This window comes from Neltuma alba, unplaced genomic scaffold, assembly GCF_004799145.2.
Source record: "Neltuma alba isolate B1F8T4 unplaced genomic scaffold, ASM479914v2 tig00010252_pilon, whole genome shotgun sequence".
NCBI classification, from domain to species: Eukaryota; Viridiplantae; Streptophyta; class Magnoliopsida; order Fabales; family Fabaceae; genus Neltuma; species Neltuma alba.
In genome coordinates this window covers 1-51363 of record NW_021635179.1, presented here as the reverse complement: position 1 = coordinate 51363, position 51363 = coordinate 1, and the positions used below count along the sequence as shown (strand labels likewise).

General features: G+C 31.0%; 2 protein-coding genes and 2 pseudogenes across 2 annotated transcripts; 2 read left to right on the top strand and 2 right to left on the bottom strand.

The window, feature by feature from the left end:
• The first annotated feature begins 25922 nt into the window (after positions 1 to 25922).
• Positions 25923 to 29878, top strand: LOC114755350 (probable disease resistance protein At4g27220). The gene is made up of 2 exons (XM_028944227.1): positions 25923 to 29108; positions 29717 to 29878. Exons 1-2 carry the CDS (start codon positions 25923 to 25925, stop codon positions 29876 to 29878), a joined length of 3348 nt encoding a protein of 1115 aa, XP_028800060.1.
• A 2755-nt stretch (positions 29879 to 32633) lies between these two features.
• Positions 32634 to 33602, top strand: LOC114755347 (uncharacterized). The gene is made up of 2 exons (XM_028944225.1): positions 32634 to 33015; positions 33566 to 33602. The coding sequence occupies exons 1-2, from the start codon at positions 32687 to 32689 to the stop codon at positions 33600 to 33602; spliced, it is 366 nt and encodes a 121-aa protein (XP_028800058.1). The 5' UTR covers positions 32634 to 32686.
• A 7545-nt stretch (positions 33603 to 41147) lies between these two features.
• Positions 41148 to 44047, bottom strand: LOC114755349 (L-ascorbate oxidase-like; annotated as a pseudogene).
• Positions 44048 to 44518: 471 nt separating this feature from the next.
• LOC114755348 (L-ascorbate oxidase-like) lies at positions 44519 to 50593 on the bottom strand (annotated as a pseudogene).
• Between the last annotated feature and the right edge of the window lie 770 nt (positions 50594 to 51363).

The following is a 51363-nucleotide window of genomic DNA, read 5'->3' as shown; positions in this document are numbered from 1 at the left end:
ATATATATATATCTCATTTGGGTAGCTGCATAAATTATATAGGGAATTTATAAATTACAAGGAGATTTTCAAGGGCGTGAAGAAAAAAAATACTTGATGTATGGACACAAATAGCTTTTCTTTCAATTTCAGATCACAATGGATGAAATTATATGGAATATATATGTGTGTGTTGTTGGACTTCATTTCACGTTTTTTTTAAAAATATTTATTAAATATATTCTTTTAAAATTTTTCATATCAAAATTGTGACTATGAAATTTCACCCCAGAAAAAATGGCATTGAAAGAATAATTGTGTGCGTGGTGATTCACAGACTATTTTGATAAAAAATATATTTTATAGGAAATTAATCTAAATCAATTATAAATTTGTTTTTTTGTTTAACCTGTAACCATATACTGATGATATATAAATATTTGTACATCAGTGAAGAGCGAGGAGTTTGCTTGGTTTGCTTACAATGTATCTAATTTTTTTAAATCCAAGTTTTAAAAAAGAAACTTTGAATGCTCTAAATTTGATTGCTGTGAATAAATTTATCCTTTTTTTAAAAAAAAGAAATTGCAATTGCTACAGGTTTCAACGGAAGATTCAAATGTTCAAACGTCATCAAATGGAGGAAAAGAATTGCCAGTAAATGAAGAAAGAGGGACGGTGGTGATCTCACGAGCAACGGAGTTGCATTTGAAGGATTCAATGAACCCCGTATCTGTATGGGTGGGTCCCGGTTTCATGGTCTTCCAAAATCTTCGGAGGTTATCTGTGATTAATTGTAGAAAATTGAAGTGTATGTTCCAAAGCACTGTGATCAGAAGCCTACCATGTTTGGAGTATCTAAGGATTATAGAATGTGAAGAGTTGGAGGAAATGATGTCATCAGAGGAAGAGCATCACTACTTTCCAAATGCATCCTCCTCTCATTCCTTCTGCTTCCCACAACTTAAATATCTTACAGTCTTTAGATGCAGAAAGTTGAAATGGCTCTTCCCCTCTCCACCCTCTACTCAACATCATCTTCCACAGTTGGATCGTTTGTGGATTGATGAGTGCTCTGAGCTAAAAGGACTTTTTAATTGTGAACCTGAAATCCAAGAGGAAGGGTTTTACGACAACGTACTTCCAAAACTGTCACGTCCAGATATTAGAGATTGTCCCACCTTCTCCAAAACCACACTCGCGGCTCTTCAAAGGTGCGCACATTTGACTTTAGGTTGTTCTGTTTTTTTTCCCTTTGGAATTTCTTCTTTTTCTTTTTGCCGGTGTCATATTTTTTTAATTGCGCACACTTAGAAATTTTGACATGGCACACCATACAAAGTTTTGTATCTTTTGATTTTTGAATTTATTTATAAAAAGAATTACAGTAAAGGGCCAAATTCACAAATTAATTATTTACCTCTCACACAATGCATGTTTGCTAGTAGACAGTGAGCATTTACCGTTTACTTAATACAAATTGACAACTAAATCTGAAACAGATTCAACATTATTTAGTACTTAAATAACACAAAATTAATGCTGGAATAATGCTAATTATTGTGATTAGTGGCCCTTAGGCCTGATTTTTTCTTATTTATATACCATCTCCTAGCACGCCGATACATGCTGCATATATGCTTTCCTCAGATCTATTATTTACTCTTCTAACTGTCATTTTTCTCATATTCGCAGTCTCGCAAAGAAAAACCAACAACTCTGCTTCTATTGATCACTTGAAGATGCATTATTGCATGCAATAATAATCAAAACATTGCGGAAGGCATTCACATTTGTATCATTTTTATTTGAATACTCTGGGTTGTTGTTTCCATATATACATCAAATACTACTTTCTCAACTTTCAATTAACACCTTTTGCGGCGTAGCATATATGAACTTTTATAATTAGTTTTTTCTTATTTTTGCTTTAATTTTTACAATGAAAAGAGTTTTTACTTACTTTTGCTTAAAAGAATTAATAAGTCGAAATGACCTAAAAATGATCATGAATGAAATAACATGTCAATGCTTCTTCCAATTCAATGCAAAAAAAATTTTCGAAGACGGCTTTAATATTCCTTTTTTTTTTTGCGGAAATTAGAAAGAAGGACTTGTAGCCAGTGATATTTACTGAAGATGAATTATAATAATTGTAATTATTTAAAGGATCATATGTCATTGCCTCAATTTTTTTAAAAGAAAAAACCTAATTAACCTTTTCCAACCAAGGTTATATCCATATCATCGATATATAATTTAATTATTAATATTGGCATCTATTCATTTACATCATCAAGTTTTTTTTGCCTGATTGATATTATCTATATTTATGTTGATTAATTAAACTCTATTCAATATAAACTAAAAAAACATAAGAAATTTTATAGATGTTAAAAAATCATTATTCTCCATAAAAAATTAAAATTTACATTTACATTTAAGTTTTTAGTCTTTTTAAATAATTACAATTTTATAATCTCGCTAATAAATATTATTTTCTCTAGGTCTTTCTCTCCAATTTCCCTTTTTTTTTTGGATTGAGCAATCTTAGAAAATCGAGTTTAGAATATAAACAGTATTAGAAAATTTTATCCACAGAAATACTGATGATGTGACCATTCATGTGTTTGGAAATCTTGTGACCAAACCAGCTATAGAATGGTTTTGTTTCTCTAAATTTACAAAAGGTATGTTTTCAAAAGTTTGTAAAACGGTGACGGTAATAGAATTTTCCAATCCGATAATGCTAAAGAAAGTCCTTGCAGAGTCTCCCACTTGGCCATTTCTATTGATGAGCTTCAATAATTGAACACATTTTTAAGAAGGTTTTGAAAGAAAAAAAACAGAGAAAACCAAATGATCAAATGGAATTATGAATGTTCAGGTTAAGAAACAGAAATAAATGTGTACATTCCAACGAAATAAATAAATAAGCAAATGAGTATATTTGGAGTCCTTTGATCCCCTAATTTCTTTAACTCTTCCTTCAAGTAAACCAAGTTTAGTGCATTTCACTAAGCTCCAAATTATCAACTACCAAGAGATCCCATTGACCATTGTCTTTCATGTTGCGTATTTTGGGGTCTACAAAAATGGAAAAATTGACAAGAATTGGGTTTATTTGCCCTGTGTTTTGGGCCTTTTTTAATATAAAAACTGTTATATTAAAATTGTTTTCTTTAAAAGTTTTATGCAAAATAAAAGTTATTTTGACTTTAGTTAAAAGTAGCTTTCTTAGTCTGGTTTAGGGCTAATTAGTGGTTGTTGAATTACTCATTGCTTAATAAGATTGGCTTTGTTGTGATCCTCCAATTGCTTTTGTTTGTGCTTTAGTTTACAAGCCTGGATCAACCCACGTTAGCGCCTAAATAAAATACACTAGCGACTTGCGTTTGTTCAAGGCATAGCTTAACGGCAGTAGGATTAATAATGAAAAACACTTTGATAATTATCACTTTCTGCCTTCACCGTAAAAAACTTGTGATTACTGACGGAATTCAACAATGGAATTACTAACGAACCAGTGATAGAATTAAAATTTTACGACAAAAGTTAGCGACAAAATCACTAAAAAATTAGTGATGAAATTACTGTCAGATTATCGATGGAATGGAATTCTGTAGGCAATTTATTGGTATATTTAGTAATGTAATTTCTGTTGGTAATCTATCAAAATTATTGACAGATCGAATAATTTTTTTGTTGTTAATTCTATCGGTGATAAGCTATTTTTTGTAGTGCTTTTCTTGTAGGGTGATTTTCTTCGATTAAGTGAAGTATGACAAAAAACCATAAAATAAATTTTTCCAAGAATTTAGTCCTGAGAATTCACACCAGCATTGTCACTTAATACTCTAATCCTCTAGGGTCAGTGAAGGACAATCATTAGCTACAACGCGTATTTCTTCGACTTTTTAATGCTTTTAGGTATATTTGCGTTTGGTTTAATTTTTTTTTTTTTCAAACGTGATTTAAAAATATTTTGGGTTTGGATATGATGAAAATAATTCTTATTAAAAATTATTTTCAAACAATTAAAATTTCTCAAGAATAACTTTTCAAAATATCACCTGTGTGGTCCCACAAAATTTTATTTTTGGTTTGTCAAATAAAAAATGTCTTTCAAGTTTTCTTGGTATAATATTCCTTCAGTCTTAAATATAAGACTCTTTTTGTAGCATAATTTATATTACAAAAGGGGTCTTAAATTTACGACCGGAGGAGTATAATTAATGAGAAATGCCAAAGTTAAAAATATTAAATATTGATAAAATATTTTTAAGTACTGGCATATTAAACTTTCTTTTTGAAGAAAAAATAATGATTCGCACAAAAGAAATCATCATTTGAGTCTAAAAATATTAGTTAGAGCTAATTATATGACTACAAAGATACCTTATAAAATGAAGCAACCAAGTTGAAAATTGAAAAATGATATAACAAAAAGATGATTAATTTCCCAGATAAACTAATGCAAAATAAAAATTCGGAAATTCCAAAAACAGAAAAAGAAAAAGAAAATCATATTTATTTTTTTTCACTTTCACTTTTACATCTGGTCTGAAAGCACCTGGAAAGCAAGTAACAGGGACAAGGCATCCCAAAACGCGTAACGACAATCGGGCGTCGGAGGGCATGATTTTTTTGACTTTTTGATTTCATATGCTGAAGTTAAAGTTCACTTTCAGAGAAAAGGAAGGGAAAGGGAAACGAAAGAGCACTATCAAATAATTTTAAATTTTTGTATAATTTTAATATTGTTATTTTTAACATGTTAATAATATTTTAAATATTTAGTTATTATTATCATTCTGAAATTAAATTTCACATAATGATTTAATTTATTTGGTTTTAGACAATTATTTATCTAATTAAATTTTAAAAAATGAGTTAATTTGGACTTTATATAACTTGTGATTCAATATTTTGAATTAGAAATTTATGAGTTTCAACAATAGTGCTTCTTAAATTAAAGTAAAATAATAGTTACATTGTAAAATTTTAAAAAAATTCCTATAAGAAGAAAAATTTGATATTTTTTCTACAAAGAAGAGTAATTAATTATAGTAATGATAAAGTTTCAAAAAATTAATAATAATGTTTGTCTATTGCACATTTCTATTATTGATAAAACTTTTGAATATTATTGTCTTGTTTATGAATGTTTTAGATGGTCTTAGAGGTTGATGGATATTTAGATATCATGATGTTTAGTATGTGTGACTTAATTTTATTTATAGTTAAGTTTTTTTTATTAATAATTTCATTGGTTTGTTTTTATCTTTTCATAAAAAAATATGAGAAATGGTTTCTTTTTTCTTGAATGGGCCGAAAGTTAATAGGCCTGCTCGAGCTTGTCAGCTTAAGAATCGAGCTTAACAAATTAAGATATTTTTTAAATTCAATCCTGTAGAGCTGACCTTTTTAAACTCATAAGCTATACAGGCCTGTAGTCCCCCCTCTAAAAACTTTAAACTTGGATTATTATTTTTACTAAGCAATTTTTCAGTTTTCTCAAATTTAAATTTAAGTACAACATGACATGAGGAATATAAGGACCTCAATTAAAATGCAAAACATTCATATTTAAATACATCAAAACCAATTCAAAAGCATTCCACAAACTACAATAATATTGTACATGACACTAAAATCTATGTAGACCAAAAAAAAAGGCAAGATAGAAATAGCATAAGATGAATTAACTAATGAAAAATAAAATTTATTCCTCGGAAATTATAATGATGTTTTATATAAAAATATTATGTGTTGTATGTAGGAAGGAAGTTGGCTTTAGGAGTCTACTCTCTCTCAGACTGCGCACTCACTCATTCGGGGGATTTTTTAAAACGATATAAAAGAGTAATTAATTTTTCATACAAATAAATCCAAAATATGAATTCTGAAAGTTCAGACAATTGTACGGATACTTAGCTGGAACGCACCGGTTTCTTCAACTTTTTCAAAGTCGTATTCTTGGGGTCCATTGGAAAGGACAAAGAAAGGGCCTTGTCACTTCCTGGCTCCAACCGACTTGACGACCCAAGCTTATTGAAATCCTCTCATATGAAAATCTCTTTTTCTTTGCCTCTAAAGTCTTTCATTTTCCGATCATCATTTTCTATTTTAGAGAGTGAGAGGGAGAGAGAGGGAGAGAGAGCACTTATTTCCAACCAAGTTGATGACTCACCAAGATCGCGAAGAGTTTGGTGATTGCAGTGGAATTATGTTCCTCTGGTTTTTTTAAAATTTGTAAGCTAAGAATTTTTAACTGTATTAATTTTTTATTAAAATAAAATAATTTTTTAATATTATCTCTATTTAATATATATACCTTTCAAAGAATAATTATCTACACTATAATAAATAAAGGATAAAATAATACATTCATACTAAAAATTTAATAAAATATCTTATAAATAAGATTAAAAAAAATCTTCTTTCTCAATCATAAAAATAGAAGAAGCAGAGAAGTATATCAAATTAGCGGCAGAACAATTTCTTTGTTTTTAATTATATAGGTAATAAGCTGTTTTTTATAGTGTTTTTCTTGCAGGGTGATTTCCTTCCATTAAGTGAAGGTTGACAAAAAAGCATAAAACAAATGTTTCCAAAGGGAATAAGGAATCCAGCCCTGGGAATTCACACCAATGGTGAAGGACAATCATTAGCTGCACCTCGTATTTCTTTGACTTTTAATGCTTTTGGGTATATTTGCATTTGGTTTAATTTTTTTTTAAACGTGATTTTAAAATATTTTAGGTTTGGATATGATAAAAATAATTCTTATGAAAAATTATTTTCAAACTAATTAAAAATATCTCAAGAATAACTTTTCAAAATATCATCTGTGTGGTCCCTTCAAGATTTCAAGAAAGACCCATATAAAGAGTAGGGGTGTGCATGGACTAGACTGGACCGGGTTTGTTATCAACCCGAAGTCTGGTCCAGTAAAGACCTCGGGCTGAAAAAAATAGCCCGAGGTCTGGTCCAGTCCAGTGCCAACCCGAGGTCGGGTTGGACTGGACTTGGTTCTCTGGACTGCCTGGACCAGTCTAGGCAGTCCAGAGCTAATTTTAATTTTTTTTAAAAAAAATTTCAATAGGAGACAAGATTATAACTTACTATATAAAATTTTGCACATATTTTAATTCAAAAGTTATCAAATTTGATCATTCCTTTTCAATTTCCCAATGAAGTCATGTTTTATTAATTAATTCTCATCATATAGATCTTAAATTGTAGAAAATATATGCATGCTCATTACTTTGAAAGTTAATAGATAAATCTTAATTATTTGAATAGATAAAAATTTATATAGAAAAATTAAATCAAATTAAAATTATATAAATAATAATTTAAAAAAATCGGGCTAGATTGGACTGGACCAACTGGTCTGAGGGGTCAGTCCCTAATCCAGTCCAGCCCGATGAGACCAGTCCGGTCCAGTCTAGTCTAGTCTTGTTTCGGGCCAATTTTTTCTGGACCGGGTTTGTTCAGGTTGAACCGGACCATACCGGACCATACCGGACCACCGGGTTTTTGCACAGCCCTAGTAAAGAGTATTCACAACATGACGTAAGCTACAACAATTAGCTAGAGTAACTCTGTGCAATTTTTTTCGGTTTCTTTCTTTTTTTTGGCATATGTCATTTAAATTTAAATTTGTAAAGAGTATATATTTTATCTAAATGGTTTTTTTTGCTTTTAAATTTAACTCTATATTTCCGTTGATCTTGTGTTCTCGTGGTCACCGATATCCCTCTCGCTGACCTTTACCTTTCTCTCTCTTTTTCCCCTCGCAGCACAAATCTCGTTTGTCTCTCTCTCTCTCTCTCTTTTTTTAACAATTCGGATCTGAAGGTTGATTTATAGCTGACTTGGACCTTTTTAGGCCACGTCAGATTAGTCATTGACGAAAACAACAAGCTTTATCTTACTAAGTGGGATTGGCTACATGAATCAACAATCAAGTTTTTAGATATGTTGTTGATCAAGAGGTCACATTTAATGATCTCATTGAGCGTTCCTCTTGATCTTCCTTTGCCCCTTTTTATGGGACTCTATACATTCTGATCTATCCTCTTCATCGAGGCCTTTAATGGCCTTCTTTACACATGCCAACTCTTGTTCTAATATTTTTATTTTGAATCTTATCTTTTCTTGTATAACCACACATCCATCCTAACATTCTTATTTCTACTACCCCAACTTTATACTCTTGTGTTCCTTTTATCACCCAATATTCATTACTGTACAACATAACTGGTTTTATAGCAATCCAATAAAATTTTCCCTTAAACTTCTTAGGTATCTTCTTTTCACAAATAACTCTGATAGCTTTCCTCCACTTTAATCAACCAGCTTGTATTATATGAGAAATGTCTCCATCAATTTCACCATCCTCATGTATAATGGATCATAGATATTTAAACTTTAATACTTGAAAAATGATTTGATCTGCCATCTTCACCTCCATATCATCATTGCCTTGCCTCCTTCTAAAATTGCAATGCATATATTCTGTTTTGTTCCTGCTCAAGCAAAAACCTTTCAACTCCAAAATCCTCCTCTATAACTCCAAACTAGAGTTAATCTCTTCTTTTGATTTAGCCATGAGGACTATGTCATCCATGAAAAGCATACACTTAGGAATTTTTTCTTGAATAAGCTCAGTTAGAACATCCAGAACCATATTAAACAAGTAAAGACTCAAAGAAGATCCCTAATGTATGCCTATCTTAACGAGAAAGTCTTTTGTTTCATATCCAAGCGTTCTTACACTAGTAATTATTCCATTATACATATCTTGTATGGCTTTGATATAAACAACTTATATATCTTTGTTTTCCAAAGCCTTCCAAAGTATTTCTCTGAATACACGATCATAAGCTTTTTCAAGTGAAAAAAAAAACCATATGTAAATCATTTCCTTTACTCCTATATCTTTCAATTAACCCTCTTAATAAATAAATTGCTTCAATTGTGGATCTCCCAGGCATAAATCCAAATTGGTTCTCTGAAATAGAAGTCTCCAACCTCAATCTCTGTTCAATCACTTTTTCTCACAACTTCATTATATAGCTCATAAATTTTATCCCTCTATAACTTGCACAATTTTGAATATCTTTTTTATTCTTGTAAATAGGAACTAAAGTTGTTTTCCTCTATTTATTCGGCATATTTTTAGAGTGTAAAATTTCATTAAAAAGCTTGGTTAACCACAATTCACCTTTCTCGCTTAAATATTTCCAAACTTCAATAGGAATACTATTAGGTCCAACAACTTTACCATTGTCTATTTTCTTAAGAGCTGCTTTAATCTTTTTTATGCAGATTCTGCGATAAAAAGCCAAATTCCTATCATTTTTGTCAATTAACAAGTCCTATAAATTCTGTACCGTAAATTGGCTTCCCTCATTAAACAATTTGGAATACTGAGTCATGTCAACTTATAATTAAAATACCGCATTATTGTTAAGGTAAAATTTGAACGAATAAAAAATAATTTTTTTTAATAATATAGCTTGATGTTTGTCCAGTGAGAATGTACGATAGCAACATTGTGTCAGCTAATGTGTTTTGATTAGAGTTGAAGTGTTGGATAAGTAGCAAAATACCGGGTTTGTGAAATTCAATCAAAAGAAAAGTGTTCGAAATTTTAAAAAAAAGTTTTTATCAAAAAGGAAAAAAAAAGGCAAGGAAACTTCATTATAATTTCAATTAATATGATTTTAAGTATTATTGTCTAGTTGGATGACAAATAAAAGGTAAATTTTTTATATGTGAAAAGGAACGCAGGCAGCTAAAAGCCTGAAAAATGATACATGTTTAACTTCCCACAAGATTTTATTTCTTTTTTCAAATAAAAAAAATGTCTTTTAAGTTTTGTTGGTATAATATCATTAATAAGAAACGCCAATGTTAAAAATATTAAATATTGATAAAATATTTTTAAATACTGACATATTAAACTTACTTTTTTTTAAAAAATGATTCACACAAAAATTATCATTTGAGTCTAACAATATTAGTGTTAATTATATAACTACAAAGATACCTTATAAAATGAAGCAACCAAATTGAAAAATGGTATAACAAAAAGATGATCAATTTCCCAGATAAACTAATGCAAAATAAAATTCTGAAATTTTGCCAAAAAAAAAAAGAAAAAAAAGTCATAAGATTGCTTCTTTTTTTTTTTACTTTCACTTTTACATCTGGTCTAAAGGCTCCTGGAAAGCATGCAGTAGGGACAGGGCGTCCCCAAACGCGTAATAACAGTCAAGTGGTGAAGGACAATCATTAGCGACAGCGCTATTTCTTTGACTCTTCAATGCTTTTGGGTACATTTGCATTTGATTTTTTTTTTTTTCCAAACGCAATAACAATGAAGTGTCGGCAGGCATGATATTGTTGACCTTTTGATTTCATACTACCTCCTGTTCTAATTATAAGACTCAATTGACTAATTTGAGGAGATTAAGAAAAGAAATTAAGTTAGTTATTTGTAATAAATATGTATTGTTATTTCTAAAATATCCTTACTAATCAACTATATTGGTTAGGAATACAATTATTAGAAGGACTATATTAGAAAAAAAATACATAAATATAAGAGACAAAGTGGATTGAGGTCTTCTATTTAGAATCAAAATAAAAATTAAAAAAAATCTTATATTAAGAATCGGAGGTAGTACGCTGAAGTTAAAGTTCGCTTTCAGAGAAAAGGAAAGGAAAGGAAAACGAAAGAGCACTATCACTTCTCTACGTATGACACGAGTAGTTTTTTGGTTGCTGATAATTGCTGCTAAGTGGGTGCTTTTTGATATGTGAAAAGGATAATATGTATCATAGGTGTTTAACTCCCCACAAGCTTTTATTTTTGTTTTCTTTTAATTTTAAAAAAATGTCGTTTTTAGTTGTCTGATACTTTTTTTGTCAAAATTAGTTATCTTTTTTTTTTTTTTGATAAAGGTCACAATTAGTTATCTAATAATAACATTATTAAAAAAATGGCAACATTAAAATTTTAAAAATAGACAAATTATTCTCAGATGCTAACATAGTGAATTTAATTTTTTTAAATAATAATTAGTGAGACATAAAATCATCGTTATATTATTGATACTAACAGTATTGTGGTTAGATGAGTAAGAAAATACTTATAAAATGAATGGACCAAGTTGAAATTTTATATAAAATTATATGACATGGTGGGATCCCGCTACTGTATAAATCAAATAGATGCAACTGCAATGGGGAATATATCATTTTTTTTTTGGCCTGTAATCATACATTATTGACATATAAACATTCGTATTCGGTCAAAAAAGATATATAAACATTTGTATATGAGTAAAGATTTTGTTCGGTATGTCTAAAATATAATACCTCTGGTTCTTAATATAAGATCCAGTTGATTAATTTAAAAAGATTAAAAAAATAGTAAATTATTTAATTATAAAATATGTTAAAACATGAAATTTAACTTTCCGGTTGCTGTTACGTATCTAAGGATGAAGCAGTAAAACATTTCTGTTGCAGATCAATAAAATTTTGATTTTGAAACGGGACATACCTGGGTTGAAGGTGAAGCGGTGCGCTCCGAGAACTACATATATTATTAATTAATTAGTTCAATCCATGAATTAATTAATGCCTGAATATCCTAAGTTTTACAAAAATCTAGATCAATAAAATAAAAACTGTGTTTCTCTGCAATGACACTTTTTTTATATTTTTATTTTTTTGGACTAAATATTTTATATTTCTATTAAAATCAAACATATTTTTATTCTAATATTGATTTGCACAATAAACTTTTTTGAAAACTTAAATTAGGGAGAATTGCTATAAAATCCCAAGTAATGAACATAATTACTAAAAAATACTAATAATAATTGCTCACTTGTCATTAAAATTTACTATTAATTATTTTTTATTTTTGGAACATCATTGTAATTCTTTCTTTAAAAACCAATTACATGATTTGGGAAATTCTATTAAAAAGAGAAGTTTTCAATTGTTTTAAAATAGGTTTTTACAGTAAAAAGTAAGGTAATTGTATCGCAAAAAAAAAAGAAGTAAAATTAGGTCCAAATAAATTTTGTAGTTTAAACTTTAAAGTCAACCTAAATCATTATTTTTACCAAGAAATTTTTGAATTTTCTCAAATTTAAATTTAAGTGCAAAATGACGTGAAGAAATATATGGACCTCAATTAAAGTGCTAAACATTCATATTTAAATACGTTAAAACCAATTCAAAAGCATTCCACAAACTACAATAATATTGTATATGACACTAAAATATATGCAGACCAGAAAAAAAAAAAGTAAGATAGAAAGAGCATAAGATGAATTAATTAATGAAAAATAAAATTTATTCCTCGGAAATTATAATGATGTTTTATATAAAAATATTATGTGTTGTATATAGGAAGGAGTTTTGCATTAGGAGTCTCCTCTCTCTCATACTGTCGCACTCATTCATTCAGGTAACTTTTGAAAATGATATAAAAAAGTAATTAAATTTTCATAGAAACAAATGCAAAATAAGAATTCTGAAATTTCAGATAAGTGTACCCTAAATATCAGAAGAATTCCAAACGCGTAATAACAGTTAACAGGAACGCACTGATTTCTTCAACTTTTTCAACTTTGATGGGGTCCATTAGAAAGGACAAAGAAAGAGCCTTATCACTTCCAAGCTCCAACCGAGTTGCCGACCCAAGTTCATGTGATATATGAATATGAAAATCTCTTTTTCTTCGCCTCTAAGTTTTCTAGGTTGTTCATTTTGTGATCATTGCTTTCTATTGGAGGAGAGAAAGGAAACCAACAAGAATTTGTGGGAACCCATTTTTTTACTTTTTCAATTTGGGTTTAATGCTTTTAGGCACATTTTCCTTTGATTTAGTATAGGTAAGGGTTAACGGCGAGTATGATGGATTGTTGATAAAATTAATTTATAAAATCGATTTTATTGAATTATGATTTATAACAACTGGTATTTTTTTTAGGAAGTCACAACTTTGGCTTTCAAAATTGATTATGAATGTTATTTTAAATTTATAAAGGTGATTTTAAAATTCGTTATGATAACAAAATGATTTTAAGAATAATTAGAAATTACTTAGAATAGTTCTAAAAGTAATCACCTATGCGGTCCCTTCAAGAAAGACCCATGCAACATAAACGAGTATATATCTTATCTAAATTGATTTTTAATTTTATTGATTTATGCTCATAAATAAAAAACATAGAAAAATACAATTATTTTTTTAAAATAATATAGCTTGGTTTCTGTCCAATAAGAAGAGAATTGCACATCTTGTATAACCATAATAATGGACACATGTTAGTAACAAACTGTGTTGAGAGAGCTATTCCTTAATCGCTTCACAACCAATAAAAATTAGTCTTAAGTCTAATGTGATTTAAAAATACTCTTGGTTCGCCTAAAAAAGTTAATGGCCACACGCTTTCAGTCCCAAAGAAGATAAGATAGAAACTTCGGTCCTCTCACGAGGATTGACTAGAGTTTTCATTTGGAAAAAGAAGCAAATAATATTAAAAAGAAAAGATAATATCTTTACAAGCACAGAGCTGAAGTCAAATAAAAAATGAAAAAATTTAGAAAATGCAGAATACGAAGCATGAACTATTACTACATCAAAATGAGAGAGAACAGTTGATAAAGAAAGATGATGTCCTTCAAGACGATCCCATTAGCATTGTCTCCGCAGTTATTAAGCTAAGTAAATTGCTTGATAGAGGCCAAGACTTGAAGCGATTGATTATCCAAAGAGAAGAAGGAAGAGTTGATGAACCAATAGAGAAATGACTGAAAGCATTTATAATTAAAATTGTGATCCACTAAATTTCTTGACCCATTTAAAATGAGTTGGATAAGTGAAAAACTGAACAAGGGGACCTAAAGGATTGTTTGCATCCAATTGAATCTTTTAGATTTATTTTTTTGTTTTAAAGTTTTTAAAAATTTATTTTACTATATACAATCTAAAATAAAAATATTTTAATGTTTAGTTTTTTCAAAAATAATTTTTTATGTAAATTAAATCTGAGTCGTTAAAATTATGTTCGGAGAGTGTATATCTTACCATAACTATCGTTGCCATCTGCACAAAAACCAGTTGCATGGCTTGCGAAATTCTAGAAAAAGGGAAGTTTTCAATTGTTTTAAAATAGGTTTCCAATTAAAATGCAAAACATTCATATTTAAATACATTAAAACCAATTCAAAAGCATTCCACAAACTACAATATTGTCTATGACACTAAAATCTATTTAGACCAAAAAAATTTGAGATATAAATAGCATAGGATGAATTTAATTGATGAAAAATAAAATTTATTCCTCAGAAATTATAATGATGTCTTATATAAAAAAAATATGTGTTGTACTACCTTCTCTTCTAATTATAAGACCTCGTTTATATAGCCTTTCTTTTCTCTCTCTCCCTCAAACTGTCGCACTCATTCATTCAGGTAACTTTTGAAAATGACGTTAAAAAAAGTAATTAATTTTTCATACAAATAAATGCAAAATAATAATTCTGAAATTTCAGAGAATTGTACCTTGAGAAAAGTAAATATCAGGAGAATTCCAAACGTGTAATAACAGTTCACTTTTTTTTTTTGGCCAAAAGTGTAATAACAGTTAACTGGAACACACTGATTTTCTCAACTTCTTCAACTTTGAAGGAATTCTGTGACTAACTCATAGGTAATTTAGTGATGTAATTTCTGTTGGTAATATACCAAATTATTGACAGAACAATTTTTTTGTTATTAATTTTATAGGTAATAAGTGATGACAAAAAAGCATAAAATAAATGGTTCCAATTGGAATAGGGAATCTAGCCCTGGGAATTCACACCAGTGGTGAAGGACAATCATTATTTTTTTTTAAATTATTCTCTCTAGGTCTTTCTCTCCAATTTTCCTTTTTTTTTTTTTATTGAGCAGTCTTAGAAAATTGAGTTTAGAATATAAATAGTATTAGAAAACTTTATCCACAGAAATATTGATGATGTGACCATTTATTTGTTTGGCAATGTTGTGACCAAACCAGCTATAGAATGGTTTTGTTTCTCCAAATTTACAAAAGGTTTTCAAAAGTTTGTAAAACGGTGACGGTAATAGAATTTCCTAATCCGATAATGCTAACGAAAGTACTTGCAGAGTCTCTCACTTGGCCATTTCTATTGATGAGCTTCAATAATTGAACACATTTTTAAGAAGGTTTTGAAAAAAAAAAACAGAGAAAATAAATAAATAAATGGGTATATTTGGAGTCCTTTGATCCCCCTAATTTCTTTAACTCTGCCTTCAAGTAAACTAAGTGTAGTGCATTTCACTAAGCTCCAAATTATCAACTACCAAGAGACCCCATTGACTATTGTCTTGCATGTTGCGTATTTTGGGGTCTAGAAAAATGGAAAAAATGACAAGAATTGGGTTTATTTGCCCTTTGTTTTGGGCCTTTTTTAATATAAAAACTGTTATATTAAAATTGTTTTCTTTAAAAGTTTTATGCAAAATAAAAATTATTTTGACCTTAGTTAAAAGTAGCTTTCTTACTCTGCTTTAGGGCTAATTAGTGGTTGTTGAATTACTCGTTACTTAATAAGATTGAATTTGTTGTGATCCTCCAATTGCTCTTGTTTGTGCTTTAGTTTACAAGCCTGGATCAACCCACGTTAGCGCCTAAATAAAATACACTAGCGACTTGTTTTTGTTTAAGGCATAACTTAATGGCAGTAGGATTAATAATGAAAAACACTATGATAATTATCACTTTCTGCCTTCACCCTAAAAAACTTGTGATTATTGACGGAATTCAACAATGGAATTACTAACGGACCAGTGATAGAATTAAAATTTTATTACAAAAGTTAGACACGAAATCACTAAAAAATTAGTGATGAAATTACAGTCAGATTATCGATGGAATGGAATTCTGTAGGCAATTTGTTGGTATATCTAGCAATGTAATTTCTGTTGGTAATCTGTCAAAATTAGTGACAGATCGAATAATTTTTTCATTGTTAATTCTATCAGTAATAAGCTATTTTTTGTAGTGCTTTTCTTGTAGGGTGATTTTCTTCCATTAAGTGAAGGATGACGAAAAAACAAAAAATAAAGGTTTCCAAGAATCTAGCCCAGGGAATTCACACCAGTATTGTCACTTAAATACTCTAATCCTCTAGGGTGAGTGAAGGACAATCACTAGCTACAACGCGCATTTCTTTGACTCTTTAATGCTCTTAGGTATATTTTCATCTTGTTTAAATTTTTTTTAAACGTGATTTTAAAATATTAAACTTATTTTTTTTGAAAAAAATAATGATTCACACAGAAAATCATCGTTTGAGACTTTGAGTCTAACAATATTAGTGTTAATTATATGACTACAAAGATATCTTATAACCTGAACCGACCAAATTGAAAAAAAAATGATGGCATAACAAACAGATGATTAATTTCCCAGATAAACTAATGCAAAATAAAAATCCGGAAATTTGGAAAAAAAAAAGAAAAAGAAAATCATGAGATTGCTTTCTTTATTTTTTAACTTTCACTTTTACATGTGGTCTGAAGGCACCTGGAAAGCAAGCAGGGACAAGGTGTCCCTAAACGCGTAATAACAATCAAGTGGTGAAGGACAATCATTAGCGACACCGCGTATTTCTTTGACTTTCTAATGCTTTTAAGTATATTTGCATTTGGTTTAATTGTGTTTTTTTCAAACGTGATTTTAAAATATTTTAGGTTTGGATATGATAAAAAATAATTCTTATTAAAAAAAGTTTCAAACTACTTAAAAATTTCTCAAGAATAACTTTTCAAAATATCACCTGTGTGGTCCCACAAGATTTTCTTTTTGGTTTGTCAAATACAAAAATGTCTTTGGTATGATTTCACGAATAAGAAACGTCAATGTTAAAAATATTAAATATTGATAAAATATTTTCAAATACTGGCATATTAAACTTACGTTTTGAAGAAAAAAAATAATGATTCATACAAAAAATAATCATTTGCGTCCAACAATATTAGTTTGTCTTAATCATATGACTACAAAGATACCTTATAAATGAACCGACCAAATTGAAAAAAACAACAAACAGATGATTAAGATTGCTTCTTTTTTTTTTTTTAACTTCCACTTTTACATCTGGTCTAAAGGCACCCGGAATGGAAAGCAAGTAGTAGGGACAAGGTGTCCCCAAACGCGTAATAACAATCAAGTGTCGGAAGGCAAAATTTTTTTGACCTTTTGATTTCATATGCTGAAGTTAAAGTTCACTTTCAGAGAAAAGGAAAGGAAGGGACAACGAAAGAGCACTATCAATTCTCTACGTATGATATGAGTTGCCCGATTCAGCTTCATCTCATTCCCCCCCCCCCCACTTTAATTATTCTTTCACACACGTACACCCGTTTAGTTTCTTTCACCATTGTTATATTTGCTTTTCCATCCATGAGCATCTATCTGTGATATATTTCTCTGATACTTAATATAAGACCTATTTAATTAATTTTAATTAGATTAAAAAAATTAAGTAAGTTAGTTAATTATAAGAAAAGTGACACATTTTTTTTAAAGTACCATAATCATCTTTCTTAATACCCTCTTTCTTTCTTCTACTTGATTATGGTTGAGGGAGTATCCATAAGGATAATTTAGAAAAAATTGATAAATATGAAAAATAGATCTTATATTTAAAACCAAAACCAACTCAACAGTTGGGTTCTGTATTACCAGAGGAATATATTTGTGTGTGTGTATACATATCTCAGTTCTCTGCGCATGACATGAGTAGCTTGTTGGATGCTAATAATTGCTGCCAAGTGGGTGCTTTTTGATATGTGAAAAGGATAATATGCAGCCGAAAGCCTGAAAAGTAATACTACTCGTACATGATGTGTCATAGGTGTTTAACTCCTCACAAGTTTTTATTTTTGTTTTTTAATTTTACAAAATGTCGATACTTTTTTTGTCAAAATTAGATACTCATCTGATCCTTAATATAGGATTCAATTCTTGAGTTGGTTTTGGTCCTAAATATAAAACCCATTTCTCATATTTATCAATTTTATCTAAATTACCTCTATGAATACTCCTTCAACCATAATAAAAAAAAGAGGGAAGGGATATTAAGAAAAACGATTATGGTGTTTTAAGAAAAAAGAGTCACTTTCTTATAATTAACTAATTTACTGAACTTTTTTAATCTAATCAAATTAATTAAATGGGTCTTATATTAAGGATCGGAGGAGTATCTTTTTTTTTGTTGATAAAGGTCAAAATTAGTTATCTAATAATAACATTATTAAAAAAAATGATAACATTAAAATTTTAAAAATAGACAAATTATTCTCAGATGCTGACATATTAAGTTTAAATTTTTAAAATAATAATTGATGAGACATAAAATCATCATTATATTTTTTATACTAACCGTATTATGACTAGATGAGTAAGAAAATACTTATAAAATGAATGGACCAAAAATTGAAATTTTATATAAAATTATATGACATTATGGGATCCCGCTACTGTATAAATCAAATAGATGCAACTGCAATTGGGAATGTATCATTTTTTTTTTTGGCTTGTAATCATACATTATTGATATATAAACATTCGTATTCGGTCAAAAAAGATATATATAAACATTCGTACATCGGTAAAGAGTTTGTTCAGTATGCTTAATTCTTAATATAAGACCCAATTAATTAATTTAGAAAGATTAAAAAAATTACTAAATTATTTAATTATAAAATATGTTAAAACATGAAATTTAACTTTCCGTTTGCAGTTACGTATCTAAGGATGAAGCAGTAAAACATTTCTGTTGCAGATCAACAAAATTTTGATTTTGAAACGGGACATACCTGGGTTGAAGGTGAAGCTGTGCGCTCCGAGAACTACATATATTATCAATTAATTAGTTCAATCCATGAATTAATTAATGCCTGAATATCCTAAGTTTTACAAAAATCTAGATCAATAAAATAAAAACTGTGTTTCTCTACAATGACACTTTTTTTATATTTTTATTTTTTTGGGCTAAATATTTTATATTTCTATTAAAATCAAACATATTTTATTCTAATATTGATTTGCACAATAAACTGTTTTGAAAATTTAAACTAGGGAGAGTTACTATAAAATCCCAAATAATGAACATAATTATTAAAAAGCCCTAATGATAATAGAACAATAACAAATTTCATAGTAAGAAATGATAATTGCTCAAATTTACTGATAATTATTTTTTATTTTTAGAATCTCATTGTAATTCTTCCTTTAAAAACCAGTTATATGGTTTGGGAAATTCTATAAAAAAAGGGAAGTTTTCAATTGCTTTAAAATAGGTTTTTACAGTAAAAAGTAAGGTAATTGTATCGTTCCAAAAAAAAAAAAGTAAGATGATAAACTGATAATACGTACCACAATTAAATTAGGTCCAAATAAATTTTGTAGTTTAAACTTTAAAGTCAACCTAGATCATTATTTTTACCAAGAAATTTAAGAATTTTCTCAAATTTAAATTTAAGTGCAAAATGATGTGAGCGAATATATGGACCTCAATTAAAATGCAAAACATTCATATTTAAATACATTAAAACCAATTCAAAAGCATTCCACAAACTACAATAATATTGTATATGACACTAAAATATATGTAGACCAAAAAGAAAAGTAAGATAGAAATAGCACAAGATGAATTAATTAATGAAAAATAAAATTTATTCCTCGGAAATTATAATGATGTTTTATATAAAAATATTATGTGTTGTATGTAGAAAGGAGTTTTGCATCAGGAGTCTCCTCTCTCTCAGACTGCGCACTCATTCATTCAGGTAACTTTTGAAAATGATATAAAAAAGTAAGGGAAAATGACAATAAAATACCACTTAAATTCCAAAAAGACAAATAAGGCACCTGAATAAGCAAAATGACAAATAGGGCACTGGATACCAATCTGGAATTCATATTTTCGGTCAAAAGACCAAAATACCTTGATGAAATGCAGGAAAACCGACGCTGAAAGTGAGAGAAAGGAGAGAGGAAGACCGATGCTGATGAAATGCGGGAAGAAGGAAAGAAGAATGTTGGAAATGCTATTATCTTACTCCTTCGCATCACCATTCTGTAGAGATTGTTGATTTTGGTTGTGGGAAAGAGGATTTGTAGTGAGAGAGGGAGTGAACCGAAGCAGAAAGATGAAGCGGAAATCAGAAAACTGGCAAGCAATTACGTAACGTAACTGCTGTCATATGCCTGCTGGTTTTTAGTAAATCCCATTACGTGAATGGTAAATTTCACTATATATGTAGTTAATTATGAATTTTACAAAATACATATTATGATTTACAACTTTTGTAGTGAAAGTGACTACTTTGTTAATGGGTTTTGCAACCTGTTTTCAGGAGATAAACAACTTGTTTGTAAAAGCTAATAAAAGTGACAACTTTTGTAGTCACGTTGAATTAACTGGTTGCAAAAGCCATTTAAGAAGTGGTCATTTTCACTATAAAAGTTGTAAATATCACTGTGTGTTTTGTAAAATTCAGCGTCAAATTTTATTGATTTTTAGAAACAAGTTGCTCATCCCCTGAAAAGAGATTGCAAAACTCATTTAAGAAGTAGTAATTTTCACTACAAAAGTTCTAAATATCACTCTATGTTTTGTAAAATTCAGCATGGAATTTTATTGGTTTTTATAAACAAGTTGCCAATCCCTTGAAAAGAGGTTACAAAACTCATTTAAGAAGTGGTAATTTTCACTACAAAAGTTGTAAATATCAGTCTATGTTTTGTAAAATTCAGCATGAAATTTTATTGGTTTTTAGAAACAAGTTGCCAATCCCTTAAAAACATGTTACAAAACCCATTGAAGAAGTGGTAATTTTCACTACGAAAGTTGTAAATCTCACTATGTGTTTTGTCAAATTTAGTAGGAAATTTTATTAGTTTTTTAGAAACAAGCTGCCCATCCCTTGAAAACAAGTTACAAAACCCATTCAATAAGTGGTCATTTTTACTACGGAAGTTGTAAATCCCACTATACGTTTTGTCAAATTTAACGTGAAATTTTATTAGTTTTTACAAACAAGTTGTTTATCTCCTGAAAACAGGTTGCAAAACCCATTAACAAAGTAGTCACTTTCACTACAAAAGTTATAAATCACAATATGTATTTTGTAAAATTCATAATTAACTACATGTATAGTGAAATTTACCATTCACGTAATGGGATTTACCAAAAACCAGCAGGCATATGACAGCAGTTACGTTACGTAATTGCTTGCCATTGTTTTCTGATTTCCGCTTCGGTTCACTCCCTCTCTCACTACAAATCCTCTTTCCCACAACCAAAACCCACCAAATCAACAATCTTTACAGAATGGTAATGCGAAGGATTTAGTTTCGTCAACTGGAGGGGGTTCGGTTTCGTGGAATGGAGGGATTGATTTCATCGAGTAGAGGGATTCGGTTTCACTGAGGGGAGGGATTAGTTTCACCGAGTAGATGGATTGGTTTCGCCAAGTGGGGGCAGTTTCTCTTTCGCCGAGTGGGGGGAATTGCTTTCGCTGGGAGGAGGCGAAAGCAATAAGGGCAATTCAGTCTTTAGGCCAAAAATCAAAATTCCAGATTGGTACCTGATGCCTTCTTTGTCATTTTGCTTATTCAGGTGCCTTATTTGTCTTTTTGGAGTTCAAGTGGTGTTTTAGTGTCATTTTCCCAAAAAGTAATTAATTTTTCATCCAAATAAATGCAAAATATAAATTCTGAAATTTCGGAGAATTGTTCTAACAGTTAGCTGGAACGCACTGATTCCTTCAACTTTTTCAACTTTGATTTCATATTTTTGGGGTCCATTGGAAAGGACAAAGAAAGAGCCTTGTCACTTCCTAGCTCCAAGTTTTTCTTTGCTTCTCAAGTTTTTCATTTTCCGATCATCGTTTTCTATTTTAGAGAGAGAAAGAAAGAGGACTATGATTTCCCACCAAGTTGACGACTCACCAAGATCGTGAAGAGTCTGGTGATTGCAGTGGAATTGTGTTCCTCTGGTTATTGAAAATTTGCAAGCCAAGAATCTTAAACTGAATTCAGGTACGAAAATCAAACCCTCGTTAGTCTTTCATTTTCTGGAGCTGTCACTTACAGATTACATTTGTTACTTGTTCTTCTTTCAACTTGCACGGCACATATCTGATAGAAAGTACCACTCAAAAACAGTACATCGTTCCTTTATTGTCTAAAAAGAGCCGCAAAAAGCTTACATCTCATGGCAATAAAGCTACGACGATTGATCTTTCTTATTTTGCAGATTCCACATCTTCAAATTTACCTTTCATCAGCTTGCTGTTACGTATTTGGAGATGGAGCAGTAAAAATATTGCTCTTCAGGGAATAAAATTTTGATTTTGAAACGGTACGCACCTGAGTTCGGAAGAAAAATAGCTTTACAATGAATAAGTTAATATTTCAAGATTTTTCTAGCACGCATGTTCTATCTTTATTAAAATATTTTTATATTTTCTCTCAGAAATTTTTATGATGCGTGAAGAAAAGAAACAGAATCAAATCGTTAAGTTTTATATGTTTTATATGCATTTTTCTTTCATTTAAGTACATTTTTTCAATTTTCTTCAAACATTTTTACATTTATTTATTTATTAAACAAAATAGAAAAATTGCTAAAATCCCTCGTTAAAATATTTATTAATTAAAGGTACTTGAAATTTATTTGAAGATCAAAGCGCAACTTATCCTTGGTATGAGCGGCAGAAAAAAAAAAAAAACCTTATCCTTGTCATGTGTTGGCCAAAAAAAAAAAATCCTTATTCTTGGCACATGCAGCACATTTACATATAAGTGAAGATACGTTGAACACTGAAAAAGAGTTGCATCTACTCAATTCAGGTCACAACACTTTCTAAATAATGATTTACTTTAGTTTATTTGCCTATTTTTGTTTATAAAACTAATAAACGAACTTGTTAAAAAATGAGTACATCTGCCACTTGCACTATGTAGGAATTTCATACGATACTAGTGCTAAAAAATTTTACCTGATCTGGTCATCACAGTGCAGTTCTGTGATTACTCTCCAAAATCTCCAAGCCCACACTGAAAGTCTAACTTCATCTATCACAGGTATGAAGCAGTATCCCTCTCCTGAATTTATTTAAACACTTTCAATGTGCATGTCATCTTGTGAGTTGTCACAATTTGCAGAATATAGGATTTATTGGTAACTAACTTTTATAATTCGGACTTATCTGTAAATTTCCAATACATTTTTATTTCCAACAAAGTTTGTATAAATTAATTTACCTAAGACGTCTTCCCCAATCAATCTAAGAGATTAGATAGTAGTTTTGGCCGTTTTGAAGAATGTGTTATGCTTCATATAAAAGCAGGGGCAAAGTTCAATGATTCTTGGATTAAAAAAATGACATACCAACATGGGATTCCTAATAAAAAAAAAAAGTTTGAAAATCAAAATTTTATCCCGTAAAGATACCGCATGGCAATCTTTTTACTGCTTCATATATCCTTAAATATATAGGAGCAAACTGAACGTTAAACTTGATGAAAAATAAGACCAATTATTGTAACTTTCTTGCCATGAGATATCTCTTAAAACTTTTTGCAGCTATTTTTAGAGACCAAAGTAACTAAATCTACTGTTATAGATTGTGTTTTTCTATCAGATCAGTGCCAAGTTGAAAGAAAATGAAAGCACCCAATTTATCTGTACTTTGAGAACTGAGGTTGTGATAGCAGATAAAGTCTTAATCAAGTATAACAAATAGAAAAACACCGATCAGAGAGTGAAAGCCTAATTAAAGAGGCAAAGAAAAAGAGATTTTGATGTTCATACATTAAGTTGATGATTCTTGGCTTGGATAAGATAGTGCTCTTTCGTTTCCTTTGTTTTTTTCCCTAAAACTGAGCAAGATTATAGTCCTCAAAATATGAAATCAAAATTGAAAAAAGTTAAAGCAATATAATCATGCGATCCAGTTGATTATTATATTAGGCGTTTGGGGACGCCGTGTCCTTATCTACTTGCTTTCCAGCTGCCTTTGGACCAAATGTAAAAGTTAAAATAAAAAGGCAATGTTATATTTCTTTTTTTTTTTTTGAAACTTCAGAATTTATATTTTGCATTAATGTATTTGGAAAATTAATTATCTGTCATATCGTTTTCCAATTTGGCTCACTTATTTTATCAATTATCTTTCGGTTCATCTAACTCTAATACTGTTGGATTCAATAAATAATGATTTTTCATGTTGTCATTATTATTCGTAAAAATTTAATATGTTAATATTAGAAAATACTTTGTCAATGTTTAAAATTTTAATGCTTACCGTTTTTATTAATGAAATTAACGATATTATTGTTATGAAGATAACTTAAAAAATAATTTTTTAAATTTTATTTATCAAGCTTTGATTAAAAAAATAAGTAAAAATAAAAAAAATTATGAAAATACCTGAGAACCCCTTTTGTAAAGTCCCATCTATGACGAATGTACTTCATTGTGAAATCTTTTAAAATATTATATATTTCCCAAAAAGTGTGACTTACTAATTTCTTTGTTCTTAATGAGCACATCTATCGAACTTTAGTCATATAATTGAATCAAATTAAATATTCTAAAGCCATATAGTATAGTTAGAAAAGGATTGATACACAGAAGACAATAATACCAATAATGTGTAGAGAACATATGTTTCACATTTCCCCTCATTGATCTTTTATCTCTTAATTTCTCTTTCACTATCTTCTAATTAATTAACTAGTCAAAATGAGTCATCTAGCATTTTAATATATACTAAATCTAGCACTTGTTCGAAATGAGACATTTCCTAACCAGAGGAATGAAAAAAAGTGTCTGAATTTCATACATTTATAGAAGCTAAGGAAGGTGACCAAAAAAAAATTGAAAAAGAGAAACTAAGCATTTAGGCACAAACATAGGGTTTGTTTGGTTTTTTGTTTCGAAAACAATTTTTTGTTTTTAAAAACAAAAAAACCAAAAAGCTTGTTTGGCAATTTGTTTTTAGTTGATTGTTTTAAAAAACAAAAAAACAAAAATATATTTTTAAAAACTGAAAAACCAAAACAACTTTTACATGTTTTTTTGTTTTTGTTTTTGTGTTTTTTATTTTTTTGAAAAACTGGAGAAATTTTTTTCTCTTCTCCTCTACTACCCACTACTTATCACCACCGGTGATAACTATCATTTATCAAAGTATAGTTTTTTATTTTTTTCAAATGTGATTTTTTAAAAATTATTTTCCAAACCAATTTTTTTTTTGTTTTTGGTTTCCAAAACTTGTTCTTAAAAACAATTTTATAAAATTGTTTTGAGAATAAGAAAACAAAGAACAAAAACAAAACAGGCCCACAATTTTTTATATCTGTGATACTTCTCTAGTTTTAAGTATAAGACTCATTTTGTAGTATAATTAGTTACATTACATAGTGGATCTCTCAGTTCTCAAAGCATCAATGGCTTGTTAGGGGCTGATAATTGCTGCTGTCATGCAGACTACATTTTTTCTTCTTTCTTTCACCTTTGCATCAATCTGCCAAGGGGAAAAATAGAATCACAAAACATTAAATTTTGTTACTCTAATATCTGAACATAGCAGAGGCCCCAAAAAAACCTGTTATCAGAGCGAGAAAGCTGAGCCGAGACATTTGATCTCTCTTATTTTACTTTGGATTACGGAAAGATCGTTCTTTTCATCTTCATGATATCTTCATGAAACATTAAGTACGTAATTAACATACTTCAATTCTTCATAATGAAATTTTGAGTTAGTCAATTGATGACGATGAATGGCTCTCCTTTCAGGTCGCTATTAATACTAAATGGCAGAGGTGGGAGTGTCGTTAGCGGCAAAACTTGCTGAATATCTAGTGGATCCAACTTTACGGCGGTTGCAGTATTTGTTCTGTGTCGGCAAAATCACCAAAAACGTTCAGATCAGAAAGGAGGAGCTGATACTCAAGCAAGGAAGGGTACAGGAACGTGTTCAAGAGGCCATCAACAGGACTGAGTGGATTGACGGTGAGGTTGACAGGTGGAAGAATGATGTAAAGAGTCTCATAGCAGAGGTGGAGGAATTGGAGGACGAACTAGGGGCCAACAATGGCTGTCATGGACAATGGTATCCTACTTGGAGGAGATATGATCTCTGCAAAAAGTTGGCTAAGACAACCCAGAGGATGATTGATCTAAACACAAAGAGTGATCGCTTCAATCCATTTTCTCACCCTGTTATTATTCCAGGTATAGAATATCACTCTTCTAAAGGTTTTATGTTCTTTGAGTCAACGAAAAAAGCACATGATGAACTATGGGCAGCGTTGCAAGATGATGATAGCTCTATGATCGGATTGTGGGGTATGGGCGGTTCAGGCAAAACCACATTGGTAAAGGAAGTAGGAAAGAAAGCCAAAGCATCAAAGCTATTTGATCAAGTAATAATTACAACAGTTTCTCAAACTCCAAATATTTGGAAGATCCAAGGTGAAATTGCAGACTTGTTGGGACTCAAGCCGGAGGAAGAAACTGAAGCGGGAAGGGCAAGAAGAATTGCATTGAAATTACAAAGTTCAAACAATCGAATTTTGATTGTACTAGATGATGTATGGGATATGCTGGACCTTGAGAATATAGGGAATCCCTATAGGGACGAAGGTCCAAGAAACTGTAAACTTCTTCTTACCACACGTCGTCAAGAGGTGTGTACTATGATGGATTGCCAGAAAACAATTTCCCTGGGTTTGTTAACAGAAGGTGAAGCTTGGGATCTATTTCAAACTCATGGTAGAGTAGATGATGGTGTAAGAAAAGTGGCTCAAGAAGTTGTCGCTGAATGTAGGGGATTACCCATTGCAATTGTGGCCATGGGGAAGTGCTTAAGAAGAAAAGGACTTGATGAGATGAATGTAGCATTGCATAGATTGAGACATTCAAAGCCACTTGATGAGGATAAAGCCTTTACTATTCTCAAGTTAAGCTATGATTACTTGAAAAATGCAGAGGCTAAGTTGTTGTTCTTGGTATGTGCCATGTTTCCTGAAGATCATGAAATCGAAATTGAAGATCTTTTTAGATATGGAGTTGGATTGGGCCTATGCAAAGATGCTGACTCATTTGAAATAGCAAGGAGCCAAGTTAGAGCAGCTATAAATGTTCTCGTTGACTCTTCATTGTTGATGTTTTCTGTCAACTCCAGAGAAGAAAAATGTGTGAAAATGCATGACATAGTTCGTGATGTAGCTTTATGGGTAGCAACTCAAGAGAATAGTACCATTATGGTAAACAATGGAAAAGAATGGAATAAATTGATTTCTGATGAAGTTATAAAAGATTGCTATGCTATATCTTCATGGTATGATGATAGTATATTATTTCAATTTTTGTCTCAACTGGGTGCTCCAAAACTTGAGTTTCTATTATTAGATTCTGTGAAACTTGTTGATACATTACATGCATCATTTGAAGGCTCTACAGGACTCAAGGCATTGATTATGATGTGCAAGTATTTCGATAGGATTGAGCTACAACCTCAATCAATTCAACACTTGTCTAATCTTCGGACTTTGCGATTGCAAGGTTGGAATTTATGTGACATCTCTTTTGTGGTAAGCCTTACAAGACTTGAAATTCTTGACTTGCAAAGAAGTATGTTTGAAAGATTGCCAAATGGAATTGAAAATTTAAACAAGCTGAAGTTGTTAGATTTGTCAGATTGTTACATAGGTGAATGTTGTTGCAAAGTAATAGGAAGATGCTCACAGTTAGAAGAGTTGTATGTTACCATGCATTGTCCACAGTCAAAAATTGCAAAATGCTATGAATGCCTTATGGCCCCTACTGCTTTGATTAAACTGAGAAGGTATAGGATAGGAATTGGGGAGCATAAATTGATGTCTCAAAAGGAAAGTGCAAGATATTTACGCTTGGTTCAGTTAAATATCGCCATGTTAGGTGTAGGAATCAAGGATCTTGCACAAAGAGCAACTACAATTAAATTTCATGAGCTTGAGGGAGGCAGCAGAAGTTTCATGCCTAATGTTGTTCAAGCTATCGGAGCCATGAATGAGTTAACTAAGCTCTGTCTTAGAAGGTGTTCAGAGATGGAATGCATTGTTGACAAAATTAATACTCATGAAGATGCGATTTCCCCAAGATTGGATGAGTTAGTGCTAAAAGATATGGATAATCTTCAACAACTACATCGTGGTCTTTCTTCTTTTAGCTTGTTCCAAAAGCTAGAAACACTACATATATCCAATTGCCCTCAGTTGCTCCATATATTCCCCGCTGATTGCAACATAGGCAATCTTAAGTTTCTCAATATTTTTGGTTGTCCGAGGTTGACATCTCTCTTCCCTGTCTCTGCTGTGTGCACTCTGCTGTCCTTACAAGAGCTCCAAATAGAAAGGTGCAATGAACTGAAGCATGTAATAGAAGGAGAGGGTGGTGGTGATGCATTGGAAAGACTATGTATATCCAATTGCCCTCAGTTGCTCCATATATTCCCTGCTGATTGCAACTTAGGCAATCTTAAGTTTCTCAATATTTTTGGTTGTCCGAAGTTAAGATCTCTCTTCCCTGTCTCTGTTGTGTGCACTCTATTGTCATTACGAGAGCTCCGAATACAAAGTTGCAGTGAACTGAAGCATGTTTTAGAGGGAGAGAGTGATGGTGATGCATGGGAGAATTTGAGCTTCCCAAAATTGAAAATTTTGTCTGTTGGTGATTGCTGCAAATTAGAATCTGTATGCTCAGTCTTTTTAGCTCAAAGGTTTGTACAATTGCAGCGTCTATCCATAACAAATGCTCCTCAAATGAAATTTGTGTTCGGTGAAAATGCTGATGAAGAACAACCACTGCGTGATCAAGATGAGACTCAAATAGCTCTTTCTCTTTTGGAATACCTCACACTAACAAATCTTCCAAACCTTGTTGGAATTTGCTCAGAGAGGTATCATCTAAGGGGGCCATCTATAAAGACAATAGAATGGAAGGATTGTCCAAATCTGGTACGTGTTTGCCTCACATATTGTAATTTGATTTGCAAAAAAAAAAAGAAGTTGAAATTGCTTTTTTTTTTTTTTTAGTTTATGTAAAAAGACATCTTTGTTTACACGTCTAATTTTTCTTTATCATCCACAAAATAGCAAATAATGTTCACGCGAATAGATTTTGAGAGATGAGTTAGTCAATTAATTCATTCACATTTTGTTATTTAAAATAAGAAATAAAATTAAAATATCTAAAATCATGCACAATTTTTTTGAGCATTTGAATTTCACTCTGCTTTTGGTTTAGAATTACTCTGCATTATGGAAATAAAAATGCAATGACCAATAACAACTTTTGTTTACCATTTCAACGTCCCACAAGAAACATTGAATCTTATGGGCCCCTCTTTATAATTTTTCCTTGACTTCATTGATTGTGAAATCTATTTTCTTTTATATGCATATGGTTTATCTTTATTTAATTTACAGAAAAATTGATAGACCAAGTCTATGCAAGAATGATGCATATGGAATTTTAATCAATCTCGATTTATTGTCTTTTAGGAATTATGTTAATAGATGTCATTTTCTTTATTCCTTTTTTTCCTTTCACAAAGGATTTGCAGGAATTTGAGAGCCACCAGAGGAATGAAGAACACGAGTCGTTGGCAACTATAGAACGTATTCAACTTCATAACTGCGGAGTAGAATCCATTTCCCTCTATAAGACGCGCGTTGAAGAACAATATCCAACATTTCAATCCCTTAAAACACCTAGACTTGGATAATCATGCAAGATTGAAATTTGTCTTTTCTGCTCACATGTGTCAAAGTCTTCCAGAGTTAACTTTTATAGCCATATCTCGTTGTGAGGAGTTGGAGGCGATCTTTTCGGAGAATGAAGAGACTCAAAAAAATCCAGCTAATGCAGAATCCTGTCTGCTGAAATTAAAGAGCCTGGAAGTCTTTGGGTGCAACAAGCTTAAATTCATTTTATCTTTCATGATTGGTCCTACTGTATCAATGCTGCCACAACTAAGCACTCTAGCCATATCAAATTCTTCCGAAATGGAAGAAATTTTCAAATGCCCAAATATTGAAGATCATCACATTGATAGTAGTGAAAAGGAGATTACATTCCCGAACATGGAATATCTGAAACTTGAGAACTTGCCAAGACTTGTTAATGTCTGCCAAGGATTCAAGTTGCAGACAGGGGAGTTTTGCACGGTTGCGGTTCATGACTGCCCAAAACTTATGCCAATTATGGGTGCATCTATTCAATGGACTAAAGAGGTAACGAATATTCTGCATTTGTATTTCTCCATATTGCAAATATTTTTCTTTTTTTTTTTTTTGCAAAATTAATTAAATTCATGCGAGCTGAACATTTAATACTTTCAATTTTTTGTTTTTAATGTTTTGTTCATTTAAGCTCATGAACTGCGGTCTAATACATTCATTCGTTTCACATGCATATGAACAAGACATCTCTACATACAAAAAGCTGCTTCAAAAAACGAATCATTCTGCATTTCATGAAAGAAACCAAACGAACTACGGTTTAGTTTGTCAACTTGTGACTAGTTTGGTACTGCCGATACAAATACGATGTAAATTTTCTTCCACCATGTTATCTCACAATCAATGATAGTTCAAGTCATAGAAGTTGAAGAGAAGAAGGATTTCAGCAATGCAGAGCATTATATATTTCCGGTTTTACCATGATTCTGCCATGTAGACAAGCAATTGACTAAGATATCATATATTCTTGCATACAAATCGAAGTTACCAAATTAAGAACTGCATATCTTAACTTGTACAAATAGGTACAGATGTTGAATGTACTGCAATCTCTTTCTTTTCATAACCTTTATCAAGGAACTTAGAATATTTTATTCCCTCACCTTTCACTTCTCTGTTATATGCAGGGACTTGTAACGGAGTATGTGTTGAGATACAGCCAATTGGATAACAATGAGGCTCTCAATAATCTTCCACTTTCTGTTCTAAATATTGGAGAGTTTGATATTCAAAGTCCTAGAGTTGAACACGAGCGGCGAGTGATTGTTAATGATGAGCAAGAAGAAACCAACAACTCAGGAATGTTGAGATCAGAGCAACAAATGCCGGGAGGTCTTGTTCCAACGCAAGTTTTGAGCTTTCAACATCTTCATTCCTTAAAAGTAACTCACAATAAAAGGTTGAAGTTTTTGTTCTCAAGGAGCACTATTGTCCACACCAGCCTTCCCAATTGGCTTCCCTAATCTTATCTGATTGTGAAGAACTGGAGGAAATAATTGCAGAAAATGAGGAACATCAGATCATGTCCAGTGTTGAAGTTCACTTTCCAGAACTCAGATATTTGAAGGTTGAGAGGTGCAACAAGCTCAAAAGACTCTTCTCTACGTCCACGGGTATTATTCTTCCACAACTAGACTTTTTGTCAATAGCTGAGGCTAATCAACTGGAGGTGATTTTTAGACATAGCAGTGAAGGCGATGCGAACTGCAGTGAGGCGATTGTGCTTTCCGGCTTGAGGACGATAATGCTAACAAATTTGTCAAATTTGAAAAGTATCTGTCAAGGATTGCAGATTCAGGTGCAGCTGAGTAGCATCTGCATACAGAACTGCCCAAAATTTGTGGATTCAACTTTGGGAAGGGCTCTTCAACAATTGGGAACAGTATCGGTATGAATGAATATTCCATATCATCTTGATTTAGAGTCTTCAAATTAGATGGAATATACGTTGTTAGAATCATCATATATATCATTTTGGTAGCTGTATAAATTACAAAGAGATTTTCAAGGACGTGAAGAAGGAAAAATAAATACTTGATGCACGGACACAAATAGATTTTCTTTCAATTTCAGATCACAATGGATGAAACTATATGGAATATATGTGTGTGTTGTGAGACTTCATTTCACATTTTTTTTAATATTTATTAAATATATTCTTTTGAAATTTTTCATATCAAAATTGTGACTATGAAATTTCACCCCCAAAAAAATGGCAGTGAAAGAATAATTGCGTGCATGGCGATTCGCAACTATTTTAATAAAAAATATATTTTATAGGAAATTAAACTAAATCAATTATAAATGATTTTTTTTTTTGCCTGTAACCATACACTGATTATGTATAAACATTTGTACATCAGTAAAGAGCAAGGAGTTTGCTTGGTATGGTTACGATGTATCTAATTTTTTCAAATCCAAGTTTTAAAAAAGAAACTTTAATGCTCTAAATTTGATTGATGTGAATAAATTTGTCTTTTTTAAAAAAACATGAAATTGCAATTGCTGCAGGTTTCAACGGAAGATTCAAATATTCAAACTTCATCCAATGGAGAAAAAGAATTGGCAGTAAATGAAGAAAAAGGGACGGTTGTGATCTCAGGAGCAGAAAGGTTGTATTTGACGGATTCAATGAACCTCGTATCCATATGGGAGGGTCCCGGTTTCATGGTCTTCCAAAATCTTAAGACTTATCTGTGAGTAAATGTACAAAATTGAAGTGTATGTTCCCAGGCACTGTAATCAGAAGCCTACCATGTTTGTTGTCTCTAAGCATTGAAGAATGTGAAGAGATGGAGGAAATGATGTCATCAGAAGAAGAGCATCACTACTTTCCAAATGCATCCTCCTCTCATTCCTTCTGCTTCCCACAACTTAAATATCTTAAAGTCATAAGATGCAGAGAGTTGAAATGGCTCTTCCCCTCTCTGTCCTCTACTCTCCATCTTCCACAGTTGGATTGTTTGAGCATTGAAAAGTGCTCTGAACTAAAGGGACTTTTTAATTGCGAACCCGAAATCCAAGAGGAAGGGTTTTACAACAACATACTTCCAAACCTGAGATATCCAAATATTATAGATTGCCCCATCTTCTCCAAAACCACACTCGCAGCTCTTCAAAGGTGCGCACATTTGACTTTAGATTGTTCTGTTTTTTTTTCTTTGGAATTTCTCCTTTTTCTTTTTGCCGGCATTATATTTTTTGATTGCGTACACTTAGAAATTTTGGCATGGCACACCATACAATTTGAATTTTGAATTTATTTATAAACAGAATTATAGTAAAGGGTCAAATTCACAAATTAATTATTATTTAGAATGCTTCTAAATTTACAACTCAAACAAATGCATGTTCACGACATAATACAAGTTTACAACTAATAAGAACAGATTTAACGTTATTTACTACTCAAATAGTAACACAGATATACGGCTGCATTAATGAGAATTATTGTCATCAGATTCTTCCTTAGCTTATTCATTTACCGTCTCTCCTTCGTGATCTCTCCATTTTCTTCTCAGAAAGATATAATTGATGTACACATTTTGGAAGAACTGCAGGATGAAACTTTGTGTTTTTTGTTTTTTGTTTTTTGGGAGACATGCTGCATGTTTTCCTCAGATCTATTGTTTACTCTGCTAAATATATTTCATTTTCCCATAATTCTACAGTCATGCAGCTGAAAATGCGACGATGTGGCGGTGCTGATGATGGTGGTGGTGGTGGGCATATTTGTACAGTCTGCTTCATTTGAATGGTGATGGCATGCGATCGACGTTGCAGAAGGCATTCATTTGTCTCATTTTTATTTAAATACTTTGATTCGTTGTCTACGAACAAAAGTACTGCTTTCTCAAGTTTCAATTAACACTTTCGCCAATATACGAATCATCATTCATTCATTCATTTTCAGTAGTGCACTATTTTTTGGGGCGCGAAATAAATGGATTTTCGTGAATACCCCCCCAAGTACTAGTACGTTTTATAAAGTATTAATATGTTGTGTATAAAAATTTGCAGACTATCAATGCTTTTTATTTATGTATTAAATTTATCACATCCTTCTTGTCAATAAAGTTTTTTTTTTTTGGTGAACTCTTGTCAATAAAGGTTTTTAATGGAGGGTTTTTCATAATTTTCCCTAAGGCATTGTTTGGTATGAGGGAAATGGAGAAAAGGGGAGGGGAAGAAAAATTTTAATGAGCTCTATTTATAAAAATAAAGAAGTGGGGTTTGAAATTTTAATAAAGAGAAGAAGTAATATAAAAGAGTAATAAAAATTAATTAAAAATTTTTAATCCCATTTTTTTTACTTTTTAAATTGAATTTATTAAAAAAATTTCTCCTCTCCTCCCCTCTCATTTTTTTTTCTCATACCAATCAGACCTTAAAAAAAAAATAGAGCTAGTCTAACTCATCAAAAATGACGGATTAAGGTTGGTTTTCCAACAAACAAATTTTCAACCCGGACTACCAGACCTGTATCCCACCATGGATTAGCCTACCAAGTCACTAGCCAACTCCTTTTTATTTTATTTTTTAATTTTATTAATTATTATAATTATATTATTATATTTTATATCCTATCTAAAAGTTAAAAAATACCAATATCATTTATTTGATGTTTTCAATCAAGTATTTAAAGGAAAACCAAAAAATTTTATTATATTTTATTTATGAATAAAAAAATTTTAAAAATAGAAAATATCTTTTAAAAAACATAAATAGTAGTCGGTGGGTTGGCTAATCATCCCGTCAAGCCCTCCATAATGAGTTAGGTTGGCCAAAAACCAGCCCGCCATCACACAAACTTTTTTAAGTGACACCGCCCATATTAACACTCCTTAAAAAAAGCTACCATTTTGAGGAAATTTCAAATTAATTTGGACATAATGAATTAACATCGCCCATTAGATCCTTAGACTATTATTAAAAGTTAAGGCGTACACTTGTCTCTAAATTATTTTTTCAAAGCAATTAAGCATTCACTTTTTTTAAAAAAAATAATATTGCAATAAGGAAAAATCATTTTTGGAATTACATATATTAACATTTATATCCCCCATTTTCATATAATGTTGAGTTTAAAACATCAATTTAAAATTTTAAATAAAATTAAAAAATTGAAAACATGAAAAATAAATCATCGTGATAGTCAGAAGATCAACAAATTATATAAAAAAAATTAATAAAAATAAATAAATAATGAATATTAAAAATTGAAAAAAAAAATAATGTATATATTTGAGCTAGGCTATATATCACTAGTGCAAAATACCCCTTTTCACTTCAGTTCAAAATATGCTTTCGTTACTACATTGGAGGTGTAGTAGAAGACAGAGAAACGAAAGATAGGAACAGACACCATAAGTCGCAACTTACGGCTTTTGTTGTCCAATGCAACAGAACGTCATAAGGCACAACTTACGGCTTCTGTTTCTCACGATAGCAGATGCCATAAGTAGTCATTTTTTTGGGGAAAAGAATAAAAATAAAACACACAAATCCAATGATTGCCAATTGCTCATGAACTAATACTCACAAGCTTCCCTATACATATGTACATATCCAATGTTAGAAAGACTAAAAATGCCAAAACCAACCTAAATTTCAGCAATTACATAAATTTGTAATAACACATGAATATAAAAGCCAGATGCTCTGCCTAATTTGGCTGCCATGCTCTTCAAGCTGAAAGTATTATTGCAGGAATGAGAGAAACCCAAAGACAAATCCTCCACCTGAGAAAATTATTGCATACGAGATGTTACCTTTGAAAAATAAAGCTGACAAATAATATGAAAAAATAACCTTGAAATCTGGAACTAATAAAAGATGTAAACATAGTTGGACTTGTCCAAATAAGGGATCCAATAACAAGCACCAGGGCTCGCATATGCCATACTTTCAATTCATTATAAACATGGAACTGTATAATAAATAATGTTTTGTGGATATATAGATCATTGTTAAATCCCAGGTAGAGCATAACATGTATAAAGCTTCCTAAATTGTGGAGATACCTTAGTATGGTCAAGGGGGTAGTAAATATGAAGCAACCCATTCCCTCCACTATATCTTCTTGTCTAACAATGACATAACATTCTTTGTCTGACTCAATATTTTACTTCTCCACAGATCATTCTCACTAACTATATCCCAAGAATTACCTTCTTCTGTCATAACCCAAAAAACTTTCAAAGCATTCTAGAACTTAAACATAAAAAATAAAAGGCTTTTCTACAACTCAAAAATATGAATGTCTTGAATCTCAACATGGAAAGTAAATTACTTTGTAATGTAATAAGCAACAAGTTTTAAAGATAGGAGTATGTTTGGACGTTTACCAGTTGTATTCTGTGAATTTGATGCTTAAGCACATTGAAGTTTTTTAAGAAAAGTATTTCTAGAGCTTTTCACTATTAATCATCCATAATAAATGGGAGATAATATCGTATTGCACATCATGATCAAGCAGAAGGGTGTCAATAAGGAGAAAAGACTCCACTCATAAAATACTTTACAAAACAAATATAAAATAGTATAGTCATACCCTCTGAAGACCATTGATTCAAGTTAATAACCATTGCATTCATGCAGAAAACGGCCCACGTTATTCCATATAAGAGAAACAAACAAATGAATGAATAATCTACTACTCAACAACTTGATCATTTCCATAGCAGCTACAGATGCATCGCCTCACGGCATGGAGAAGTAAACATCAAAGACAATCCCCTAACCATTCCAATTATATCTAGCAAGAAAGGCCTCAGATAGCAGCTAAAATTTAATAAACAAATTTCATCATCAAAAGTTTAAACAACTTAATCTTAGAAAGCATATAAAATAAAAACAATTCCAGCAAAGGAAAAAAGCCCATGAAAAAGAAAAGAAATCCCACTTAAAGTTAAGGAATTTGGTTAGTTTAAGAGGATTGAAAAATTTTCAGGAATTTGAGCCAGGAAGAGCTCTAGATAATGCAGAAGAAGAAGAAAATGACCACAAAAGGTCAGTAGCAACTAACGCACCCTCAAAAAGAGGCAAAAAAAATGTTTTCCTTGATATCTCAAAGTAAATAATAGGCATATATGTTATATTGGAGTTGTTTCTATACATTTCTAGTTTTCAGTGAGAACAAAATTTGTAGAAACTTGCGAAATTGGTGGGGTTTTCTCAAATGTAACCCGACATGCCTTCAAGAGTTCTAACACATAAGTCAATGCATTTTTCATTATGGAATCAACCCAAGCAAATTAAATGATGACTTAGAAACCTAGGGCACAACACAAACAATGGATCATTACCTCTGTTTTTATAAAGCAAAACTTTCAGTTCATTTTTTAAAATGTTTTTTTAGCTATGGCCTATTAGTGTTTATTGATAAAATATCACTAGTTAATTAATAATGTTCTTGAATTGAAATTCTGAAACTCCATTTCTATGAGGAATCAAGATACTTGTATACGTACTTATCATCTAACATTCAACAAAGTTCAAACATAAGCTACTATATCTACACTAAATGCATACAGCACACGTTCCACATCGTTGACAATTCATCATCAGCACCATTATCACTATCTCCACCATGCAGAATATCTATTAAATAAATTGTCCTAGTATTTTAAATTCACATAGATGTCAAATACAACCCAGTTATACAGCAAACTTCAGCAACAGACTTCACCAAGAAAAAACAAAAAAAAAATTGATTTCATTGCTTTGATTATACAACAATCAAATTGTTTCTTAGCTGACCAAGCAATTTTAACTTAGAATTTTTTTTTGGGTCAAAATGGAAATTAAGTTAAAATGAAAGTCAAAATCTAACATTGGAAATTAAATGAATTTTTGCATTCGGATATTACCCAAAACATCTGACAACCAAAACATTTGCTATTTCCTTGGAATCATAGCGAATCATCTTGTTCATAAAAATATGCTGCAGTTCCGACTTCGGTGTTCAGGATTTTAAAAACAGATTCACATAAAATGGTAACGTATGATTTTTTTCTAGATATCAAATAGGAAATAAACTCTAAAGAAAATATCATTAGATGCTCAACGCCCCCAAAACATTCTTAAAAAAAAAAAAAAACCATGACCGGCAACTTTGTTTCAATAGTATTCAAAAGTTGTACAACATGAATTATATTATACATACCATAATCGTCAAGTCATATGATATTTCAACCAGATATTTTTACAAAAATCAACACTAAGTTAACCAATAAACAGAGAATAACAAAGAACAGAACAAATATCATCATCTGAATAAAGAATTAAAAAAATCAACACCTGGCTGAAAAAATAACAAAGAACAAGAATAAAAAGAACCCAAACAAAAAAGAATCCAGAATGGGAAGCAAAATCGAAAAAACTTACCAAGAGCTACGCTTGAAACCAGTTGTCGTGAATAAAAAAAAAGGAGCAGCCAGAGATGGAAGAACGAAAGGGAGCACAACCATGAATAGAACGAAAGTAAAATGGAGTGCAGGAGCCGACACTCATGGCGAACTGAAGAAAATCCCTGATGAGACCCAAGCTAGGCGAGACCCACGGACAAGCCGAAGAGGACGGCAGAGAAGAAGAAGATCGCCGGCGAGACCCAACGAAGATCCACAGCCAGAGGCAAACAAAGATAGAACAAAAGCAAGGCAAAAAGTGATCGAGCAGAGTGGAGAGGCGGCAGCAGAAAATAAGTCAGGGAGGGGGAGGGCAAAGTTCTCTTTTTTATTTTATTTTTGGTAATACTTACGGCTATAGGCCCAATCCAGATCCGACGCCATATATAAAGGCTTATGAAGACTTAGACGCGGTAGATTTGGAATGGACATGCAATACTGGTCTGCCTTGAACCAGAGCATGCAGGAGAATAAAAAATGCCTCCTTTTTATCTAAATATAAAAAAAAGTTACAAATTTTTACTTGCACAAGTTATAAAATCAATTAGAAACAAGGTTCTTATTGAAAAACTAAAAACTTTAAACCATGTGAAAGGAAAATTAAAAACTAATTAAAACTCAAGTACCTATATTTTAAAAAAAATTAAATTTTTTTAAAAGGGTAAATTTAAAAACATTAAAAGTAAAGTAATTATATGTCTATTTCACACAGGAAAAGATACCATATTTCTAATATATACAAAAAAAATTTAAAATCATTTTAAGTACTTGTGGAGTCTGTTCAGTGTTGAACAAAAGCCATAAGTTAGCTTATAGCATTAGGTTAATGGAGACCTGAAGCGAAAAGTGTTGTTTTTGCTAAACTGACCCTGATGTCGGCCTAGTAAATAATATATTTGGGCCAGTCAGTCTGCATTATCACATCAATATATACACCAAGAGCCATCTGAGATGGAAAACGTTAATGGGTGGTAGAGGCAGATGGTATGTGAGAGGAATCTTAATTACTACTATCTCCTGTATTTAATATACTCCTCTAGTCCTATTTATAGGATAAAAAGAAAAGTTTTTTTTTCATATTATAAGTCACTTTATTAAATTTTACCATAAATGTACTACATTGTTCTTCATTTATTATAGTAGTATAGATAATTATTTTTTTAAAAGATGTATATATTAAATAGGGATAAAGTTAGAATGTTGCTATATTTTAATAAAGAGTTAATGCAACTATCAATCAGCTTCCACCACCACTAGTTTGTGACTCTGGAGAAATAATTTGTGATAATTTGGTTAGATGATGAAATTTGTTCAATCAATTTTGCCAAAAACCAGGCAGCAGATGATAAAATTAGAGAGTATGTAAGTAATGTGATTTTAAAGAACAAGACGCTTAGTATTTGTATATCTTTTTGACCAGCCAGTGGATTCATATATCAACGAAGTAAAAACAAACTAGAATTAAACTTTAGATGATAATTAGATTAGAATTTATGCAAGTATATAATAAAGCATTTCTCATAATGCAAAGTTATTCTGAATTCAAAAATAACGCAGAGAATTTTACTCTTTTCTTAAAATTTATATTTCTTTTTATGATGGATTATATATATATATATCAATATTAATGTCTCAAAAAATCAATATTAATATTAATTACGAAAAACCCATAAAATTCAATATTGTTTTCACATAGAATCTAATTTATTGAAGTGGAACCAAAAGAAGTCTAAAATAACGCAAATGACAACCAAAAGAAAAGACAAAATAAAGTTAGATCCGACTTTGGTTTCCAAGCTCATCAACAAGTAGTTCTCTCGTACCTTTAACATTGGGCCCAATACATATTTTGTATTCATTTTATTTCAAAAGGTTATGACACGCCTATAATTCAAATTGGGTACAAAGAAAAAGAAAGTTGTATTTTGAGATCAAGCTTTCAACTACAGTAAATAAAATATATACATCTTTCTGGCCGAAAAACAGGTAAAGCTAAGTCTAGATATCATTGGCTTTCTGATAAAGTACATGTGATATTTTCTTATTTATATTTTGAAGTTTTCTTTTACCAGCATTTATATTTTTAAGTTACATTGTTGTTATTTTTATAAGTCCATATAATTCAAAAGTTGATATTACATATTTTTTTCATTTTACAAGATAAAATATTAATATTTAGTAAATAGATTATTAAATAATTTGAGTATATTAAGAAAATTAAAAAATTATTTAATTTTAACAAATCTAACATGATAAAATATCCTTATATAATATTAGATTATAAATTTTTTAAAAAGTTAAATAAATTAGTTTAAAAACTAATAAAATAAGGGGAAAAAAAGGTATTTTATCAAAAAAATTTATGCATGAAAATGACATGAATCAGAGTGTGCATATTTTTCTTTTCAATAAAATTGTCAATGACAAGACAGATTAATTTTCGTTTTTGTTGAGTACTATGTCAAATCTGTGTTGAACATAATCAATTACGACCAAATTACATCATGATTCCTCCTATATATGTTGACCCTAGTGTGTCTTTTGCGTACCGTTAGTGGCAACACGACGAAGCATTTAATATGGCCACATCAAAGTCAAACACCTAATAACTCAACTTTTTTTTTTGACCAGGGAATAACCCGACTTTCTAATATTAAAAGTAGTCTTATTATTCAAAATCTATAGGTAACGTGATTTGTTAAAATTTTTAGCATAAAAATAAATAAAGATAGAAATATAAAAATAAAAATAGATATTCTCCACATGCATTGCAAACGGAACGAAATATATATAGGTACTTTAGCATGATTAATGTAAATTTAAAATTTAATGTACCTTTTTTAACCTAAGAACAATTCATTTCTAGCTAATTCAGTCATACCAAGAAAACCAGTTAAAAGCATTAACTTGATCATAAAAATCAAGTGATTTTCAATAATATTCTTATTAATTATATTAAATTCCGACATCATATTAATTTTTACTCTCTCACATACTGCCAATTAAATATAGGTACATATATATTATATAGATGGAAGAAAATACTTTATAGTCCTTAAAACTATCAATCAAATATCTTATAAAAAATTTTAAAAAACTTTCAAAAAATGCCCTATATAGAGGATATGATGAGAGGGGGAGAGAGAAATTTACAGAGATGGCAAAGTTGAGGGAAGCCAAGGAAGTGGTGGTACTAGCAGTCCTAATTTTGTAGGTCTTGTTTGGGAGAACATGAAGAACCTGAGGAGCACATTCTTCACCTCCTTTTTGAAGTTACATTGAGGAAGGCTTGTGTTCATAAATTTGGCCCCAATGAAAAATTGAATTGTCCTCTTCCATTGATCAGCAATGTCTATAAAGATAAATTCAACTCACAATTTATGTTTTCCAAACAAGACTTAGGCTACTCAAAATAAAATTTTGCTAAAATTACATATTATACCAGCTTCTCCTAATTTTTGCTAGAATTAAGCAAATCTCTATACTACTTCCACGACCGAATTGTGTATATTTTGAAAATTAATAAACCATGAATTTTAATAAAATGTAAGAGAGGTTTATATAATTTATTTTTTAGGTAAAGCTTAAACGATCTCAGATAGAAACAAGTATGAATAATACGACATACTTAAAATTAATCTATCTTATAAGTCTCCACCAAGCAATCTAAGAAGTATATAATAATTAGCCGACTTGAAGAATGTGTTGCTTCATGAAACTGATGAAGTAGGTCACAAAGTTCAATGATACCTAAATTGAAAAATAAGATACCAACAAGGGATAATGGGCCATATAAGCAATTATTTTATTTTACTATTGAGTCAGTTTTAAGTAAGATTTTCGATCTGCAACTTTGGAATCTAATTCTTCGAGTTCAAATTATTACTCCCTATTTTATATTTCCTATCACATGGACCCAAGGGACGACACACATTAAAAAACTGGAGTTTTAATATTTAAAATAACAAGTAGGCCAGATCATTTATTATGTATTTCATAAACAAAATCTGAATATGAAATCTTACATCCTTATGAAAACTTAGCCTAGAAACTATTTTTGATCCATTAGACTGTGTGAGATGAAGTCAAGAAACGAATAGTGATAGAACTGTGAACTTCATTCTTAGAAATATAACTTCAAAAAAATTATTTTTTAAAATTTTAATTAATTATCAAGATTTGTAAAAAAAATAATGCATAAATATAAAAAATAATTATGAAAATACTGAAAACCATTATGAAATAGTTTCACCTACGCAAATGGGAAAAAGAAAGCCATGCGCGCGCGCGCGCACACACTTACACTCTCTTTTGTTGAAAATAAGTCATCCAGCACATTTTACACTTATTCAAAATGATTCATTCTCTAATAAAAAGAATCAAAGCATCCATCTTAATTTAATTTTGTTCATTTGTAGAATGCAAGGAGGGTGGCTGCTTTTGGAAAAAGAAAAATATGCACATGTATACACACACATTTACTCCCCCCCCCCCTCATAACTCACGCACTCATTATATCTTCACAGAGAGCTCAAACTCACAATCTCATATTTAAAAATGTTTAAAGGTTGCGCTTGCTATCATTTGAATATGACCTCATCCTCTCTCATACTCATTTTTCTTTTTTATTTTCTACATATCTCTTTTTCCATTTGATTAAAAAAAAAAAGACATTTGTATGTGTGAGGATGATAATTATTACGTGGGGTTCACCAATCCACTTGAAAGGACTAGAGGGGAGGCCAACTTCTTGTTCATGAGTACTTTTATGCCACCAATCACTGAGCAGCAAGTTGAATTCTCCACCATAGTGAAATGGTTCTTTCTGTCCCTTTGTTCAATCCACTATAAGTGATCCATACAGCCCTGCTACTCTTTGCATCCCTAAGTGTCCATGATAGAAATATGTCCCGGCCTGCGCCAAATCCTTATCCCCACTTGGATTAATTATGTTGTATATTAACTAATTACCCCGTCAACTCTAAGTTAATTTCAATGCTTTAATTATATGTAAACCAAAATATAAATAAATCCAGCTCAACATAACACGAGAGAGATAGATATATGATAGCAATGATTCGAGTGCTTTTGACATGTAGATCACATAAAAGTGGAACACATCATCATATATTTCTATCCATGTCCACGCTTCAGGTAAAATCACTTTAGTTAAAGATTCAAATATAATGAAACCAACTAATTAAGAGATTAGATGGAAATAATAATATCGCTCAATGTGTGTTTGTGTATAATTACCCTATCAACTTTGAATCTGTAATGAAACGTCTCTCCTGGGTTGATAGCACACGGGATATGGAGGCTGTTCCATCAGCCCATGGTGTTCCCACCTGCACAAACACAACAGAAATAAAATATTGAGGAACATTAAACTAAACTATTTCCCCCCAGTCACTCATAGTTTGATGTTAAAAGCTTAGGTTTATATCGTTTTTATATTAACATTGATCCCTTATTTTCATATAATATTGAGTTATAAACATCAATTTAAAATTTAAATGATATTAAAAAAATTGAAAACATAAAAAATTAAATCATCATGATAATCATAAGATCAAAAAATTATATAAAAATATTAATCAAAATAATAAAATAAAATAATTAATATTAAAAATTGAAGGGGGAAAAAAAAAGCTCTGAAATGTGTATATTTGGGCTTGGTTAAACTCTCCCTTGTGCCGCCCCATATAGTAAATGAATACGGAGAAGTATCGCAGGGACTTCCATTTCCTCTTAACATTTTTCCTGTTTTCCTAATTCTTTTCTATTGCACAACCATTCTTTGAAGCATTTTGATTCATTTGTTAAGTAGGCCTCAAGATTACTAATTTATACTAACTCCGCTCCTTATTGTAAGATTGTTGACTAATTTAAGTAGATTAAGGAAGCTTGTTAGGTTAATTATTTGTAATAAATAGGTGCTGTCTCCTCAAAATACACTTGCTAATCAAGTGTATTAGCTTTAACATTTGATGAAACTTTTAGCATGTGCAACTATTACAAAGATCACTTTAGGAAAAAATAAATAAATATGAAAGACAAAATGGATTGAAGTCTTATATTAGTATTAAACTAAAAGTCAAACTAGCTCTTATATTAAGAAATGGAAGTAGTACTATACTTTCTAATTATAGATCTAACATATATAACTAACTCCAAAGACTGCATTATCACATCAATATATTGCACCACTACCCATCTGAGATAGAAAACGTTAATGGATGGCAAAGATGGATGGTACGTGAAGAATGAAGATAAATCTTAATCACTATTATTATAGGCTTTTGAACCCGTTACAATTAGGTCATCAATAATCTCCCACTCACTGAACAAGAACAAGGACAAAATTATGAAGGAAAAATTACAACACTACTACATCTCACAAGCATAGAAAATCTCAATAGTCTTAATAGTGATTGTTCTTGTTTATCAGAAATTTGCCTGTATGGCCACAAGTAAGAGCCTCAGTAGGAATTCTCTTCACATATTGAACTCCTTCTGCGAAAATCACACCCATACCCATATGCAAGTGAGGCTCTATATGACAGTGGAAGGCCCAAACTCCTGGGTTATCTGCCTTAAACCTAAGGACAGTCCAACCATGAGGAAATATAACTGCCGTATTTCTCAATGGAGGATTCTTCAAGTTCATTATCTCTTCATATCTTCGTCCTTAAACTTTCCTTCTCCATACCCTAAAACCCAGAAATCATGTCCATGTAAATGCCAAGGGTGGATCTCACTATTATTCGCACTCAACATATTTGCGTTCTGTAATATCACATCCACCACTTCATCTTTCTGAAACATGTACACCCCATTTCCTGTTGTTGAATTAGAGTTTTTTGGCGGCACCGTGATGTCATAATCCTCCGGGAAAGTCATTGGCGGAGGTCGCTGGTCGAATGCGTTCTTGAGGTTGAACTTGATAGCACCTAGGTATGTGTTGGAGGGAGGGTTAAGGAGACATTGTTGATGGACCATTTGATGAATCCATTGATTCGATTTTTGTGTGTTGAGAAGGAGAACTCTTTTGTTTGAGTACTTTGGAGGCTGTGGGGTTCCCATTAGGGCAAGGATTTTCTTAGTGAAGGCTTTGCTTCGTTCAAAATCGTTCCAAAGAGGAGTCACTGGAGGTGGAATTATAGGATATTGTGAGGCAGAGATAGTTTTGTAGTTTAGGATTGTTAGGGCTTGAGTTGTGTCAGGTTTTCGGCCTCGAACTCCAAACGAGACCCAATAGTTTTGGTGAGGGTTTTGGTCAGTGGTTAGGAGGACGGAGTAGCTCTCACCAGAGTATATGTCGATGTCATCCACGGCAAACGGCTGCACATAGTTGCCGTCAGCTTCCACCACCACCAGTTTGTGATTCTAGAGAAATAATATATGATAATTTGGTTAGATGATGAAATTTGTTCGGTCATTTTTGCCAGAAACTAGATAGCCAGATGATGAAATTAGAGAGTATGTAAGTAATGTGATTTTAAAGAACAAGATGCACGTGTATTCGTATATCAGCAAAATAAAAACAAACTAGAATTAAACTTTAGATGATAATTGGATAAGAATTTATGCAAGTATATAATGAAGCATTTCTGATAATGCAAAGTTATTCTAAATTCGAAAATAACTCAGAGAATTTCATTCTTTTTCTTAAAATTTTATATTTCTTTTTATGATGGATTAATTATACATCAATATTAATGTCTCAAAAAATCAATATTAATATTAATTACTATTAAATAGAATATAAAAAACCCATAAAATTTAATGTTGTTTTCACATAGAATCTAATTTATTAAAGTGGAACCAAAAGAAGTCTAAAATAATGCAAATGACAACCAAAATAAACGACAATAAAGTTAGATCCAGACTTTGGCCTCCAAGCTCATCAACAAGTAAGTTCTGTCCTGCCTTAACATTGGGCCCAGTACATATTTTTTATTTATTTTATTTCAAAAGGCTATGACACGCCTGTAACTCAAATTGTGTTAAAAAAGAAGAAGAAGAAGAAAGTTGTATTTTGACTTTTGAGGCCAAGCTTTCAACTACAGTAAATAAAGTTGTATTTTGGATTGGTGTCTGTAATCTTATTGCTTTGACGGATTGAATATATATCTTTCCGGCCCGAAAACAGGTGGGTTTAACTCTCGATATCATTGACTTTCTAATAAAGTACATTGATTAAGGTACATTGTTGTTATTTTTATAAGTCCATATAATTCAAAAGTTGATATTACATATTTTTTCATTTTACAAGATAAAATATTAATATTTAGTAAATAATACGTATTATTAGAAGTTACTTAAATAATTTGAGTATACTAAAAAAATTAAAAAAATTTAATTTTAACAAATAAGTGATAAAATATTTTTATGCAATATTAAATTATAAATCTGTTTATAAATTAAATAAATTAGTTTTAAAAAAATTATATATGTAAGGAAAAAAAAAGTCTTCAATAAAAAATTTTATGTATGAAAATGACATAAATCAGAGTAAGCAAATCTGTCTTTTCAGTAAAATTTTCAATGACAATGTCAGATTAATTTTCATTCTTGTTGAGTATTGTGTCAAATCTACGTTGAAATAATTTAATCAAAGTATGTGACTAAACTATACTAGTATCATGATATAGAATCACGGATGATCATTCCTTCTAGATATGTTGACCCTGGCTGTGTCTTTTTGGGTTGGGTACTGTTAGTGACAAGTGACAATACAATAAAGCACTTAATGTGACTTTCCAATAAATTCTAATCCCACCATTTCAGTAACAATTATGACCTTTTTCACTTATCATATTATGAGATTCCCTCTTCGTTAATAATAGTATATAGTTTAAAAATAGTCTTATCATTCATAATCTATCAATAGTGTGATTTGTTTGTTAATTTTTCCACATAAAATAGATAAGATGAAAATATAGAAAAAAATAGATACTTTCCACGTGCATTGCATGTGGAATGAAATATATAGGCACTTTAGCATGATTAATGTAAATTTAAAAATTAATCTATCTTTTTATTCTAAATACAATTCATTTCTAACTAATTCATACGTACAAAAAAAAAACCAGTTAAAAATATAATTATTATCATAGAAATCAAGTGATTTTCAATACTATTCTTATTAACTATTCTAAATTCTAATATCATATTAAATTTTACTCTCTCACATATTGCCTATTAAATATAGGTACATATATGTATTATATACATGGAGGAAAATATTTAATAGTCCTTCAAACTATCAATCAAATATCTAATCAAAATGATTAAAAAAAACCTTTTAAAAAGTGCCCTGTATAAGGATATGATGAGGGGGGGGGAGAGAGATAAACTTACAGAGATGGCAAAGTTGAGGGAAGCCAAGGAAGTGGTACTGGCAATCCTAATTCTGTAGGTCTTGTTTGGGAGAACATGAAGAACCTGAGGAGCACATTCTCCCCTCCTTTGAAGTTACATTGAGGAAGGCTTGTGTTCATAAATTTGGCCCCCAATGAACAATTGAATTGTCCTCTTCCATTGATCAGCAATGTCTACAATAATGAATTCAACTCATAATTTATGTTATCCAAACAAGACTTGGGCCACCCAAAGTATAAATTTGCTACAATTACATATTATACCAACTTCTCCTAATTTTTGCTGAAATTAAGCAAATCTCTATTCTACTTTCACTTGATAGGACTGATTTGTGTATAATTTCATTTTTTGAGGTGACATTTAAATGATTTCAGATAAAAACAAGTATGACTAATCCAATATATTCAAAATTAATTAATTTTACAAGTCTCCACCGATCAATCTAAGAGAGTATATAATAATTTGCCGACTTGAAGATTGTGTTGCTTCATGAAAGTAGGGGACAAAGTTCAATGATACCTAAATTAAAAAACCATATCAGCAATTATTTTAATTTTACTATTGAGTGTTCAGCAAGATTTCGATCTGCAACTTTGGAATCTAATTCTTCGAGTTCAAATTATTCCTCTTTATTTTATGTTTCCTATCACATGGACCCAAGGGACGACACATACATTAATAATAAAAAACTAGAGTTTTACTATTTTAAATAACAAGCAGGCCAATCATGTATTGTGTATTTTATATATAAATTTTGAATATGAAATCTTAATCTCCTTATAAAAACTACGAGCTTAACATAGAAGCCTAGAAACTATTTTTAGTCTCCATTAGTCTGTGTGAGATGAGGAAGTCAAGAAATGAATAGTGATAGATAGATGAACTGTGAAATTCATTCTTTAGAAGGTAACTTCAAAAGAAAATTGTTTTTAAAAATTTTTAATTAATTTATCAAGATTTTGTAAAATATATATGTATAAATACAAAAAAAAAATTATGAAAATACCTGAAAACCCTTACTGAAATAGTTCCACCTACATAAATGGAAAAGGAAAACTATGCATATACACACACTCTCTCTTGTTGAAAATGAGTCATCTAGCACATTTGTACACTTATTCAAAATGAGTCATTCTCTAATAAAAAGAATGAAAGCCGCATCTTAATTTAATCTTGTTCATTTATAGAATGCAAGGAGGGTGGCTATTTTAGAAAAAGAAAAACTATGCGCATATGCGCACACTTTCTCTCTCTTCTTTTTCCTGCATAACTCACGCTCTCGTTATATATATTTATAGAGAGAGAGATTTCGAACTCACAATCCCATACTTTAAAATGTGGGCTGGTGGCATTTGAATAGGATCGCATCCTCTCTCATACTCATTTTTCTATTTTATTTTTCTACATCTCTCTTTTTCCTTTTGATGAAAAAAAAAAGAAAAAGAATTTGTATGTGTGAGGATGATTAATTATTACCTGGGGTTCACCAATCCACTTGAAAGGATTAGAGGAGAGGCCAACTTCTTGTTCATGAGCGCTTTTATGCCACCAATCACTGAGCAACAAATTGAATTCTCCATCATAGTGAAATGGTTCTTTCTGTCCCTTTGGCAAATCCACTATAAGCGATCCATACAGCCCTGCTGCTCTTTGCATCCCTAAGTGTCCATGATAGAAATATGTCCCAGCCTGCACCAAATCATTATCCCACTTGGATTAACTTTGTTATATACTAACTAGTTACCCCTCAACTCTAAAATTCCGAAACTTAAATTATATATGAACCAAAACATAAATAAATCCCTCTCAATACAACGGAGAGATAGATACATGATCGTAATAATTCGATTGCTTTTGACATGTAGATCATGTAAAAGTGAAAAACATCATTATATATGTCTATCTCCACTCTTCGGTGGTGAAATCACTTTAGTTAAAGATTCAAAGATAATAAAACCAACTAATTAAGAGATTAGATGGAAATAATAATATAGCTCAATGTGTGTGTTGTGTGTGTAATTACCCTATCAACTTTGAATCTGTAATGAAATGTCTCTCCTGGGTTGATAGCACACTGGGATATGGAGGCTGTTCCATCAGCCCATGGTGTTCCCACCTGCACAAACAAAACATAAATAAAATATTGAGGAACATTAAACTAAACTTTTCCCCCCAATCACTCATAGTTTGATGTTAAAAGGTTGGGTTTACATCGTTTTATATTGTTGCTTTATATATATATATATATATATATATATATAAATATTTAGCCCTCCATTACTGACCGTTGCTTTCAGAAATTTTATTGTTACAAATTATTTCCTATGTATTTATGTACAATATAAATTTACATCCGAAAAGCTGCAACCTATAGATCTAGGTTTAAATATTCTCTTTTCTATTCATCTCCATCCAAATTACACACCTAGCCACTTTTTTCATCGTTTTATACATTCACGAGTGCTTGTTGTTAGTGCCAGAGAGAGAGAAACGGCTAGCTTCTAAACGAACACTCATGTAACAACGCTGCAAAATTCAAAAACTCTTACTATTTTATATAGCTCTCCCTTCCAATAAATATGTGTGTGTGTATGCACGCATGTATATGTATGGATGTATATGTATGGGGTATCAGAAACTAACCTGTCTAATTCCATGCCAGTGAATGACGGTTCCCTCAGTGAAAAGCTTGTTGGTGAGAGCGATGTCGAGGATGTCGCCGGCCTCGGCGCGGATGGTCGGGCCGGGGAACTGGCCGTTGATCCCCATCACAACATGCTCCAAGCAGTCCACATTCTTATAAATGTACTCCACATCGAACTGGTAATGCCTCACCCTTGCTTCTACTGATGACTCAAACAATAATAAACACATCAAAATGCACCATAGCATCACAGTTTTGAAGCCCTCCATTGTCGTTTGGTGAAGGGAGCTCAAGCTCTGAGAGAGCCTGAGACGAGGAGGAAGAAGAAGAAGAGAGAAGAAGAAGTTATGCGATGAAAGAACATGAAATGGAGGCTTATATATTTGAGAACTCGAGGACCTCATTGAAACTTTTGCTCTGTATGCCTGTAATGATTGTAAATATTTAATTTTTTTTTGAAATTTTTGTGAAATAGAGTTATTTTTATGGACACATGGGCTGTATGAAATAATTATAACTTTGTTTCTGAAGGCAAAGCCTTTCACGTGCGGCCTTACTTGATTGGCGTGCTTATCTAGTGGATTTGTTCAAATAACATTTTGACAATAGTGTTAAAGTTGTGTGAATATTAAAATATATATACACCAGATATTTATGTTATTTAGAGATTGATGAAAAGTAGAAGAAAAAAACTAAAAAATTTCACGATGAAAGTGCGTTTTTTATATCTTTTTAACTTTTGGTTTGATTCTAATCTCTTAATTTTATAAAGTGCTTTTTCAATCCTCCAACACCAATATAGTTAGTTCATTAATAAAAAACGTAAAAATTGAAAGTTTAAATATTAATAAGACATCATCAAATATTAGCATATTAAGTTGCCAATAAAGGTTGGATCGCATGGAAGATGGAAGAATGGAAGATGCTAATTCCTTACAACGTGGTGAATTAAAACTTAAATCCCACTATATAGGTTAGTAGTACTAACAGTACTTCGAATAGAATTGTCTTTGATAGGAGGTTAAAATTT

Bases quoted from the DNA above. Each gene is read 5' to 3' on its own strand.
- LOC114755350 (XM_028944227.1), top strand. From the start codon at position 25,923: ATGGCAGAGGTGGGAGTGTCGTTAGCGGCAAAACTTGCTGAATATCTA. The intron at 29,109-29,716 runs GTACGTGTTTGC...AAGGATTTGCAG, and splicing joins GGAAGGATTGTCCAAATCTG to GAATTTGAGAGCCACCAGAG.
- LOC114755347 (XM_028944225.1), top strand. From the start codon at position 32,687: ATGGAGGAAATGATGTCATCAGAAGAAGAGCATCACTACTTTCCAAAT. The intron at 33,016-33,565 runs GTGCGCACATTT...ATAATTCTACAG, and splicing joins ACACTCGCAGCTCTTCAAAG to TCATGCAGCTGAAAATGCGA.